Source organism: Ambystoma mexicanum, chromosome 2p (genome assembly GCF_040938575.1).
Source record: "Ambystoma mexicanum isolate Mex_15411 chromosome 2p, UKY_AmexF1_1, whole genome shotgun sequence".
Classification (NCBI taxonomy): Eukaryota; Metazoa; Chordata; class Amphibia; order Caudata; family Ambystomatidae; genus Ambystoma; species Ambystoma mexicanum.
Window position 1 is genome coordinate 1,138,337,465 of NC_090923.1, and position 72,089 is coordinate 1,138,409,553.

A 72,089-nucleotide genomic window follows, 5' to 3' on the forward strand; every position below is an offset into this window, starting at 1 on the left:
ATTTCCGGATAGGTGGATCTTCAGAGTCTTTTGCCCCCTCCGGAGGGGGATTGTGCACTTGGGCCATCGCTTGCAGTTGATTGCGTTTCTGGGTGTCCGCTGTCTGCAGCATGGCTTTGATATCACCAGAGCCTTGACTTTTACCTTTTGTCATTTGTTTGGTTATCCTGGGCTACGTGCAGTATTTTGTTGCCCTTTAAGCTGTGGCCCGGAAAATCGCAAATGATAAGCCTTCAGGGGGCAATCAACTTCTTGCTTCCTTGAGAGTTATGAAGGCCCCGGTGTACTTCTATGTCCTATATAGCATTCACGATGTGGGTGTAGGTTTAACCAGATCCACTCAGGTATGGCAATTATTGCTGTTCGTATAAATCTGCATACAGTCCAGACCCCAGCCAGCTCAAGAATTCAAATTGCAGACTAATGTCCACTTTTGCCCACTTTTATTGTGATGCAGCTGTTCATATATTTGGACTGTGTTGGACGTCCTGTGGTTCCCCACACTGTTCGCAGCATCAGATTCTGATTATTACGGTCCTCGACTCCCCTACAGCCAGCCATTTTGCCCGCTCCCATGCCATGCCATTTTGCCCGCTCCCATGCCGTATTTGGTGCTGTGTCTCCTCATGTGTTCCCCCTCTCCGGGGTCAGACCAAGCTTTCGTATCAGGGTATGGTGGCGTGACACGGGGACCACAAAAGTATTATCCAAATTGGTTATTCGGAGCTCCCCAGTGGCTTCCTACGGGAATCGCCACACGCCTGCCCGCCTGCATAGCCCGGGATGTTGTCAGGGACCCCCAGGTAGGGGGGGGTCGCCACTGCTTTCAGCATGGGAGCCCCACACCGTAGCCAATTCCACCCTCAGTTGGTCTGCTCACCTCCAGTCTCCGTCGCTCAACATGGAGCTGCTGCTTCGATCTAGTCCTGCCAGGCTTCAAAGTGTGTGGGCTCTCGTCGCTGTGGCGGGCCGGGAGGGGAAGGGAGGAGAGGAGTCCACAAGTCGTCCAACTTGCCTTCGCGGACGCCGAGTTGTTGGGTTATCCGCGGTTCCAAGAGGCGATCACCGGCACTCTGGATTCCACTGTGTCGCCATGCGGCGCTGTACTCCTGGAGTCCCACGGTCCTCCTTACCAGGGGAGGACCTCGGGAGCCGCCATCATGGGCAATCACTGCTGCAAACGAATCGGGTCTCCGTACAGTGGTCAGCTGCTTTGGTCGTTACCTTTCTTGCCAGTGCCCGTTCGCCTCTCTCCGCTTCACAGTCTCAGGAGAGCCGGCCTCTCAATGCGTCAGGGTACTGCATCCTCTCCCGGAGCAGATCTTCTCTGGGTCAGGTGGAACGAAACTGCTCCTCGGGAGCATAGAGGCGGGGTGGCGAGCGCACCGCTGTGCCAGCAGTCCTCAGTCCAGTATCAAAGTCGCATGCCCCCGATCTGAGCGACTTAAAGGCGAGTGTTCCGACGCCTCCGGGGACCTGCCCGGCTGAATTCGTTCCGCACCAATGTCCTCATTCACAGCCTGCAGCTGAGTCACAGGCATCGCAGGGAAGACACCCAGTCCCGTCCGCCATCTTGTTTTCGGGCTTCCAAATTCAAAACTTCATTTTGCTCCATCGTACGGGCTTCAATGCTCGCCCAAATCGCAGCTTCTGCTCACCAAGGCATCTGACGCCCGCTAGTGTGTTTTAAAGGGTCGGGGACATATTTTAAGGGGGTTTAGAGGTCTTGGGAAGGGAAGGAAGCACGGAGCTCACCGAGGAGGCATCCGATGGCGCCCTCGGCTGGCCACGCCCCCAACATGCCGCAATTTTAAGTGCAAATGGCCTACTGGCATCAGCCATAGATAGCCAGACAAGCCTCATTAAATCGCCAATACCAGGCAAATGCGCCACAGAAAGAGTCTGCCCAAACTGCAGCGCGTAATTACTCCAAATTGACTGTTACAGCCCACAGCAAAAGCACACCACAACAGCAGAAGCTGTCTTCTCCCCTGTTGTGGGGCACACAAAGGAATACAGCGTACTGTGAAGGCACATCAACATGGACCCTCCTGCTAAAACCCGCCATCACAAGTAACCAACCAAAACGTGTGCCTGGCAACTATAGAGGGAACCGCAGTGCCCCTGTGAACAAACACAAGGCGACCATAACAACTAAAGCACACACAAGTGAACATCCACACCTAACGCAAACCCTGACGAAGCCCTGCGGCCTGTGGTCACCCCAGTCACAAGACAATAGTGGAGTATTGCAGACAAATCTGTCGCAGATTCACGTGGCCACCATTCACACCGCATCAAGTTTCAGTGAAATTACCCCCGGCACTCCGGAAACATCTGCCTATCTAATCTGTCATCATTTCCCCCCCCAAAGCAGGGCACAAACCCCCAGCGCCACCATACCAAATAAGCAAAATGGGGAAAGACAAGCCCAGGAAAACCTCTACACAAAGCAGAATCGAGCAATATGCAACCACACCAACGTCTCGCTCCCCAGAACGGCTGCCACCAACAGAACCAGACTGCATGGAAGATGATATCTCCCTTAGAGACATAATGAGTGCCATTGCCAGCTCCAGTACTTCAATGGAGAAAAAGATGGACAGCATTGGCGCGGACGTGTCCCTATTAAGAAATGACCTACAAAAGCTGACCTCCCACACGGGAGAAGCGGAGGCACGGATCTCGGAAACCGAAGATAACTTACGACAGGTAAACCGCCATGTGTCCAGCATGCTAGCACTTATCAAAATCCTGGAATCAAGAGTGGATGACAGTGAAGGCAGATCCAGGCGAAACAACACTCGCATAATTGGCCTCCCTAAGAAAGCAGAAGGGGCTTGCATGGAACTATTTCTTGAAGAATGACTTGCGAAAACCTATGATGCAGAGACCTTTTCCAGGTTCTTCTCCATTGAGCGTGCCCAACGCATTCCAACCGGCAAAGTCACACCAGGCGCACCACCACGCACAGTCATCGCAAGATTCCTAAGCGATGAGTGGACGAGCCGCAATACATACACAGTCCTAATTCTCGACGTCGATTTCTTTCTGCATTAGTCAGAGGGCCTCGTGCAGTTCCGATCTGCATGGGTTCATCCAATGCCTCCTTCTCGGTAACAGAAGGAGGCATCATAGGAGGTGGTATGGTTCGATTCCTGCGTCTTTCCTGTCTTCTCTCTGACATTCGGTACTCCAATTGCAAGGACAAGGTTACCAGCTCCTGAAAAGTGGCGGGTCTCGCCACTCTGGCGAGCTCATCCTTAAGGTCTTTGTGAAGGCTTCTTCTGAACAATGTCTATGGTCAGTCTGGTGAAAGTGGCTGCATAGGACTGTACGTTCTGAGTTCCCTGTTTAATATTCGCAGGCGGAATATCTCACTTCGGGTCTATCAAAACGTTCCTTGAGGTTCCGGACATAGAGTTCATAATCATTCACGGCGGGGTCAGCCTGAACGATTAAAGGGGCAGCCCAGGCCAAGGCGTTACCCCCAAGATTGGAGACCAGAAAGCCAACCTTTGCCTTATCAGTCTCGTAAGACTTGGGACAAAACGTAAAATATACTAGGCAGGCTTCCAAAAATTCTTTTAACTTATGCGGTTCTCCATTATACTTGCCGAATGTGAAGGACAAAAGAGGAAGCGCCCCTCTGCTCTCTTGCCATCTGTTGCTTGAGTACATTGTTTTCTGCTCGCAAGGACTGTACTTCAGTAGTTAACCCTTGTAGAGCCACAACTAGCTCCTGATATTGCTCAAGTGAGGCCATGGGTGGTTTCTGGCGTTGCAAGCTGTTGTAACTTGATTTCCCTTCTTGTATCCCCTTCTCACCTGGATCCGATGAAGTGTCTTCTGGGGATTTCTTCTTTTTTCCTTTCCCAGCAATTTTCTTCCTCCTCCCTTTCCGGTTGTGAAGATATGGACGGGCTCCCCCGGAGGCCACCTTGCCCCAGTGAAAACAACACTGAAGGCAAAGGGGAAACTCCGGGGAGCCAACCCCCTTTCAATCATGGAAAAAAGCCTTATAGGCAAAAAAAAACCAGTGAGTGCTTCGGAGCCGTTTCTGCAGCTGTTCGTCCTTGGTGTAACGAGGACTGCAAGGTAGGAAGTAGATAGCTTGCTGATGAGGCGGAACACTGGCGATGGTCCAAAGAGGAAGGAGGAAGGCTGAAGCGGCAGCATGGTAGGTTAAATGCAGATAGCCGAGAAGGCAGGAGTAGAACAGAAGGAATGAGAGAGAGAACGGGTAACCAAGCGGGAGCAAGGGTAGGGACGGAAGCAGAATACCTGAATGGTAGAGCGGGAAAAACATACAAGTGTGCGTTCCGGAAGGAAGCACGGTTGCAACGCTCCGATTCTTCTGTAGAAGGTGTTTTCATAAGGCGGCGGCCATCTTGAAAATAGTCTAGACCGTTGAAGTGGACATACCAACGACGTTACGGCACATTCAATGGTGGCGCCACCTAGTCCACAGGCGCCAAGGTCAAATCCTGACAATTAAACACCCTGCGTACCTGCATTGTGCGAAGGGTGTTCAATAAAAAAAATATAAGACCTTGCAACGTGGCGTTTTTCCATGCTCTAGTGATCTGTTTCTAGATTAATTATGTCATGGCCATCAACAGAGAAAATGGATTTCAGGAACTAGGGCGTGGTGCCGAAATGCACTGCAAGGTAAGTGTTGGTGCGAAGTGTGTTTAATCAAAACAAAGAAATGTGTGCTGTGCCGTACTTTCCTAAGTCGATTTCTCTGTTGTTTATGTCGTTGACATCAACAAAGAAAATGGATTACAGAAAGTAGGGCGTGGTGCCGAAGTGCACCACAAGGTAACTTTAAAAATAAAAAAAAAACATTAAAGCATCTGTGAAGGAAACTACACAGGTGTTAATGGCGTTATAATCTGCAGTGGCGGGCCGAGACTGCCAGTAACAGTACCGCTGCCTGCATTAAGGTACCCTTTTTTCATTTGGGCATTTAACTTGGGCCGTGGATGGATACCGGTAGGGTTACCACGTTGCCATGGTGCTTAATGTTAAATCCTCATCCCCCGAGTTAAGATTATTTTTTAAACTTTTTGGGTGGCTCTGATAACCGTTGTGGCGTTAAGGAGGGGATGTCGGAAAGAAAGGTGGAAAAGTAGGCAAAAGTCGTTTTTTATTAAATTAACACTGTGGTGCCCAGGCTTTGTGCAGTAAGCATGGAGAACCCTTTCCTTAAACACCTCGCAACAAAATGTGCACTGTTTATTCTGAATGTCTGACATAGGAGTGTCTTTAGGCACATTGAAGTACCCCCAGCATAGGGAAGGTGTGAAGCTCATGCAGCAGTACTTTATGGGTGGAGCTGGCTGCTCTATCGTCTCGACGTCTTCCGGGACTTCATGGAATGTGATGTGGTTGATCTCTTCATTGCTGGACGGCGCCTCGGGATGTTGTCACCATCTCCACAAAATAACCAAAAGGAAAATAGATTAAAAGAAAAAGGATTTTTAAAAATCCTTAAAGAAATGAATAAAAAAACAAAACCGCATATAAAACAGACAGAAAACAAGGTACAACAAAGGGAATAGGTCTGGATAGGAAATAGTGCCAATTGAGCAAATCTGGTAGAAAATTGTTCATTGTGTCTACCTGAATGTGTCTCCAAAGCAATGAGGACATTTAAGGATATCTGCAGTATATATATATCTATATATATATATATCTATATATATATATATATATAGGTTATTTGATATTTGTACTGCCATTGTTATGGCTTTGAAGCGCTGTGGGGTGGAAGGCCCTTCAGAAGACTGTAGTCTGTGCAAACATGGAAATAAAAGCATTACATTGCATGCGAATAGTAATTAGAATTAGTTAACTATTCAATTACTAGTAGAGATGACTAGTTTAAAACATTATAAAGATCATACCGGACATTGTGTTCAGGCGCAGAGACAACTGCTATGTCAGTGTGTATGTGACAGTAGGACCTCATTTTTTATGGGACCCGGCTCTATTATATCTGTTGCAGTGTAAGCGGTATTATTAATAGTCTATCAACCCCTAGTGCAACTATTTACAGTTGAGGGATCTGCTATACGTTGCATGCAGAACACATGCACACTATATAATATTCAGGCAGGGCAAAACAACCTGCAACCCTGCACTCCCACCACTGGCCTCTTGCACACAGCCCCCATTTCACCAGCTCACACTGCCCCTGCCAATCCCTCCCTCTTTCTCTCGCTCATTGGTACATTGTATCCCATGTGCAGCAAAACAAGCAACTGTGAGTTGGCAGAAGAGGGGAAAGAGTTGGGCAGTCTGTAAACGCCAGTGAATTACCAAAAGCAACAGCTGAGTGAGAGGCAGGAACCTTTGGTTCAGAGGGAAGGCATTTGGAATTTAGGGACGCAGTCACCAATTTTGCCTTGCTTAGCATGCTGATTGGCAGGCTGAGAATGTCTCAAACTTCACTCTACCACGCTCAGGTGCTGTGCTCAGAGGTCTGCTGGGGATTCTACCTGTCAGAGCAGGGCCCGCCTTGATTTGCTAAGTTATTGGAAGATTAAGATGCAGTTTTTATTTCATTGGGTGTATACATGGTTTGCGATCTGCATTGTTGCTCACTGTACTCTTCCTCGTCTCAGTATTGTTTGAATAATGGGTAACATTAGAACTTCTTGATTCAAATACTGTATAAATGTATTTTCTTGTTTATTAATTCTCGATCTCAATAGACATACAGATTGTACATGGATCTTGATCTTATATCCGCATGTCCTTCTTCCTTATCCCAGTACTTCCATAGATCTCGATCCGACTGTTATTTTATTTGTAGGTTGTCCTTAAAAGGAGTTCTGTGTTAATAATGTGTAAGGTATATTTGTGCACCAACTTAGTCTTTCTCATCAGTCACCCACTAACCACACCTCGATATTCCTTGTCACAGTCCTCACCTCACTTTTTCTTGTCATAGTTCCTAACTACCCACCTCACTCTTCTTCGTCACAGTCCCCAACTACACAACTTCTCTCTAACTCCATCTGAGATCCATCTACATGGTCTCTGACCTAAAATCACCAAAAGGAGTCTGCAATGACAGATGCATTTCGGAAACACAGTTCCACTTGGTCTTTCACTTCCACACTTTCTGCTTTCTCTTCCTGTGTCTTTTTCTCTCCACTCTCCTACTCCACCCACCATCTCTACTTTCTTTCCTATTTACCTCCTGGCCTCTGCCTCTAATGTTCCTCTCGATTAACCTGGGCCCTCTGATCTTACTCTCTCCTACTACGCTCCACTGCACTACTACTCTCCCTGATCCACACTGCAACCTCTTCCTCCACTATAACACTCATCTCTCCTACTACTACCCTTCTCTCCACACTACAACTCTCCACCCACATCTTTTTTTACCCAGACATCCTCCTTTCACTCCTCTACCGTCCCACTTTCCTTACCATGCACGCCCTATTCTATCACTCTTACACTCACAACCAAGTACCACTTTCTCTCACCACCCAATATCTCACCTTACACACACCTTCAGCAATTCCCCTCCATGTTCTACTCCACCGTCCTTCCCCTGCCTGGGTTCTTTGTTCTCCTTCTTTGCCCTCACCTGCATAACTCTCACTAGCCTGCTTCCTGTCATCTTTTTTCTTCTCCCCAACCATCTCCATTGACTACCTCCCTCACCTGGTTCTCAGGGCCAACTACTGGTTTCCTTTTTCCTCTGGAAGGTTTCACAGAGGAGTGAAAACACAGAAGGGGTCATCATCCCCATCCCTTACTCGGCATAGCAACAAACAGTCTTGGTGTCCCAGTTTGGGTGTGGGCTCCCCAGCGTGCAACTGATCTGGCTATGTCAGAAGACTGATGCCAAATTTGGCAATGTTTTAATTCTCAAAATGATTGCTGAAAACAACAGCCATGGGCTTAAATCCTAAACTGCTTTCTTTGAATGCTCTATTGTTTCAGGAATTCTGAATATGAAATAGAGATGCTTAGCGAATATGATAATCATTTTCCTGCTTCTATGGGATCCAAAGCCTGGACTTTCCTGGCATAGGAGACCACATAAACACCTTTACACATATACTTCAGTGAAAGAAAGATTATGATGGCTGATACATCTTCTACACATCTTCCAGAGCAGTTAGAAAAAAACAGCTAAAAGTTAGATATGTGGTTTACCCCATAGTATAAAAGAGTACACAGTATGTTTGTCACATGGACTAGCACCCAGAAAAGGGGAAGGGGGACTGACAGAGACAGGGCTAATCTCCATGGGAACCAATAGAATGGGAACATGCAGGAGTACAACCGAGATGGTGTATTGAATGAGGTAGTGTTGAGTTGTCTGAACCTATATAGCAGACTATGCTGAGAACAAACTGTTCACGCTTTCAAGTCTTGTGAAAGGGGGAAGACTAGTCCCTGGCTCCAGCCCCCCATTCACTGCTTGGCCCAGCTATTCCTGAGAAGGGAGTTCCCACCCTAGGCTCCCTGTACCCCCTCTCCCACTTACCTGCTCCCAGACACTGGCCGTGTTTAGTGCTCCTCTGCTACCTCCACATCAGGTGCTGACCCCATCCACAGACCCATCCCACCACTCCTTGTTCCCACTCACCCAACACATATAACCTTCCCTGCATCCCTCACCAGTGAGCGATTCTTTTCCTGTGAAGCAAGCACGGCAAAGACAGGGTTTGAAACTCAGGGGAGAGCAGCCCAGAAGAGCCATGTTAGCATGACACCAAAAACTACCAGGAGCTATTTTTGGCTCCACAGACCAACTGATGCTGAACAAACACGCCTATCTGAAACTAACTTTGTATATTTGGGGAAATTCATAAATAAGCATTAGGACACATCTATACGACATATAAAGCTTAAGGGGTCATAAATAAAGGATTACATTTTAGGTTTGTCTCTTACATGGAAGTTAGATTTGTGGAACTCTATGTACTAACTCCTGGTTCCCCAGTGGTAGCTCCTGCTTACTAGTTAATGCTGAATACCCAAGAGCTGCTTTTAGCTCCTGCTCATCTAATCTTAATTTCGATCCCTTAAAGACCCACGCTGGAATTATATTTCTGGAAAGACATGATACAACCCATTACTCTACTGCATGAAGTCTGACCAAGAACCTCTCAGCTCGTATTTCTCCAAAACATCAGGAAAGAATGTGACTGGGGTGTTGTGGAGCAGCCGTGCAAATGGCGGCTTTCTTCTTGTCTATGTGTGACGCAGAAACATCCTGCCGGTATGGCTAAGTCTAGAGCGCCTACAGACTCTTTCAATAGACTGATTATACAGAGGGGGGCGCAGCAATCTGTTTAATCGTGGTTCGGTACCCAAGCATGCCCTGGGGCCAGAGATATAAGCACCTGACAGTAGGCCAGGACGTGCTGTCTCTGGGGACTCGTGCAAAAGTGTATGGCTACCAAACAAGACAAACGGGAGAGATCCAACCCCGATCCGAGCTCACCCACCAGTCCAGACCACACGCTGCAGTAAAGGCTCCAGGTTACTTGCGACCATGGAGGCGTTCACAGAGAACCAGCGCTGGCCGCTCTGGCGCTACTGCAGGGAACCAGCCGTGAGGGGAGTCCAGCATGTATGCTCAGTTCCCTGTGTCACGGTGCGCCCTGGCTGGTGTGCCGCGGGTGGATTGGAACTGCCTCCATTTTGGGGACAGGAGACATTGCTCCCCTGCTCGTGAAGTAGGCGGTCACCCATATCTCATCTGAGAAGCTGCATTAGGGGCCACTGAGGAGTCCACGTGTGGTGTGCACAAACCAAGGGGCTCAGGGGAAGGCCCCTTCCGTATAAATATATTTGGCAGATACTCCCCACAATGGGGGACCAAGAGGATATGCCCAGCACCTAGACCTGACCCACAGCATAAGCAGAGTGGTACAGTCAAGGGGGACATGCTCCTTAAGTGGAAACTAAACAGCCACTCCGTTTCACTGGCGGTGAGTGCTCGTACATAGCACAAACCTTAACCACACTTTTGCTCCTAATCGAAGTGAAGTGTAATCTGGAAGATCTCAGGAGTACAAACACAACATCATGACAAGCGGGGCAGGGGGGGAAGAAGGTGGGAAGGATAGATCACTTTACCAAGGTGACCCCCAAGAATGGCAGCGCACCCCACCCCCTGGTCAGCGCAAATCTGGGCACCAATCAACTGCACACACAGTGGAACATCTCAGCGTACGTGGATTTACATTGGTAAATGGTATGTTATTGGGCATTTGTATAGTGCCTTTTACCGCTGGTATGATTCCAAAGCGCTGTGGATTGAATGCCCTCAGGGATCGCAGGCCATGTCAGTGGAGAGAGTAAGGTAGTAAAACGTGCTTGGGTGCACTCTGTATGTTGCAGCCAGAGAGGAATAAAGGGTGTGTAGCTGCATAATAGCGCTTGGTGTGGTGCAGTGGTTGTGTGAGATCAATAGTATGTGTGCAGCAGGACCAATGGACTTGGGTATCTGCATTCTGGCGGCGCTGGAGTTTGTGAATGAGACTATGTGTGCAACTAGGCCACTTTTGAGGAGTATAGTTGCGTTCTATAGACTGTTGAGGTGAATGTGGAGGTTTATAAGTATGTGTGCAGCAAGGCGGAATAAATCGGCGGGTGGAGCTGCATTCTATTGTTTGTTGGTGCAGAGGAAAGAGTTAAAGTGTTGTGTTTGGGTGTCTGTGTGCTTCCTATTGAGCTTCCAGGGCCTGACGAGAGGGTGGTAACTCCCCTTGGGTTCGGGCTGTTAGTCTAAGGTCCTCCCTGTGTCTTGTTAGGTCAAATTGCTTTGGCGAAGACTGACGGGGTTGACAGGCAGATCTGTCCCAAACTCATGTTGTTACTGTATAGGTGCTAGAGACGTCCTCAGTCAGTAGTTCTGCTAAATGGATTCCCCGATAGGCAGTTCTACTAAAAAACATTCCCAGATAGTTGGGATTAGCAAAGAATAAGTGCTAGAACAGTCCTCGGTATATAGCTCTGTTCAGGGATTTCCAGATGTGTAGGTTTATCAAGCAATGGAATTTCCTGGACTGATAGCATAGTGCATATTTGCAGGGCAATGATCAAGTTCATGGGTGCTGTTTGTGCTTGGGTTGGTAGTTATGTAGATTCCCGGTAGGTAGTTCTGCTAAAATACATTCCTTGATACAGGCCTTGAAAATTCGCAAAAATACCACTAGACCTGCAGGGCAAGTTCCTTGGTTAACATACACAACCTAAAAGAAATGCACTTGCCCCATGGTGATGGGTGCCAAAATACTGACCAGTGCTTTCTGTAAAATGGATCATGTCAGCATAAGTACACTTCATATTTGGTGCAATGTTGCCAGCCATGCACAGTGAATCTTTTATTTGTCGTTTACTGTAAACAAACCTTGTTTGCAGTAGATGTCAAATAAAGGTTCTCAATCTCCAGCAAGGCTGAGTACCATGCAGATGGTACTCGACCTTCATAGAATTTGCTTGCCAATGTGATTGGGCTAGAAGATTCCGCGCGCTCTGCTGATAGGTGTGATTAGCTCCCGGTATCTAGTGCTGCTCTTGAATTCCAGATGAGTAGGATTCACAAGCATGTGCATTTCTTGGACTGAGAGCGTAGCGCATAATTGCATGACATTGATCAAGCTCATGAGTGCTATTAGTGCTTGGGCTACGAGTCTAGCACAATCGGTCCAGATTATTGGAGATAAATATCTCTAGGCATCAGAGTGTACGGTATTCCTGGTGGAAGAAGGCAATGATTCAATGCCATCATGTACATGGGTGCTACTACGATTTGGGTTTCAAGTCCGGTGCAAAGACTCTAGGAAATGAGGGTAGATATTGTCTGGCCTGAGACTCTATGAAAAGGGTCCATATTGACCGGTATACCACGCCATTTGCGGCATTCCCTTATGGGTTTTTAGGCAAAGAGCCATGTTTTGAGTGCCTTCTGGGAAAGCAATGTAGTCTTCTCTGTGTCAAATGCGGGGAGGCAGCGAGTTCCACAAAGTTGGTGCCAGGGTGGAGTAGGCGGACCCTCCGAACCTGACTCTATAGAAGGCGGGAACCACTAGGAGGAGGGTAGTGCTTGACCTTAGGGTGCGAGTTGGGTGGTAAGGCGTAATCTTTTCTTGTATGAATTTGGGGCCTGCTTTGGGCAGCGTTCGGTGAGTAATACATAGGAATTTGAAGGTGGGCCTGTGTCCAATTGGGAGCTAGTTTAGGGGGCGGAGAGCAGGGCAGGTGAGATGTGGTCCCTTTGTCCAAATGCAATAAGCAGTCTGGCAGCCGTGTTTGGTACTCTTTGGAGTTTGTTTAGCTGGTATGCCGGTGGACCCAGGTAGAGGGAGTTTGCATAAACAAGTCTGGACATGGCAATGGACATAATTGCAGCCAGTCTATTGGGCTAGTTGAGGTAAGCGAAGATGCGTTTCAGTAGCTTAAGGTGGAAATGACAGGATTTGGATGCATTGTTGATGTGGTGAGACATAGTTAGTTCCGAGTTCATTGTGCAGCTGAGGTTTTTGACAGTGGTGTTGGTCAGGGGGTGGGGGAAATGGAGACCGAGTGAGGGTGGCCAGAGAGTCGGTTGGGGAAATAGAGCAGTTTTATGCATACCATGATCTCCGTTTTACCGGCATTCAAAAGGAGATGGTTAGTCGTCATCCAGCGGTCAATGCCTGTGAGATATGCTGCTAGTTCAGGGCAAGGGTAGGTGGTCGCTTTAGGAATTCACAAGATGATTTGTAGGTCATCCGCACAGTTATAGCAGGTGAGGTAGTTGAGCGGATGATTCTGGGCAGGGGGATCATGTAGAAGCGCCTTGGATGGGTTATTTGCTGTCTATTAGTGAGGAATGAGGTCAACCCAGATAGAGATCAGTGTGGTTTCTGTTCCGTGGCGTGGACAGAAACCTGATTGCACAGGTTTAGGAGATTGTTTGATTCCACTAAACCATTGAGCTGTGAATATGCTGTGCGGTCATTGAATTTTGCCAGGAATTGGATGTTGGAAATGGGACTGTAGTTGATTGGTAGGAGACGGTTGACGGTTTCTAAGCAGAGGTTTTACATGCGCAGTTTTGAAGGGTTCTGGGAAGCTGCCAGAGGTGAATCATTAAGCATGCACTGCACCAATTCTCCCGCACAGGTGGAGGTGAAGATTTCTTTGAGGAGAGAACCAGGACATGGGTCGAAGGGTGTGAAGGGGGTGTCGGCTGAAGGATAGTAGTTTCACAAGCTCCTCGCTCAGGCTAGGGTTGAAAGAGCAGAAAGAAGAGTTCTCGTGCGGGGGGAGGAACGGTTGGATCTAGTAGAGCAGGTGTAGGGCAGATGGAGTTTGGCATTGTCTAGGGCTGTTTTGTGGTAGTGTTCAGGGAGGGAGTTGCAGAGCGTTTGTGAGGAGGCAGTCAGGGTTGTGGTGCTGCGCGGATTTAGGAATTCTGTGATGATCCTGTGGAGCTCTTTGCTGCTGCTATGACAGTTCAGGAACCTTTCATTATAATAGCCTTTTTGACCTTTCGGATCTCTGATTTGTAATGTCTGTGGTGGGTGGGTGCAGATCTGCTTCCCGGGGTTCTGGAAGCTCGCCAAGGGAGCAGTTATGGGTTTTTAGAGTCTTCAGGTGGGGAGGGGGAACCATTTGGGGGTAGGTCCTACACAGGAGCGAGCACACTTGGAAGGGGTTAGAGAAATGAGGGAGTCGTTTAGTCAGGAGTCTAAAATCTCTATAGGTAAGGGCCTAGCTGTGATCGGGAGCGTGCTTAGCAGCGCATCGGCCAGGTCCGGTAGGTTCTTGACTGTGTTCCAGCACTTGAACTGAGATGTAGGGGTAGAGGATGGCTTGAAGGGGGGCAGCGGTTTGAGGAGAGAGAAAGGTATGGCAGAGTGGTCTATCCAGATGAGGGGTTGGGTGATGGACTTGCAGATAAGGTTGGAAGAACTGAAAATGGCGTTGAGGGTGTGGGTTCCACAATATGCTGGGAGAGGTTGAGTGCCTCTAGGCTGTCAACCAGGGGTAGAGTCATGGAGTTGTTGGGGAGGTCGAACCAGATTTTAAAGTCTCCCAGTAGGGTGAGTGCAAGGTGGTTAACTAGAATGGCTGCTAGTGAGTCGCACAGGCTGTTGGCTAAGTGTCTGTAGTAGTCGGGGACCTGTAGACGAGTAAGAAGCTGTGTGAGAGAGTAGGCAAGAGAGAGAGTTTTACTAGGAGGGATTTGAAGTTAGCTGTGCTCGGTTGTGTTTCAGTGGAGGCAATAGAGATGGGAGGTTTGTGAAGTATGGCTAATCTGCCTCCTCTAGAAGGTGTGTTGTGGGTGATGAGTGAGTAGTCAGGTGGGAATGCTTTGTGAGCGATAGGCTTGAGGTTGTCTGAGAACCAGGTTTCCCGTGAGGAAGATAAAGTTGGGGTTCTCATATGTTAGGAAATCATAGATGCTAGTGGGGGGACATACAAATCAAAACACTTGGTGGACCCAGTGGGGGCAACAACAGACATGTGGAAAATATTTCACAAACAGCAGGGAACTGCAGCCCATAGGACAACCGAATATCACTATGGGGGACTTCAGTGTTATCACCCGATGTGTATAGTAGTATAGAAAGGACTTGGAGCACAGCCCACATACTGACTGTGGGATCTGTAACAATAGGAATGTTTTATAGAATGGGAGAACAGAATCATACATAGGAGATAACCCTCTACAACTACTTGAGATGAATATGAGGATGTCATCTCTTCTACCCTACGAAAGAGACCTTTCCCATGGGGCCAGGGCGGTGCGTCCACAGTACAATAGTCCCCATGGGGGTGGTGCATCAGGGGATGATCACATGGGAGAGGAAGCCCCTTATGGGATTTGGGACGGCCATTCCCAGAGACCACATTATCCCACTGCCTTAGTATACCCTCATTCCCCAAATCAAGTTCTCCCTCACTTTCCCCAGGCAGTATTAAAATTTGTTATTGTAAAACAACCACTTAATATGATAGCGCTCACTAACAAACCTGGAAAACCCAAATGCTTCCCATGTAGCTCTACCATGACTACTGTGACAAAGAAGAGGATCAGGAGTATGAGGATTACTCCAGAGAACTGGAATGAACAATCTAGTCTTTCATGGTATTCGATTGGCCCAGAGACATACAAACAGGTAGAGAGAAAACAACATGGGGAGAACAAGTCCTCGAGCGAGGGAGCTAGGCAGACGCAGACCAGGCGTACCTGGAACTGAAGCAGGAGACGCTATGCGAGGAGCTGAGCGAGAGAAAGAAAGCAGCCAGAGGAGGAACTCTTTTGTGCGCCTCCTGAATGAATGTACAGGCGTCCCAAAGCCTAGGTACCCGCCGGGAAGCGAATCATGTTCCGTGAAGGTAGAAGGGACTGGCGGAGTGGCTGCCAATGAGAAACCGAAGGGAAACTGATCGGCGGGGATGCTGTCAACTGAAGCAAGCAAACAAATGCTGCCAGAGCCACACAAGGAAGAACCGCTCCCCAGAAGACATGCATCAGAAAAACAGGTATGCGGGTAGAGTTGAAGGTGCCGAACGTCTGGGAGGAGCAGTAGGGAGCATATACTTAGCAGAAGAGTAAACCAAGCAATTGCACCCATATAGTGCGAGTATGGGACCCACACTCATATGAAGACAAGAGAGCAAGAGGGTCTGGGACCCTGAGAGAAGACGAGAGAGTGCAGAAGGGGGGATATGCTGCGGAGGAAAGTAAACCAAGCTATTGCACCCACATAAGAATGTATGCATTTATTTAGACATTTGTTAAGCGCACCGTACCTGGGGGCATCTGGGCGCTGGTTATATGGAAAACTTAGTTACAGCAGGTTACAGGCAGGGAGGTGCATTAGGTAGATTGATTACATTGAGTGCCTTAGTTGATTACATTGACTGAGTAGTTACAGTTGCAACAAATAGTGAAGTAATTGGTGCATACATTTTGTCTACAGTGATATGTGTGTTCCGGATCTGGGTAGGGAGGATGGTGTTGATTTTAGAAATGTTATGATGAGTTAAGTTAAATTTGGAGGTCAAGCGAGAACAGCCATGTTTTCGGGCCTTTGCAGAAGGACCAGAAGGAGGCGTTAGATTGTAAGGCTAGGGGGAGAGCATTCCATAGTTTGGGAGCAATCACCAGAAGCTGCTTCCCCCTGTGTTCTGGTGCCTGTATCTGGGGATGACAAGTGAGTGGGAATAGGTGTCTCGGGTAGGTCTGGTTGACTGGGCTTTAGTAATTTTCCTGGACAAGTAGGTAGGTGCAGTGTTAGAGATACATTCAAGTAGGTAGGTGCAGTGTTAGAGATACATTTGTGGGTCAGTGCTAATGTTTTGAACGTGAGGGGTTCTCAGTCCGGGAGCCAGTGTAAGTTACGTCTTGCTGAGGAGATGTGGTCTTTTTTGGAGATGTTTAGAGCTGCTCTTATGGCGTTGTATAAGAATTAGAGGGAAAGAGGGCCTGGGACCCTGAACAAAGCAGATACTCTACAGAAAGGAGGTCATACTTGGCAGGAGAGTAAACCAAGTCCTCGCAACAGAACATTGCGAGTCTGGGACCTGCACCCATATGAAAGCCGAAGATTAAAAGGGCCTGCGACCCTGAGAGATACAAAGGGAGTCTATGAGAGGACATGTGCTTGGCAGGAGAGTGAACCAAGCTGGACACATACTTGGCAGGAGAGTGAACCAAACACATTTGTTCATTCATCAAGACTCTGGGAATCGCACCCAAAAGAGTATAAGAGGGTTGAGGACCTTGAAGACAATAGAGACTGTTTAGCTGAAAACCCCATGCTTGGAAAGGAAATACACCAAGCCGGTATTATAATTATGAGTCTCGGACTCGCACCCTTATGAAGATAGAACATACAGTTACATTTACCTGAGACTATACAGAGTCCAGCGAAAAGGAAAGTAGAACCAGAAGGAATCCAGGGAAAAGGAGTAGATCCTTAAAACCTGGGACATTTACCTCGTAGAACATTTCTTTTGTCTTTTGGACCACCCGAGACATTGGGAACTTTTCTGTGGCAAGGGTTATCATGAATACTTTACATTGGAAGAGACCATCCCTACACAGTTGATTTAGGTTATTAGTGTTAGGGACAGAAGTAGGGTTTTGGGACACAACGGTAACAGACTTTTTATTTTGACATCCTGACGTATTCCTTAGTTTACTGTGAAGGAGGGAAACCCCTCCTAGCATTTAGGGATAGAGAGGCACTTTTCCTACCTGTTTCACTGGTTAAGAAATGCTTATAACCAAAAATATGCCACTTTTGTGTTGGAGTCTTCCTTCTGCACCCTTACATACTTTACTATCTTCACATGAAGGCTGTATTTGAAACGCGTTTGCCAACCTCTCCTGAGGAACCAACCGCGCAAGTGTGCCTAGCACACATAAGTAATACAGCAGGCTAGAAAAATTTTTCCAAACTATACAAAATGGCCCAGAGCACTGGGAAACAGGGTTAAGAGAATGCCAGGGTTAAATTGTGCGCAAACTACAGGTAGAGTGCCCAGATGCGCACTGGAAAGCAATATGTGGGCTAAATAAAGGAACATCACGCAATTCTAAATACCATCTCATACACTTCAAGGTCCTCAATAGACTGCATTATTCTCCATCCATTATCCTCTGTCGACAAATAGACTTTTTTCAGGCAGAAAGTGAGGGGGCATGCCCTAGGTCACGTTCTGAGAATGCCACCTTACTGCATATGCTATGGTCGTACCAAAAACTATACACTGACTGGTCCTTGGTCTGTCAAGTATTGTCAACTCTACTGAGGCAACAATTAAATTAACAGCACAAGACTGTATACTGGGCTACGTTGATAAAATGGAGGTGACAAACGCAGATTTCTGAACCCAAGTTTACTTCTACCTTAGAAGGGTATATTGTTAAGATGGAATTGAAAAGAACCGCCCAGAAAGGAAATTTGGTTTTATGTTATTATCTGGGCAAATGACATGGAAGAACTATATGTATCTCTATTTCCAACTACTAACTGCAATCTTACAAAAGGACCAGTTACAGACACCACTGTGGCATCTCATAGGCGGTGTAGGCACAGAGGGAAAGCAAAAAAGTCACTTTTTGCAATCAATCAGGAAACAAAAGGCAAAATACCAGCTCAATATAAGTGCAGTGCCAGTCAGATCGAGGGGATCTCCCTGTCAAGGTTCCACAAGGGGGAACAAAAGAGTATATACGGTTGTTGTTGGCATCCAATACAGAGAATGAACAGTGTGCTTGGGGGATGAAGGATAGCTCAGGGACAACACATTTGTCTTGGAAGCAACACAACGCAGCGCAACAAAGGTTTGAATCACGATCTCACGCTTAGAAACCACTCACTGGTATTAAGCACATTATAAAAGAACAATTATAATTATTTGATTCTACACAAGACTTCCATGCACACGCAGAAGAAATCCAGTGTAGAAATTCAGCCAAAGTGTACCAGTGCCAAGATTCTACGGCAAGGGACTCAGTGCTGACCTCCGACGACTCCTGTGTTCCAAATCTGAGAATGGAAATCTTAGACTTCTTAAGCTGGGGTTTGGGTAGTGAACCAGTGTTCAATGGTGATTTCTTTCCAGTCTAGTACTTGACATGCTTCATTTGTATTAGGTTTGACGTTCACAAAAGCATGAATCTAGCTAGGAAGCAACAGAGCACTGTAGTTAGGTGGCACCAAGAAGAGGTTATGGGTAGGGTGTATGGTTAGCTGGGATGGGTAAGTATAGCAGTGGAGGTAGAAGCTCCAGAGGGGAAGAAGTCCGGTAAGATGGAGTGATCCGTGATTGGTGAGATGCTCTTTGAAGAGTAGGTTCTTCCTGAAGTGCAGGATGGAGAATGCCAGTCTGATCACTATTTAGAACTTGTTGCAGAGGCAGGATGCCTTTTAGGACATGGTCTGTTTTGTAGTCTTTTCCTTCTTGCAGTTCACTGCCAGTCTGGTGATGCCGTGGCTCCTCATGGTGCAGAGACAGTGAGTTTCTCAGCCAGGTAGAGTGGTGTTTGGTAGTGCCTTTTTTGTAGGTGATGTAGGCTTTCTTGAAAATAATGCCTCCTTGCAGCTCCATGAGGGTGTGGTATAATGTATCTGTTATTCTTGTTATGAGGTGTGCAGTCTGCTGAACAGCTTTTAGAGGGGCCTGGCGGCATCTGGGACTCCTGCGAGTAGGGTGTTCCCACCGTCCATATAGGAGATGATCAAGGCTTATGTAACAATTATGAATGAAACTCGAGGTGGAGTTTAAGTGCTTCACCATGCAGGCGAGCCTGAGCTGGTACCATTATGTTTAGGTCTTCCTGGAGATGCGTGTTTTCAATAAGAGGTCACAGTCAATGATGAGGCAGAGATTTTGGTGTTTTGAATAAGAAGTCAAAGGTGAAGCACATATATTTCTTACTGGGTGAGGGTTAGGGCGTGAATTGAGCGAGCTTAATATCTGTCAGTCATTTCCAGAGTTGGGAATACTAGATAGGTGTTACTATAAGAGTGAATTTGGTCTTTTGTCAGGTTGAGTATCAGGTGCCTAACATGCAAGTTTGGATGCAGGACAGAAAGTATCTGATTCAATGGATGTCATTGATGCAATTGATCTTTAGGTAATGGTACAGGTCTTCTGATTACTGGTGTATCTTGATGTCAGTGTTGGTGAGTAGTCCCAAGTCCCTGGGCCCCCACTCCCAAACAGTCTATGTTGAGGTTGAAGTTGATAGGGGTCAGGAAAAAGCCTTGTCGAACTCTGCAGGTTTCTGGGTGGGGCTCAGCTGGATGAGTTAGTATATGTTGGAGGTAGGACTTTGTCGTCAAAGCATACATGCATGTTGAGGAGGGCTGATTAGTCAATGGTATTGAAGGTGGTGGGGCGGGGGTTGAGTAGGCAGGAGTCCATTATCCAGGCTCTGGTGTTTTGTTGATAATTTGATGGTGGCAGTCACTGCACTGCATCGTGGCCAGAACCCAGAGTGGTAGTAAGGTAGGAGATTGTGCTGAATGATCCATTCATGCAACCGGGTGGTAACAGAAAAAGTAAAACTATCAGGATAAACAGAAACCTGGACTGGATGAACTTGTTGGCCTGTGCCCAAATCACTGCCTAATATCTAAAAACAGCATAATTTGCCCATTATTATACCCCAAATCATCCTATTCTTCCACTCACACAGGGCACCCATGCAAAATATGGGAGCCCCCCCACCCCCAAAATGCCTGGCACCGTTATATGAAGTATACCCAGCATACTAGCCCTTACCTTGGCAAAATTGTCATAGTTGCCCATATCCCAGAGAGCTATTGCCAGTCTGTTTCCTGAATATGGCTAGAGGGTAGGAACCAAAGATGGATGAATCCTTCCAAGGAAATACAGTATATAATGCGAACCCAGAACCTCGATCTAGTCACAAGGACTGCTAATGTACCACAGATGCAAGAGGTTGTCTTCACCTTACAGAGTGCAAATGCAGTGGGCCTCTATGAAACTTCTTTACGTTGCAGACGTTGTTGCTTAAAAAGAAGGTAGGCAACAGCAGAACGTCACAGTCCCAGAAGTATAGATGTACTTTTCATGCTTTATGTTATGTTATGTTAAAAGGTACTTATATAGTGCACCGTCACCAATGGGATTGGTCCCCAGGCGCTCTGGTGGATCTGTAAACAGGAAGGACGGGTAGGGTTAGTCGGGAGGAGGGGAGCAGGAGAGTGGGAGAAGTGATATGCTGTTAGCAGCTTCAGCTCGGTATACACCGAATGCTGGGCTTTGGTACTAGAATCGGATCAGGCGGGACCTCGACTGCTGTAGGTGATATTTATGTGTTGTTGATGCAGTGTGGTAAAGTGTGTGCGGATTGCTGGGAGAGAGATGGGTGTGTGGCTTAAGTATGCAGAAGATTGAGGGTTCGGTTAGTGGGGTCTGTATCCCGATTCAGGTACTTCTGATTCCGTTAGAGTTGTATCCCTGTGAGTTGGGTTGATGCTGGTTCCTCGTGGGCCGACTCGCTTTGTTGGTGCTGCGCTGACCTCGCTATATCATAGTGAGTATTGTTTGGATTGATAGGTGCGTCTGAACCTTTTGTTCGGGTGTGGGACTGGGTTCGTAATATCTAGTCTCTTGTTATCTAGTGTGACACTGGTCAGTTGAGTTTTGAGTGGTTCAGGGTCAGAGTGGTGTTGATGTGGCGTTCTAGGGCTTCTGTCTTGGTGAGCCTGGTTATTCAGTCATTCGTTTCCTCCTGTCATAACTGCCTTTCCGTCGGGTCTCTGGTTTCTGTGGGGTGAACATCCTTGGGGCTGTTTAGTTGTAGTTTTTGTGTGATGGGGCACTGTGCTTCCCGCTGTGTAGTAGGTGGACAGTGTGTAATGGTGAAACATTCTGTTTCTCACCCACTGGATTGGGGCTCGTGGTGTCGTACTTCCTTTCCCCTCTCTATCTGTTGTCCTTAGGTCTGTTTGGAATGGTTATAGTTTAAGGTCATGGTCCTCTTGATGATTCATCCGTGTGTTTCTGTCTTTGTTTTGCTATGTATACATTCTTTGGTCGTATTGCGGCTGTCTCCCGGTTAGTCGTTTACTATGTGGTGGGATATTTTCCTGAGGGTTTTTCCTCATTGATTTCTTGGTTTGGATCTGGGTCTCTCTCTACGTTCATCAATGTTTTAGTTGTGTGCGTGCCCCTGTGGCGCTGGTCGTTCCAGTTATGACGTGAAGAGCCAGGTTTTGAGTCGTTTCCTGAATAGTAGGTAGTTTCTTGTGTTACGTATGTACTTTGGAAGGTCGTTCCAGGTTTTCGGGGCTTGGTGAGAGAAGGAGGATCCTCCAAGCTTTCTTCTGTTGTAGGGTTTCGGTTCCAGGCAAATGTCAATGCTTGATCTGAGCGTTCTTGTTGGTTGATGTAGACGCAGTTTGTCTCTCAGGAACTCAGCGACTTCGTTGTGTACCGCTCTGTGCGTGGTGCACATTGTTTTGAATTTTATTAGTTGTTTTATTGGTGGCCAATGTAGTGTTTTCAGCACTGGTGTGGTGTGTTCTCTTTGGGGTACTTTCAGAAGCAATCTGGCTGCCGCGTTTTGAAGGCGGCGTAGTTTTTTTTAACGTTGTTCTGGCATGCCTAAGTATAGGCTGTTGGCGTAGTCTACTCGGGACATGACTAGGGCGATGATGGTGATTGTTTTGTTGGCGAACGATAGGAATGGTAGGATCCTCTTTGCCGCTTGCAGGAGGGAGAAGCTTTTCTTGAGAAGGGCGTTTACTTGTGGCTGTAGCGTGATATTATGGTCCATCAGGACCCCAGTTTTTTTTGTTTTTTTTACAATCGGCGAGGGTGCTGGGGTTGTCACAAGTTCCCTTGGCCAAGGGATGATGTGGTTTTCTCCTCCATTTTTTGTGACCATCATTATTTCTGTTTTGCCTGGGTTGATTTTGCGGCAGTTGGAGTTCATCCAGAGGAATACATTGCGGAGGCAGTTTTCTAGCGTTGAGTTTATTTCCGGGTTGTCTTGTATTTTGAAGATTATTTGTTTATCGTCAGCGTAGTTGTAGCAGGTGAGGCCGTGGCTTTTGATGATTCTGATAAGTAGATACAGGAAGATGTTGAATAGTAGCAGGGAGAAGGAGGATCCTTGTAGTACTCCACAGGTGGAATCTCTCGGGCTAGATTTGAAGGGTTTCATCCATACGGTTTCCGTTCTGTTTGTTAGTAAAGATTTGATCCATAGTAATGCGGTGTCTGTTATTCCCAGTCCTTCTAATCTCGTTATGAGGGTGTCATGGTTAATTGTGTCGAAAGCTGCTGATAGGTCTAGGAGTATCAAGGCAAGTCGGTTGCCCGAGTCTGTGTTCATTTTTAGATCGTGACATATTGAGAGTAGAGCTGATTCCGTTCCTCTCATTGGTCTGAAGCCAAATTGTGCCTGGTCTAGTAGGCCATGCTCTTCTATGAAGTATTGGATCGTTTTGTATATGTACATTTTGAGCAGTTTGGCTGTGTACATGATGTTGGAGATGGGTCTGTAGTTGGAGAGGTCCTCTACGTTTCCCGCTGTATCTTTGAGTAGTGGCCTGATGTATGCAGTTTTGAAGGCTTGCGGCACTTTTCCAGTTGTGATGGAAAGGTTGAGGACGTTCCTGTGATATTCCAGGGGCGTTCCTTGTTTAAGAATCGATTTGTATATATCTGATGGGCAGTGGTCTTCGGGAGACCCTTAGTTATTGCCTTCATTCACCAGTTTGACAAATGTCTCCACTGATATTTCTGGAAAGCCTCATAGTTTGTTTGGGTGTACCTCCTGGGTGTAGGTGGGGATCGTGGGTAGATCAGGCAATCTGCTTTGTATGGTTTGTTGGATGCTGGTGATTTTGTTTTTGAAGTGGTCTGCAAGGTCAATGCATAGTTTCGCGGATGGAGTTGGTGTGTTGTTACATCCCAGAGGGTTTTTGATTTCGTTTATGATTTTGAAGAGTTCTTTTTGGGCGTTTGGTGCTTCTAAGATTTGGTTGTCGTAGTGTTTCCTCTTTGCTTTTTGTATTTCCTTTTTGTATGCGCAGTTGTGTTGTAGGAATTTCAGTTTGTTCGCATCGTCGTTTTGTTTTCTCCAATCAAGTTCTAGTCTTCAGTTTTTCCTTTTCATGGTGCTAAGTAGTGGGGTGAACCAGTTTGCCATTGCCCGTTTATGAGAAGGAGTGAAGGGTTTTTCTTTGGCGATGTTGTCTATAGTAGTTAAAATCCAGGAATGCAGCAGGGCTACTTTTTTGTCCAGGTCATCATCTTCCATGAATGTTGGGTATGGTTTGCTAAGCTCCAGGAGTTCATTTAAGTTGGAGTTTTTGATGGTTCTCCAATTTTTTTTCATGGTGTTCGGTGATTTGTCCGGTTGACTGTTTGTTGGGGTGGTCATTTTGATTACGAAGGGGATGATGAGATGGTCGCTACAGGGTATTTGAATCAGGGTTGCCGTGGTGAGGAATAGTTTGTTCACGAAGATTGCGTCAAGTGTATGCCCTGCCGAGTGGGTTGCTCCTTTGACTAGTTGTTGCAGATTCATTGCTGCTAGTTGGCTGGATAGTGATTTTTGTATGGTCGTGGTTTCTTCTTCAAACCAGATGTTGAAATCTCCCAGGACTATCAGGTGATTGTGTTTGATGGCTAGGACGGTGATTGCTTCTGTGAAGGCATCTACGAAGGTTGCATCGTAGGTTGGTGGTCTATAGATTAGTATGAATTTCAGGTTTGTTTTGGGGCTCACTTTTAGATTTATGATTAGGGATTTGCATTTATCGATGTTTAGTGGGTCTTCCAATTTGATATCCAGGTGTTCCTTGTGAATGATTGCCAGCCCCCCCCCCCTTTTTGGTTTTTCTATTTGCTTGGATGCATTTGAAGTGTGCAGGCAGGCAGTTCAGTTGTTGAGGGTGATCTTGTAGTTGTCGTCTAGCCACATTTCTGTTACAAACAGGATGTCGATTTATGTTTTAAGGAGGAACTCTCAGGACTTTGAAGAAAACCTGTTGTTTATGTATCAGTAAGGGAACGTTCCGTGGAAACAAGAGACGACTTTTATTTGCTGTCGCCCTTTGAATGTGTTGTTGGGTACTTGCGACCAGCAATTCCTTGCAACAGGTGGTTATCATCTGGGTGCAGGTCTAAAAAGGAAGGACGGAAGGAGAGGTGAGGGAATCAGTCCATCCCCTTGGCCGGTGCCCTTTTGGAACTGAACTTCTTCCCCTGCGACTTTCTAGCTGCTCGAGAGGCGAGGGGTCTGGGTGGATGTTCTGGTGCAACACACTTCCACTCTTCTTTACTCTGTAGGCTTATTCGCCATGACATGTCACATAATGCACTTGGCTCAGTGGGGATGTTGGCGAACTGCAGACAGAGGAGTGAACACTGCAGCTCTCCTAGTCTAACCCATAAACCCGTCCACCCACACTTTCACTAACTGAGCCATGTGGGGTCAATGGGGTGGTCTGAGCAAGGGGTGGAATAAGTTGTCTGAACCCATAACCTGCTACAGGGGGCCAACCTGTTCAGACATGGTAGGAGGGAATGGGTAGCCGTTGGAGGTGAGCGGTTGGCTGTCTCTGTGTTCCAGCATGCTATTTAAATGAAGGATCCATACTGAACCATCAAAAGTGGTGCACCTTCTGCTGGCATCTTGCAACTACTTGTTTGCGTGACACATGCCTTTCCCTAGCTTTTTAGTTTAGGCTATTAGGTGGCGCTTGCACCACCCATATGCTGAAACTATAGAATTAGAGTACAGATAGGGAGAGATAGTGTATGAGGAGAGACACACAGCTTTTAGGTGGCGTTTGGTTATTTGCTCAGCTATTGCCATAGTAATCCCTATGGCCATTCCCACCCCTCCCCACCCCACCCAAAACACCTCATGGGAACTCTTTCAACTCGCTTTAATCACGCTTTACTATCAAACTTTTGAGAGTTAATGACTAATTACAGTTGTATATCCGCTACTTGGTGTAATAATGTCTTAACCAGGTCTGCCTTCAGCGAACTCGATTTGTAAGCACAATGTGTGCCCTTCTCTGGAATCCTGTTAAGCACTGGCAAAGCCAACCGTTTTGGCTTGTGAATTAGCAATAGGCATTTGCCAGGCATGAGATTAGTTGCCTAGGTAGTTGCACCATTCTACACCTGCTGCCATCAATACCACTAAGGCAGTGCCTAGCAAATGCCTTTCCCATGCCGACACAAAAGCCTAAATTGTTGCCATTTCCAATGCTCGTTTACATTTCGAATACAATAGCCCGGTCTGCTTTCACCCATGCCTAAATGTTAAAACAGTTTAGGAAAAGGAAATAATAACGGGGCTCCTGTTGGTCAGTGGCTTAAGGTGAATTAAAGGCGTAAAAGCCTTGTGTCAGGATTTTACACCTTTCATTCACATCACACATTTTAATTCATTTGTATGGTGGAGAGGAGGAGCAAAACGCAACTTGCATTTCTACCACATCCCTTCCTCTGTCATACACATGCACCAGCATTTACGCCAGCATGCATTTTGATTGCATTGCATTTGACTAAAATGATCAAACTTGCAGGCCAAGTCATGAATGGCACACATTTTCCCCATCTAACCCTTTGTAAAGGCACAGACGACCCTAGCATTTGTGAGGGGGACAACCTTAATTTGCATTTCTAGTGACATCGCAGAAAATAACTTCAAGGAATGAGTCTTTGATACTCGAGCGGATCATGGGAAGTTACATTAATAGAAGTTGCCAGCAGTACGCAAAGATGTAATCAAAAATAGGCGTCCCCACCACCATGAACCCAGGGGAGAACCAAAGTAAGACAGACCCACCAGGGGGGAAAAAAAGGAAGTTCATGGGAATAGAACCATAGAATCAATCAATGGAATAAGCTGCCCACTGGGAGGGAGCTGAATATGGGGACAGATCAGGTCAAGGAATCATAGAGATATATTCAATCAATCTTTAATAAACACATATACAATTCCCATACAATTAAAAGCAGCTTAAAAACACATAATTGATACTAAACATATCTAGTTAAAGTGCATATTATTTTACTAAACATCCTAGGATGTAAGAAAAAGTGCAATGTGCCTAACTTAGTTCAAAAGTGCATAAATTCCGTAGACAGTGAAGAGCCTCAATTAAACCCCAAATTGTATTTAGCCAGGGGGATATATTATAACTAATCTCTGTATATATGTAAGAGTTAGTTAGTGAGGCTTAAAGAGTTATGTAGGACACCAAAGTCACGCAGATCAATAATAAACAATATTTTCTGCGAGATGAAAAGGGTTAATCAGTCTCCCATATATAGACTATTTTGGTCAGATTGGAGACAAGCACAGGTTGCTGTCTGTTCTCTATAAAGAAATGTTGGGCTGGACTAAGGTACAACCCTTTTCATCTCGCAGAAAATATTGTTTATTATTGATCTGCGTGACTTTGGTGTCCTACATAACTCTTTAAGCCTCACTAACTAACTCTTACATATATACAGAGATTAGTTATAATATATCCCCCTGGCTAAATACAATTTGGGGTTTAATTGAGGCTCTTCACTGTCTACGGAATTTATGCACTTTTGAACTAAGTTAGGCACATTGCACTTTTTCTTACATCCTAGGATGTTTAGTAAAATAATATGCACTTTAACTTATGTTTAGTATCAATTATGTGTTTTTAAGCTGCTTTTAATTGTATGGGAATTGTATATGTGTTTATTAAAGGATTGAATATATCTCTATGATTCCTTGACCTGATCTGTCCCCATATTCAGCTCCCTCCCAGTGGGCAGCTTATTCCATTGATTGATTCTATGGTTCTATTCCCATGAACTTCCTTTTTTCCCCCCTGGTGGGTCTGTCTTAGCAGTACGCAAAGAGACAAACTGTGATGTACAATATTCCAATGATCACTTGTCGTGGAATATCAACCAGACTCTGGGGACAATGTCAGAAGTGAGGCTCTTCCAGAGTAGGGTGCAATGTGAGCCGAATCACATGTGGGGACTTCTCCTGTCGGCAGATAAGGCATGTGATTGTTGTTACAGATGGCTCAAGAATCACTCGTGTCTCAGAGCCGGTTCAACGATTACGACGGAATGCTTTACATCACTAGACTCTCTCAGGGACTTCCTAAATCTCTGTACACTAGCCAGTGATGTGTGTTCTAATAGGAATTCAGATGGAATCTGTTTGATTCTGGCCAGTCTAACACACTCATTCTTATTCTTACCTCTTCCTATTCTACTCTTACTGTTTCTCCACTCTTCCCATCAATCTTCTGTCACTTCAATTTTCTCACTCCTGCTAAGGCTTGACTCTAGCGTTTGATATTAATTCTCCTTCCTCTGCACCACTACTGGCTCACCTTCCCTCTTCCCACGCAAAAAACCCTCTTTCCCCCAGTAACATATGCTTCCGTTGCTCCTTATACTAACTTTCTAAACACACAGCACAAGCATACACACTGTAGTAGTACCTCCACACTTTAGCCAATACCTCACCTACTCCACAGTTTGCCACTTTCTCCCTCCTGCTGGTCTCTGTCGTCCACCTCTGACCTCCCCCAAATAACCCACACTTCCTGCTTCCGGTATTGATTCAACACTCTTTGCCAGGATTTGATCTCTTTTCCTGGACAATCTGGTCCAGTCTCCACTCCCCCGCCCCACCTGGGGAGTACATGTAATGTGCAGTGTTAGAAGTAGCAGGATAAGTCCCACCAACTTTTTTCACATGGGCTTGCCACTTACTGGAGAAGGCAGCGTGGGGAAGCCAGTGTTCATATTCCATGGCCTAATATCGAGGGGCCTCCCAGCAAGTTCTTTATGGGAGGGTGGGTTTTGGTCCCCGATGGCCTAGGGGCTTGGCTCCTGATCTCTACTCTGGTTTTTCGTGGCTTCTGGTTCTGATGCCAGAGCTCTAAAAGCAAAAGACAAACACTGGCAAGTATCTGACATTGGAGGCATGGTTGGAGACAACAGTGGTCTGCATAGGAACATGGGGCTGGGACAGGAATTGGGGGGCCTCTCAACTGCCTGTCAGCCTCGGAGATAGGACTGGCTTTGGATTTCTCTGCAGATTTCTCTTCCCTCCTACCCCCAACTGAAACATGTTCCCATCCCCTCTCGACATGGTCAGATTACTGGCCTTGCCACATTGTGTTTTGCTGTTCTATTTGCAGAATTTATGAACAAATGGGAGACTGATTACCCCTCTTTAAGCCGCCCAACTATTAGAGTGGTGAAACAAAATGGCTACTAATTATTTGTGCTGTTGTGTCCACCCCATTTCAAATGTGTATATTTTGTATGGTGTATGTCTACGTACACTGTTTAAGAAAAGGTTTTATATGTGTCAATCATGACAAATAGTATTTACATGTCTGTTATGATACACCTCCTTTTATCTCTGTTTGATAACCAATAAATCAGTCTTTTTTAATTTTGGTCTCTGTTGGGTCCTACCATTCGTGGTCTGTAGAGCTATTAAAACCATATGTGTTTAGTTTGTAAGCACCACCACTATAATAGTTTGGCAGCGTAAAGAGGGGTAATCAGTCTCACATTTGTTCATATATTTTGACTTAAGTTCCCTTTTGAGCACTGATCCCCCGTCATCAAAAAAGTGGGAACTTACCTGATTGAGGTATGACTATTTGCAGCATTACATTTAACTGTTAAATGAAATGAATCTCCAAGCATTTTTTAAAAAAAAAAAAATAGGTCACATACATACCTAAAGAATCTCTCCTGCTTGACTGCAGGTTCCAAAGACATCCAAGCAGGGATTTAGCTGGGGCAGATATGGCAGAGTGCCTCACCTGCAGGACTGCTTTATAGTGTAATCAAAGCAGAATCCATTTACTGGTGATGCAGTGAGAGTAAGCACTTTTGCGGGTTTTCAAATGTCAAGAAAACCAGCAGAGAACTGGTACTAGGAAATACCATTCTCCCCAGGCCAGCAACTTCTCTTCCCTCATCACTGGACCAGGCAAATAATCTTGACCTACTTGCCCCTCTCCTCCTTTCGCCTCATCTCCATTCAAAACATTCAAAAGTACTCTATTTTATAGCATAGGATTTGAAAGGTAAACAAGTCATACCCTCTGAAAAATATATAAATCCCTAGAGAAATGTGGTAAGCAAAGAGTATGATTGGAGAATTATTATTCATCTCATTGAATGGAAGATCACAAATACCAGAATCAATTCAGTGTGGGGCTAAAAAAAACATTGTAGTGTGGGTTTTGTAAACGTTCTTTGAAAACTTACTCACGGCAAAAAATGTGCGAAATGTTAGCATAGCTGTTTTTCAATATTTAGCAAAGGCATGACTCGTATATGATGTGAGGCTGTTGTAACATTAAAAAAAGAAGTGGTGTTCAGAAAACGCATGGATGAAAGTAAGGGAGAACGTTTACAACTTTGTTTTTGTGTGAGATATATTAATTGTCTGAAGGAAGGCATAGATTTGGGTAGGTAATTGGTGCTTTTAGAATAAAAATGCCCATATTGCAAATCTGATCACCAAAGAAATGACTCAAATGATCAATCAAAAGCTTTGCCACAACAAAAAGCGTTAAATACAGAGGTATTAATTGCTTACAGTTAAGTACTGACGTATTTGCAGTGTACGACGTTGTTATAGCGCCAGACTTTATTCACTGATTTTTTTGCCAGACATTTTCAGCCGAAAAAAATGGGGGTTGCAGGTGAACCCAACCAAATGTTTTTTCGGCAAAAAAAAAAAAACCCGCCGATCTACGGACATAGAACCATTTGAAGGCCCTATAGGACCTGCTTTGCAGAGTCTGTTGGGCCGCTGGGGGGCGGGGGGGGGGGGGGAAAGGAAGGCTATAACCTGGCATGCATGTGGTGCCTCAGTGCCTCCATGAGCGCGGGTCCCTGGGCAACGGCACCGACTGCACATGCCCAGAACTGTGCAAAGGTCACTGAGGGCAATCTTTACATACAGCAGCATTTATTCAGCTTGCAAGCTGGAAAAAGCAGTACACGTGTTTAAAGTATGTGGAAAATCCCCACAGGGGGTATGCAGAAGACCCCAGTGTCTGGACCTTGAATAAAGCCAAAAATGTACATTTTTAAAAGTGAAGAAAAATAACCACTTACCGTCTGTGCATTTGCACACAACATTTTTAATGTTTTTCACAATAAAATATTTACAAATAGATTAAGAGCTTAGGACGCAGAGCACTTACCACGCAGAAGCGGGCAATACAATGATTGGGTCTTTTGAAGCCCAAAATATAAATAATGGTTGGTTCTCCCCTTCGGGAAGGCTTTCATGGAAAGAGTGTGTGCAACTAGACCTGGTGCACTTAGGCAGTGTGGGGTGGTATGATGTTTTCTGAATGAACTCCCAAGAGACGCCTTCATGTTTGGCACTGATCACAAAGCGGCTGTGACCTCCAGACACACATGTTTTTGCACTAGGTTTAGTTTTAGCGGCTGCCTATTTAATCAGTGAAGTAAGGTTGTTACTTCAGAGTGACATCACTGTTTATTCTCTTCGAATACCCTGTAAAGAGGAAAATATTGTAAACTTTTTATCTCGACTGCCCCATCCAGATAAAAATCTCTTCATCGGAGTCCACACTTCCCAGCATATCTAGCTGCAGGAGAAGGCCACGAGAATCTGCATGGAACGACAGCCTAGAGAGCATTTGGGTTGGAATCAGGGTTAGTATCAGAGTTGGGTTCGGAGTCTGGGTGCGCAAGAAGATGCAAGCCCTCTTCGTCCTCAGGTCTGCTCTTCTTCGCCTGCATGTCCTCGTTGTGGGCTTTGCGGATGTGCCTGTAGAGATCCCCAGACTGCGTGTAGCTGCGCATGCAGTAGCGGCATTCATATGGTCGTTCACGGGTGTGAACGGTGGCGTGGCGCCGCAGAGTGTAGGAGCAGGAGAAAGTCTTTCCACAGGTTTTGCACGTGGGCACATCCTCAGCAAACAAGCCAAAATTAGGATGTGCCTCATAGTCCTGTAGATAGATCTGTTCATGGAGCGGAGGAGACACAATGCTGCCATACGGCTGGTTCCCCGGCACCGAAATCATGTGATATGGCAAGTGGTCATGTGGAAGGAACCCTTCCTGTGACGGGGCCTCGTTTATGGCACCCCCTTCCTCAAACCCCTCACGTGGGCGGTTGCAGCCTGTTATGTGCACCAGGTCTGCTGCAGAAGGTTGGAACATAGCTTCCATTCGCAAGGCCAAGTTCCGGCTTCTTCGTTGCTCTGCAGCCTCAGATTCCTCATCAGAGATAACAATGGCTTCTACCTTTACTTTGACAGGACCACCACGCTCGATTTCTTTGGGGTAGAACCTTGGAAGGCTCTGTGCCTGCTGCTCTGGAACCCTACTCTCAGAGTCTGTATCTTCAGAAGGCGGAGTTGCTGAATGGTTCTCTGGAGGATAATAGAGGCGGGGTATGGCTTCAGTGGAACTGCTGGGGCTTGAAAGTGAGACCTCAGGAACAAAAGAGGCTTTCATCGCAGATAGCCTTGGAGAGTCCCCGTCTATACCGGGCTGTGTAGTGTCGGCCATGTCCGGTGTGGGCACAGTTGGCCCTTGTTGGTCAGTTTTCTGGTTGCCTGAGCTCAGTTCCTCTTTCCTTCTCCTCAGCCCCTCAAAAAAGTGAAGTGCCTGCTCCTGGCTGGGCACAGCATACCGTGAGGGAATGGACTGTGTTTCAGGGATACCAGCGGGTACAACAAAGCGAGAGGATGTCGGCAGGGCATCAGTGGAGCCGGTTGATGGTGCATATTGAGAAGTAGTGGGAACAGCTTCAGGAGTACAAGCAGGGACAGTTTGCCTTGAAGATGCAGTTGGCAGGGCCTCATTGTTGCCAACAGCTGTGGTGTACCGTGAAGCAGCAGACAAAGACTCAGTAGTGGCAGCATGTGTGGTGTACCGTGAGACAGCAGGCAGAGCCTCGGCACAGCCAGTTTGCATTGTGTACCGTGAAGCAATGGACAGAGTATCGTTGGTTCCGGCATGTGTGATGTACCGGGAAGTGGTGGGCAAAGTCTCAGTGGTGCCAGCATGTGTGGTATACCTGGAGACAGTGGGCTGGATATCTGTGTTGCCAGCATGCGTAGTCAACCGTGAGGCAGAAGATAAGGGCTCAGTACTGCCAGCAACTGTGGCATACCTAGAGGCAGTGGTAGTGCCAGCTTGCGTGATGGAACGTGAAGATGTTGGCAGTGCCTCGGCAGTACAGGCAGGTGCAGGATAGCGAGATGTGCTGGGCAGAGCCTCTGTAGTGCTAGCAGGTGGCTGCTCCTCTCTTTTGGTGCTGTCGGCCTCTGCCGTGGCCCGGGCTTGCAGCTTCTTTTTACAAACTTTAACAATGTCATTCATGTGCAAGTAGCTAGCAGCTGCTAACACATCCTCAACTGGAGTGCCGTCAAAAGTGAGCATGCCCTCATACATAAACTCCAGCAGTAGTCCAAATGCTGTGGCAGTGACAATCTCATTGTTGATGAAGACCAGGTCGCGCTTGTCCAGCCTCTCCTTGTAGAACATATGAAAGAAGGTGCTGCAGGAGGCCAGCACAGCCCGGTGTGCCAAGAACTGTGTGCTGCCAACCAGCACTGTACAGTCACACAGGAAGCCCTGGTGCCTCTGTTCTCGCAGGCTCTGCAGCAACTGCTTGCTGTGGTCGGGGAACTCCATGGCACCCTTGGATCTTCAACAGGACAGCATGCTCCTGGGAAAAGATAATGAACAATTAGATATGGGCCCTCATACAGGAAAGCACTCCAGGGCGCTACCCCCACAAGCTTAGAGCAAATATCAAATGAATTGCCATAATTTTGCGATAAATGTCCAACCTTTTCAACAAACATCACTGCAGCAATGGCGTAGAAAAGCCCCAGCCTAAAACAAACCACAAATAAAACAATGAAGTCCCATTTTATATCTCGCTTGAAGATCTGCAGCCAACACTAAGCAACAGCTTCCCCAGAAAAATCCTTAATGGGTACACATACATATTTGCCCCACCTTCAAAGTACCAAATTAAACAGCCCTCCAAAGACTCCACAATGTAAGCCGCCCTCCAATATACCATCTTCAACCCTACTGCTCAAGAAATCCTCCCTCAAACAGGCCATTTCTAACAACGTCATGCTCATCTTAAAAATCAGAGCTTTCTCTAAACATGGCACAGAAACAGCCTACTTCACAATCTGGGCCAAGGCTCTTGAAGTAGAGGATGAAGGCAAACAATGCCTCGTAGGAATGTCTGTGCATCATTAGGCACCATATACCACCAAGACTTGCAATGTTGCCTCTTAGAGATCTCGGACTCTTCACTCTGCATCATTCCATCCTTGCTGATGTCAATGATTCAGGCGTGTACAGTTAAATCACATTCAGACTTTGCAGGGATCTTCATGTCACAATTGCTCTTTAACAAGTACCTGTATCCCCTCCTCAAGATCCTAAAGAACAAACTGACACACAGGTGGCATGCTTTTGGGCAAATACTTTTATTTTTAGCAAAAAGAGGAAAATAACCCCTACTTGTCCCCAACTAAGAGGGGTTTCCCAGCCTCAACAAAATACTAAGGAAACGTCAAAAACCCTACTTCTATCCCTTACTATTAAAACAGAACTAAATTGGATTTGTCTCTTCTGGGCCCACAAGAATGATTCCCTTCTTCTGGATGGGTATAGTTCACAAAGTAGGGGGGAATGTCTCCCTTCCCCTGGGCCTTCTCAGGCTGGTATTTACAGTTCCACATTGTAGGCGGAATGTCTCTTTTCCCCTGGCCTTTTCTAAGGCCCTTGATGAGCTTCACCAGTGGCTCAGTTTGGAAGACCTGGTATACTCCCCTGCCAGGTACTCCCATGAAGAAGATGTACATCTGAGGAACTCCTCCTCAGTCATAGCCAAGTCCTTGACCCTGTATTTGTCCAACTGGTTTTCTTCAAGTATCCCTAGTATACACCCCTGCCAGGTATACTGTTTCTCCACTGGACGGTCCTTGACCTCGTTACAACAGCTTCTCGCTCTCGGGTCCCAGACCCCTTCGTATTGGCTTCTCCTGCCCCCTCGAGGTTCCCAGAATGCCCGCATACCTTCCGCATGGGCACCCGATCCTTCTTCGATGTTGCTTCCGGTTTGCACGCTGCCCTACACGGCTCCCCAGCACTTCCTGGGAGCCAGGCTGCGCGTTTTTGCTGGACCATCTCCTGCAGCCTCTTCCGGCCTCAATTCCTTGGTCTCCTCGGGAGTAGGTTTGGGTGCTGTAACTTCCCCAGCCATGTGCCGGTCAGCATCTGCAGGATCAGCTTCTCCGTCTGGGGTATGGTTCTTTTGCTCACGGTGCCTCCAGGGATGGATTGGCTCCATGGTTAGTCCCTCTTCCATTTCGAAGTCCCATCTAATAACGGAACTAGACTGTTCAGTGAGATTGTCTTAAGGGTTCTTCATGCCTCCAAGCTTTTTGCTTATCCTAGTATGTCGAGATGATGGTTCAGTGGAGTCAACACTATTCTCCCTCGTCCCAGTACTAGTGGTGTGGGATAAGTACATTGGGCGGGGGGTGGGGGGGAGACTTATGGGATAGGAGTGAGCTAAGGAAGGAGGGTAGAAAGGTGGGTGAAGGTTGATTATACTGGGTTGGCCCGCGATGGCCTCCCTGTATCCCAGAGGGGTAATCTCTCCTCATGAGATCCTCCCGCAAGTGGAGTATCAGGTAGCGGCCTCACCTCCCTGGCCACCGGGGAGAAGGGACGACATCACAGGATTCGTCACACCACCCTTCCACTAACAAACCTGAACTTGACCTGAAAGTCACAAGAAAACAAAACCAATAACATGTCCCAGAATCGGGCCCCTTTAACTGAATGCTGGATGTTAATGCCACATACACCGCCAACCCTCTATACATCCAAATTCCATCTCCCATCGTGAGTCGACCCCACCACTCAGAAAAAACTATGCCCAAATTGATTCCGTATTCAGCATGACCCCATTCCAACTATCCAGTAGGATGCATCCCCCTTTTATCTCCACAAGAAGCCCTCACTAGTAGATGGGCCCACCATGAAATTTCGGTTTGGCTACACAACCTCACAGTACAGCTCTAGTTCTCAAACATCCCAAATGACTCACCCTGAGCACACACATTCTATGTTATCGCTTGAACATGTCATGTATAAACAATGCTCTCAACCCACATATGGTGAAAGGCAGGATAGAACAATGACCTCAGCCACCATCCCTGCCTGCCTGCCTGCAGCATCAGTGATTTCAACCTCTGCTCTGCGATCTCATTCAGTGTCCTCCACTGTGAAAGAACGTTAGTGATGGGATCAACTGACACATGATGGGTGATGTAATCTGGATGTTAGTGATGTCATCCACAGCCTCTTATGGTTTCATCCCTAACAATGCCACACACTGTTCCAATAGGAAGACACACCAGTCCAATGTTATCCAATTCCCCTTATAATTAGTCCCACATCATAAACAACCACAACCTGACCACTCAAGATTATTAGAAGGGTAGTGTTTGTTTCCAATGCACGCATGTTAGGAATGCAGTTTGCCACCTGGTCTGCTTTTGAAGTGAAAGTCTATGATTTTTTTTTTAAATGCTGCTATCTTGAGGTGAAGAAGGATACACTTTTGGATGCGAAAGGCCACTCCACAGGCAGCAATCCCTCCCGAAAACGCCATAGTGTGGGCAAAGTGTAGAGATTTGCCGTCCACCCTAAACTGACACTTTGCAGTACTCAAAAACGCTGCTCCATCACCCACCTCGCAATCACAGACGCTTTGCTTAGCTTGTCTTTTCTTGTGACCTGAAGGAGGCGCCATGGGGAATAGATGAACCATGATTAGCGCTTGGGAGGGTGCCACCTACTGTTAGAAGCTGGATTCCCACATGCTATGGTACACTTCTAAATGTGCTGCATGTAATTTGTTATGAAACACAAAAAACAATTCCAAAAGATAAACATGTTTCTAAAACTTACCATGTAATTTCCTTAAATCTGTATTCCCACACAAATACCTCACCGTCTTTGTGCCCCGTATTTTATACCAGGGTACAATCCGAAAGATAATCTTGGTTTGACAAACTTCTCTTGAAGTTAAATGTCATCATTCAGTTGTATGAAAGGATTACGCAGTAAGATCTCCTACATGATTACAAAGACGTATTCCGACTACGATGCCACACAGAGACTTCCAAAATACAAGTTATCGAGGACGCACAGTATATACCCTGAACAAGAGGGCGTCTTTATTTTCATCTGACACAACCTCTCTGCTGCCGTCAATATCGTTGATCACAAAGCCCTACTCAATATTCTCATCATGTGCATGGGCTTCGATGGAACAGTCCTAGCTTTCCAACAGAGACCAACTAATTCAGATAGGCGTCAACAGATCTCAGTGCTGACCAGCAACCTGCAGAGTTCCACAAGCCTCCATCCTGCTCCTTGTCATCCTTGCCAACATCCAAGCCAAGAAACACTAATACGAATATGAAACACCACTTCATTCAAAGATCAATCGCATCAGCCACATCCATCGACTGACGTACTCTCTATCCCTCATCCAATCCTGGGGGTGAAGAGCCTACCTGAATCTCCACCTGCCAAATACCAAATTCATTCTTCAAGGTAACCCCACAAACCATGCCCAAATTCAGAATTTGCTAACGGACATGAAGCTCAACAGATTTATACCGCAACTCTCACCAAATAAACAATCTCCTGGTTTTAACATCTACTGTGCCCTCTCATGCAAAATACACATCAACAAAAAGAACCAAATAGCATGGTACCACTTCATGCTCCTCTCCAAAATCAAGCCTTTCATCCCTGCACAGAATTTCAGAGCAGCTGTCCTAGAATCATCTCCTACCTTGTCAGCGGCAACCTCTTACTTGTAAGGTTCCAAGCGGCCACCTCTCAATGTCATCCAAAATGCTGCTGCATGCCTCATCACAGGACAAAAAAATGTCAACCACATGATACCCCTCCTCAAGGAACGGCACTTGCCTCCTATTAGGGGAGAATCATGTTAAAGACAGTCTGCATCTCCTACAAAGCAGTCACAACCAAAATGCCACTCCACCTAGCTGAGGAACACACCATCTCCTCTCATTGGAGACAAGAATCCGTCGAAGAAGAGCAGGCAGCTGAAGATCCATGGACGACTCCTGAAGTGGCCCAGCATCCCTTACAGTAACCAACCCTGTGAATCCATGCTCCTCTGACTGATCTCCGAAGACCCAGAGTGGTGCCACAGCCCTTAGACTAGGATCCTGCCCTTGTCACCAGGATCGGTGATATCCTCGTCAGAGAACGTAGAATCCGATTTACCACCCTCCCCTAACTCCTCACCTTCATCTCTTCTTCCTGTACCCTTCTTTCCTTTACTTCTTGGTCGCTGCTTTTTTTAATGTAGGTAGGGGCACCCACGGAAGGAAGCCACTGTCACCCAAAAAGGGTTCCCGGTGCCTCCTCCCGGGAACGCCGGGAAGGGGAAAAAGCCAAAAGGCACAAAAAACCCCTAAGCGACCTGCGTGACTCTCCTAAGGGATGAGCTGGTATGCTGGGAGAATGCAGCTGGCTGAAACTGAACTCCGTGGTAGAAAGGATGATGCTCCGGAGGAAGGTAGTCAGTAAGTAGTACGGAATCTCACAAGGGGAACCAAGTCCATAGGTGTAGCACAATAGAATAGGCAGTCCTTATACAGGCCGGGATCTGGTACACGGGAGATCACAGAGGAAGGTATCAGAACAGTAGAATCAGCAATCCAAGAAAACAGGCCTAGGTCTGGTACACAAGGAGGCAGGCAGAAGGAGAAAAACAGGAAGGGGAAAAATAAGGTAGAAGAACGGAAACAGAGAAAAGCCGGGAGAAGGAGGGTGGCGAGGAGTGAGGAAGGAAAATAGCAGAAGAAAAAAGGGCAGCAGGCAAAACAAGGGGAAAGAGGACAAGGACCCGATAGAGATCGGGTAATACTGCAGCAAGGGCGAGCGAGGGAAGAGCAGGCAAAAAAGGCAGACAGCACTAACGGAGGAAACCGGAAGTATTGCAACGCGTACGCAACCCAGAAGGAGCTGTATTTAAACTCCGGGCCGCGTCAGCGCGCATACGCACGGGCAGAGCTGCAGGTGGGAGTGACAGGCTACCAGCGTGCGCGGCGGAATAATGTCCGCGCCGCCAGCGGTTCCACAGGCGCCAAGTGCCGCGTGGCATGACAGTATGCCCCCTCCCAAGGGACCCTCCCCCTAGTTTGCCTGGATGGTAAAAGTGAAACTTGCGCAACAGTGTAGGGGCAGAAATATGGGAGATGGGTTCCCAGGAATTCTCAGAGGAGGGGAAGCCCTTCCATCATACAAGGTATTCTAGTTTGCCTCTACGATACCTGGAGTCGCATATTTGAGCTACCTCTTATTCTTCCGGAGTGGAATCCTGAGGAACAGTAACTCTCTCAGCTTGACGCCTCCAGGTATCAACATGAAAGGGCTTAAGCTGAGAAGCATGGAAGACAGGATGAACTCTGTTCAGGCTGGCAGGGAGTCTAAGACGGAAAGCCACAGGCCACTTATAAGGCCCCAAAAACTTCGGGGATAGCTTGGATGGATGGGCCCAACGAGGTAAGTATCTCGTAGAAAGCATTACTCTAGAACCCACCTCCCAACCTGGTACGGGTTGACGATGTCTGTCGGCTTGGGATTTATAGCGTTCCTGCGCTGCCTGAAGGCTTTCCCTAACCTTCTTGTGTATCTCTCTAAGGCGGGTGAGTGAGGAATCTACAGATGGTACATTGGTAGAAAGACAGGAGACAGGAAGAATAGACCGGGGATGGTAACCATAATTACAGAAAAATGGACTAACCCCTAGAGCTGAGTGCACAGAATTGTTGTAGGAGAATTCGGCCAGAGCCAATAACGAGTGCCAGTTGTCTTGTTGGGAATTAGTAAAACACCTTAAGTATTGTTCAAGAGTTCCATTTAGCCGTTGAGTTTGTCCATTGGACTGGGGGTGAAAACCCGACGCGAGAGCTCTTTCAATCCCCAGCCGCTCACAGAGAGCCTTCCAAAAATGAGAGGTGTACTGACTTCCACTGTCAGAGATGATCTTAGAGGGCATACCGTGCAGTCTAAAGATGTCTTGGAGAAATACTTCGGCCATGTTGGCTGCGGTGGGAACTCCGGGCAAAGGGGAAAAGTGAGCCATTTTAGTAAATGAATCAACCACCACCATTATGCATGTGCACCCCTGTGAGATGGGTAGATCCACAATAAAATCAGTAGAGATTGAGCTCCAGGGGCCAACAGACACAGCACATGGTTAGAGTAGTCCAATAGGTCGTTGACGAGGGGATTTACTTCGGAGGCAGATGATACAAGATTGAACATAACGATCCACGTCCTCCCTCATTCTAGGCCAGTAGAAGTGACGACGAAGGAATTCCAGAGTACCTGTTCCGCCCCGATGACCAGCAAGTTTTGTGTCGTGACACCAGTTCAAAGCCATCTTGCGAAAGGCAGGCGTGGTAGGTAGAGTCTACCCTTGACCAGATATAGACCATCTCTAATTTCGTACGCCACGCCTTTGGGATGTCTCTCTACTTCAAAGCGCCCTCCCAATTCTTCTTTTACCCGACTGAGGAACGTCGAAACCATTCCGATACTTCTGGGTCGGGGAAACATGTGTTCAGGAGGAGACTAGGAATCGGGTAAGTAATCACAACGCCGTGAAAGGGAATCAGCCAACACATTCAGCTTTCCTGGGATATAAGTGATGTGAAAATCGAATTGGGCGAAGAAGTGAGCCCATCGGGCCTGTCGGGTGTTGTAGCACTCGAATTGCCTCAGGACTTGCAGGTTCTTGTGATCTCTCGGGATTGTAAATGGATACCTGCTTCCCTGAAGGAGATGCCGCCATTCCACACAAGCCGATTTCATTGCTAGTAATTCTCGTTCAATGACAGAGTAGTTTCTTTGACTGGCGTTAAGAGTCTTCGAGAAGTAGGCAACTGGATGCTCTACTCCCCGAACCTTTTGGAGAAGGACAGCTCCTATGGCAGCAGCAGAGGCATCGGTCTCCAGGATGAAGGGCAGCTCCAGGTCAGGCTGTAGTAGTATGGGTGCAGCACAAAAGGCGTTCTTAAGATCCCCAAAGCTATCCTCGGCCTCAGCCGACCATCTGAACGGCTCAGAAGATTTCTTGAGAAGAGAAGTGATGGGCAGGATCTTCTGGGAGAAATTGGGAATGAACCTACGATAGAAGTTCGCCAGACCTAGGAATCTTTGAATTTCTTTCACTGAAGAGGGTGAAGGCCATTCTAGGATAGACGACACCTTGTGGGGGTCCATTGAGATACCCTGACTGGACAAGATATAACCCAGATAAGGTATGGATGAAGCGGAGAACACACACTTAGCAAGTTTGACGGATAAGTGGTTGTTCTTAAGCCTACGGAAAACTTCCTTGACATGTTCCTCGTGTTCTTTGGCATTGTTGGAAAATACTAGTATATCGTCAAGATACACTAGAGTTGTTTGGCACAACAAATCAGAGAACAGTCTGTCCATAAACCGTTGAAAAATAGAAGGGGCATTCACCAACCCAAATGGCATGACCTGATACTCAAAGAGCCCGAACGGAGTCCGGAAGGCAGTCTTCCATTCATCTCCTTTCTGCACTCGGAGAAGGTGGTAGGCGTTCCTTAAATCAAGCTTGGTAAAAATTGTTGCACCGTGGACTGCTTGTAAGATCTCAGTTATCAAGGGCATCGGATAACGATCCTTAACAGTGACTTTATTTAAGCCTCGATAATCAATGCAAGGTCTTAGGTCCTTCGAATCTTTTTTGGAAACGAAAAACAAGGAAGCTCCAACAGGAGACTTTGAAGGTCGGATCAGCCCATTAGCCATGTTACCGTCCAGATAACCTCTGAGAAATTGCCTTTCCTCCAGTGACAGAGGAAACATTCTGCCGAATGGTACTAAAGCTCCCGGAGTTTGTTCGATGCAACAGTCCTCGGGCCGGTGTGGAGGTAGTTCAATAGGTATCTTTTCTGTCACAACCTCTGTGAACTCCCTTAGGTAATGGGGCAAGCAATGGACAGACTTGGTCTCACAACTATTAGATGTCTTGACAGTTTCGAATCTTGGCTCGGGTAAACACTCAGCTCTACAGAATGAAGACTGAAAATTCAATAGATTTTTAGACCAGTGAATGCTGGGTTTGTGCTTGCGTAGCCAGCAGATTCCCAGAATGATGGGGAAGTGCGCGGCTCTGATGATGTCAAACATAATTCTTTCTGTGTGCTGTTGTATCGACAAGGTGAGTTCCTCGGTGGTGTGGGTGATCATGCCTGAGCTCAAAGGCTCACCATCCACTCCTTCAACCCACTGGTCTTCCTGTTTGGCAATTCTTTTAAGACCTTTTTGTTTGGCCCAGTGAGTGTCAATGAAATTGCCGGCAGACACCAACAATCCAGTAGAGCTAATGTGGTCACCTCTGTAGATTCTAGTTTGAGGGTAACTGTGAGCACCATAAGACGAGAGTCTTCAGGGATTTCGGGAGATGACACAGATAGAGAAGCGTAAGGACTTGGACCAGCCCCTCGATAGGGAGTCCCAACACTTACTGAGGGCGAGCGTTTCCCGGCCTTCTGGGTGGTACCTCCGGACAGTCTCGTAACATATGAGTGGAAGCTCCGCAGTACATGCACAGGCAGTCGTCCCTGCGCCGTTTGCATTCCTCAGGGGTGAGCGGAGCACGCGCTGTCCCAATTTGCATGGGCTCCTCTTTGGAGGAGCGTGAGAAGGGTACTGAAGGAGACGAGTGTGTTTCCAAGAGAGGGGGAGCATTTGTCTCGGTCTTTCTTCTTTCCATGCGTAGTTCGGTCAGGCGGAAATCTATCCTGAGGGTAGCCGTAAGGAGTTCAGCAAAGGATACAGGTCTTTCTCTCCTGGCTAGCTCATCCTTTAAGTCTTCTCTCAGACCCCGCCGAAAGATTGCATATTGAGCCTGCTCCTGCCACCCAGCTTCAGCTGCCACCTGTTTGAATGTTGTAATGTAGGTTAGCAGATCCGAATTCCCTTGACGGATGTCCAGCAGATCTTCTGAAGCCAAGTAGGTGCTTTCGGTACGTAGAAAGGTTTGTTGCATCAAACCCTTGAAAGCATCATAATCCTGTAAGACTGGATCCGGCAGGTTCACCAACGGAGTGGCCCATGCCAGGGCATTACCTGACATGTGTGTTATCATAAACCCTACCTTGGCATGGTCCGAGGAAAAGGTCTTTTTTGGAGTGCCATCAAACTTCCCCGACACAAGGGGGAGCGGTGGTAGATCGGTGGAAGGTCGTTCTCTCTCCGTTATCCGTTGCTGTAGGGTGGCATTGGCAGCCTTGAGATTCTGCATTTCCACATTTAAGCTCTGGACTGCTGCTACAAGTTCCTGTACTTGCTGTGGCGTAGCCATTTCAACTTCAATTTGGCGTTGCAAACTGTCACCAGGATCGGTGATATCCTCGTCAGAGAACGTAGAAACCGATTCACCACCCTCCCCTAACTCCTCACCTTCATCTCTTCTTCCTGTACCCTTCTTTCCTTTACTTCTTGGTCGCTCCTTTTTTTTTTATGTAGGTAGGGGCGCCCACGGAAGGAAGCCACTGTGTCACCCAAAAAGGGTTCCCGTGCCTCCTCCCGGGAATGCCGGGAAGGGGAAAAAGCCAAAAGGCACAAAAAACCCCTAAGCGACCTGCATGACTCTCCTAAGGGATGAGCTGGTATGCTGGGAGAATGCAGTCGGCTGAAACTGAACTCCGTGGTAGAAAGGATGATGCTCCGGAGGAAGGTAGTCAGTAAGTAGTACGAAATCTCACAAGGGGAAACAAGTCCATAGGTGTAGCACAATAGAATAGGCAGTCCTTATACAGGCCAGGATCTGGTACACGGGAGATCACAGAGGAAGGTATCCGAACAGTAGAATCAGCAATCCAAGAAAACAGGCCAAGGTCTGGTACACAACAAGGCAGGCAGAAGGAGAAAAACAGGAAGGGGAAAAATAAGGTAGAATAACGGAAACAGAGAAAAGCCGGGAGAAGGAGGGTGGCGAGGAGTGAGGAAGGAAAATAGCAGAAGAAAAAAGGGCAGCAGGCAAAACAGGGGGAAAGAGGACAAGGACCCGATAGAGATCGGGTAATACTGCAGCAAGGCCGAGCGAGGGAAGAGCAGGCAAAAAAGGCAGACAGCACTAACGGAGAAAACCGGAAGCGTTGCAACGCGTACGCTACCCGGAAGGAGCTGTATTTAAACTCCGTGCCGCGTCAGCGCGCATACGCACGGGCAGAGCTGCAGGTGGGCGTGACAGGCTACCAGCGTGCGCGGCGGAATAATGTCCGTGCCGCCAGCGGTTCCACAGGCGCCAAGTGCCGCGTGGCATGACAGCCCTCCTGCACCTTCGGAAGGGTCTCTGGAGTGCCCAGTGAACTGACCATCTCTCTCGTGGGCTACCTCGCCAGAAGTGTCGCCATTCCATGCTCAAGTACGGACCTTTGGTGGTCATCAGCTTGTGCCACAAGTCGCATTTTCCATGAATTTCAATGTCCCAGCACAAGGGATATGGTCCTGGAGTAGCTTCTGTGACCGTGACCTGAAGGACATTGGTCATTGTCGGTATGGGGAGACTGTTGCTGCAACTCACTTTTCTCCAACCTGTGAAGTGTCCTGGGGCTGGTATGCATCGCTGTTTCTTGCATTTCTTAAATCGACAGAGGTTGTATCTTGCAGCTGTACCCGACCCGAGGAATCTTCGAACCCCCAACATTCCTGGGCACCTTTCGTGGAACCAACAGCAGAAGATCAAGCCTCCAGCGAGCCGCAGACAATCCACAAAGTCATCTGGGAAAATCAGTCAAGGGAGGGTAAGTAAACACAATGCCCCCCCCCCCCAATCCTCCGTAGGATAACATTGGCAACAAGCCCCATGGTCTCCTTATTCCACTCCACTCACCTTTTGGTAATTGAACCTGGCTACAGTAGCCTGTCCCTAGTTTAGCCGTGGGTCTTGAATACAAGAAAACATTTACTTACCTTTAGTAAAATAGTTGAAGAACTTTGAACTATCGCCAACACAAGCCTAGTGAAACCTACCTGCAGAGGCACCATTCTGGTGAGAAACATTGTGGCCCCTGTGGCTTTTTGGGCTCACGACTCCATTCATCTTAGGGTTTGGACTTCTTATGTTATTGTCTTGTAATCCGATTCTCTCATTGAATGCATCTGACATACCTGCTTTGCTAAGTTATTTGAACCTATGGTTACTGCATACATTTGAATTATAGAGTGTTGTGCGATTGCTACCTGTTTGCAGTGTATTCAGAAGGCCCATTAATAAATAACTATTTTTATACATGACTGTCTGAATTGAATTATTGTGTGCCATACTGTGTCGACTCATTGAGGTCCACTGACCCCACTCACGCTTTCCTGAGAATAAGCCTTCACTGTTCATCCACGTACCTTGATTGGTAAACCTCAGAGTTCCCCGTTCGCTAGAACTAGGGTGGCCTCCTAAAATATGTCCACCAGGCCAGATTCTAGAAATCCATCCTAACAGCCACCTCAGCCAGAGCTCCTTCCTTGTCCTGTTCCTCCTACCCACTCCAGCTACACCCACACTCTGCCAGTAGCCCCCCCTGGCTATGGCCTCTATTTACAGTACTCCATTGATTCCTAGCTAGGTTTGCATTTTCCTTATCCCCTTATTCTTCCTTTGTGCCGACAGCAGTTATTAGGAAACCGAGCAGTGGGTGATCTCTGTTCTGGCTAACAGGCTCTCTTTGACTTAATATTATTTGTAGCTATGCTAGGAGTGATTTCTCTTTTGGTAAACATTGACTACATGTTATTTTATGCAAAGCTGTGCGTGATGCCCAAATCAGTTACAAGTGTGCTGTTGTTTAATGAGTACATACTGTTTAGCGAGTCTCTTCTCATTAAAGCTATACCATCTCTTGCTTGTATGCACATGAGTAACAACGAGATACATGCCTGCCTCAATGACTAAAAGCATGTGACTACACACATGTATAACATTGGGAAGATTACAGACGTCTCACATTTGCCTGTCAGGTGTAAGATTCTAAACCATTCTTGTAATCCTGGCTTTTACAGTTTGAAAATTAAAGTAGATCTTGCTCATCCCAGCCCTTAGAGGAAAACCCAGAAGTTTCTGAACATTCAATAATATTGTACAAATGCAGCAGTGTTGTAGTCCTTTTGGGACGTTTAGGGGACTAAACGAGGACTGGAAAAGGTTTTTCTGTGGCATTTAGTTATCTGGGAACCCAATCTCCTCTGACACATAACCAATGTTGTGGTAGATCAGAATCAGGAGATGGACAAGGAGGCATGATCTCTGAATTCTTATATTCTTTCTTCAACAAAAAAGGCCTAAACTTTCCCTATGCATAAGATTAAGGCCTTCACTAAAAAGAAACAAGTAAAAGGGTGACATAAGGAGGTCTTACAAAAATGAAGTCCTATTCTAATCTAGTTTCTCTCAGTACCTCTAAAAGCAAAATACAACCAAAAGATACTCTGGGACATTGACCAATAAAAAGGGATGGCTGATGGCTCCTGACCCTCGCCCCTTTTGTCTCCCATCGTAGGCCCTTGCCTATTTTCAAAGTTACATTTTATATATAGTTCATGGTGTAGTGGAGTGCCATCCAGGACTCCAAGTAGGTCCTTCTCCTTCAAATATATCAGTCCCACAGTCCTTCTCCCTTTGGGAAGACTTTCGTCTTTCTTGCTCCGTCCTGTCTGGGATTCTCTTCCTCCACACTCTGGGGCTCCTCTTCTCATGCCCCAATCTAGGGTTTGTTCCTCCTTTTCCCTACTCTGGGTTTTTGCTCTTTTCACTCCCCACTCTGGGGTGCCTCTTTTCTTTCCGCACTGTAAGGCTTGCCTCTTGCTCACTCTCTGCTCTCGGGCTGCTCTACTCTCTCCCACACTCTGGGGTGTTTCTCGTAGTCCCCAATCTGGGGCTCCTCTGTTCTTCCCCCACTCTGGGGTTCCTTGCTCTCTCCTTTCCCACGATGGGACGGTTTCCTTATCTTCCAGCTCCGGTCCCTTTTCTCCCACTCCAGGGTTTCTTTCGCTCTTGCTTCCTACTCTGGGACTGCTCAGTTTCTCCGTGGCATGTTCGCTTTAGCTTCCTCCTCTGGAGCTGTTCCATGCTTTCGCCCCTCTGGGGCTCTTTCTACCCACTCCCTCGCCCCAAACCCTTGGTTTTACTCTCTCTTGCTCCCTATGGTGGGACTTCTTTGTTCGATCCCCACTTTGGGCTTTGTCTCTTTCTCACTCGCGTTTCCGGCATCCTGCAGTTCCTCTGAAGACACTACGTACCTGTTCCTGGTGACCAGTGCACCTTGGGAGGGGTGCGTAGTCTGCCTGGCTCTCCTCTCCTCTCCTCTCGCTGGTTAGGCGACTCATCAACTGGACTACATGTCTGCCAGTGATTACTCGTCTTTCCTGCTTGCTGAACGTAGGGCTCTCTACAAAGCATTGTCTTGGCCTTCCGAGGTACTCCGTTCTTTTGGCCTTACCGGATGGTCCCTGTTACTTATCCGTGGGGGGCTGGTTACACTAATGTAGTGCACGTCTGGCAGGGATGCTACATCTGGTGTTCTCTATCCACTACCGGCCACACATCCTCTGCGTGCTTCAGCAAAATTGAACTCTGTGCCCTCTGCCCCCTCCTGACCGATAAGCTCAGTCAATGACACTCCCCTGTTGGATGAGCTCTGTCTCTCTCTGCTGTTCTCGACGAGTACTGGGTAAAGTTTGGGTCAGAAGCTGCGTCAGCCATAGGAAAAGGGGTTAGGGGATTCTCATATACCTTAGCTCCTACCTACCCCATAAAGGTGTTAGTGTCTGGGGGTGTGATGAATCACTTGTGATCATCCCAGAAACCCTGGCTGGGACCCCTTTTCTCATGTGGCCATGGAAAGGAGGCCGCTACCTGATCCGGACCCTGGGGGTGGTATTATGTGGGAAGATCACAAGAGAGGAGGTTCAGGTCAGGAAGAATGGGAGAACTCTCTTATTTCCCAAATGATCATAATGTTTTGATGGCTTATTGTGGAGTTGAAGATTCTGAGGTTAAAACAACTAAGAATGCACTTAGTGCTGAGACGAGGAGGGGGGATGCAGGCTTACTAAACCATAGTGAGCGGTCTAGTCATTGTAATCACTCACTCCTGAGCGGGACCTTTAAACATGTAAAGGTCCTTCAGGAGCAGGTTAATGAGTGGGAGCAGTTGACGCTGTGCGAGCAGCAGCAGGAGAAAGCAGATGCAGAGACTGACACGTTGCCAGCAGCAGGAGGCTGTGCAGCGCACACAGCAAAGGTCAGACCCTCGTTGCCAGCAGCGGGACACCGTGCAGAGCAAGCGGCAAAGGTCAGACCACCAGGTAGATGTAGAGGATACGCAGCGGGAAACAATGTGGAGGCCGGCTATCCCAGTGAGAGCGGCTCTCTGTGTCCTGCATCTGGCTTCCGTGAACTGTTGTCACCGAAGCACATGTGGAGCATCAGGTGCTCCAGTGATAGCCAGCGTGAGCAGAGGAAGGTGAGTCAGAGCTATCGATTGTCTGTGAGAAGCAGCGAGTCCACAGGAGCTGCCAAGACAAACCAGTGAGTTTGCCTACTAGAGGTAGCTCCAAAGTAGACTCCTGGGTACAAGAACACGTTTTGAATACCGAAGCATTAAATTAAAGCAAGCAGGAGATTATTGTAACCCACATTGTCCGAGCCAAGAGGGGACAATAACTAAATGAAGCAAATATACTCTCCCACGAAGGAGACAGCAAGCAGGAGAATATTGTAACAAGTATTGTCAAAGACAAGAGGGGGCAGCAAATAAGCAAAGTAAAGATAATCTTCCAAGAGGGAGATGGCGAATAAGAGAACACTATATGTGCTTGAAGTGAAGAGATTGAATTAAGAAGTTGTGAATCAGAGGTGTTGAATGCTAAGAGATTGAATGAAGCAGCAGTTGTTGATTTCCCTTTCCCCATTGAGGATTAAATGTGGAAAGACTGGAACAAAACTCACCACAGAGTACAAATAGTAGTGGGAGATGTTTTTATCCTGGCAGGCAAGTGTACCAGGAAAGGGACAATTAGGGGGGGGGGGGGGGGAGTCCTGCCAAGCGAGTGGACCAGGAAGAAGATGCTTTAAGGTACAATAAAGTGGTAGATGGTTGTGGTGGAAAAGAAGTGATAATTTCACCAATGTGTTTTTGATTAACTTATGTAAACCACCCTGACAAGACGACATTGCACATGAAGAAGAAATGTGAAATGATGACAAGTGATTTGCTTTCAAAGTGGAGAATATGTACATTGACAATTGGTTTGACATGGAAGTGAGAATACTTTTTGGCTTACTAAGCAAAGACTGTGGAAACTGCGATGATGGTTTTCAAGTTAAACTTTTGTTGGAAATTAATTAGTAAACTTAGCCAAAACCGAAGACATTTTGGAACTGTGCATTTTACTTGGCTAATGACATTGAACTTTGGGTTTGAAACATCCTGTATTGATCATGGGGAAGGGGATCCAACCAGGATCACAGGGACCCTTGTTATTGTGGTTATCAGTTTGAGTTATTATGTAGAGCTCACATTGCCAGACATTACCTGTATGCGTTGTAGTATGTATATTAGTGTGAGGGACAGATACTTTTGTACATCAGGTCATTTTCCTTTAGCCTTCGTTCGTTAGGTAGGGAAATCCTTGTTAGGCTAGTGAAAGATAGGCGTTCATCTGACCTTTTATTATTTAATAAAAATTGCTTCTTGGGAGAAAACTCTACTTGTCCGTCTCGCATTTCTGACCCCTCAAAGGGGAGAGTCATGGTGATATGATATGGCATTTATAACACGCCTATACACAAGTGTTTCAAGGCGCGACTTTCAGGTGACCTCGAGGGGAATCCAGTTTACCCTGTCCCCTAGGAGGAGTTAGCGGGCTCACTCCATAGTCCCAAAAGGGGTGGCTCCCCTTGGGGAAAGGTGACGAATTCCCTGGATCCATCACAGTGTGTAATATCGCGAATGCACATAGAAATGAAGCTAAAACCTCAGAGGGAGATCTGGGGGCAGGAGGCCATGCTAAGAAAAGATGTTCATTGCTGCACAGATAGGACTAATTCAAGTATCCTCCATTGCTGCACAGACAGGACTAATTCAAGTATCCTCCCTCCGACAGCTGAAAAGAATTTGGCTTCATGCAGCACGGGATCTAGAAGTGCATGGACAACAGAAATAAAGCATTCACTCATAAGGAACTTTACAGAAATTGCAAGCTATACCTATGTCTACCACTTCCACCTCTTTCCCTCACTAACTCTGTTGAAATTTCAATGTTGGGCAAAGGTTTTTCATGCAGTGACCCCAACATCAGCCAAGGGGTTGCCATCCAAATGTTTAGGCTTGAATGATGCCAAAGTGATTTTTCCTTTCAAGGTGGATCACAGATTCTCAGACAGGTGTTCGTTTCCTTAGGTATTTGGGGCCAGATTCCAGTACACTCTGTGAGTTAGTCGAACACAAAGTTTGAAAGGTGACCCTTCGCTCTACAGGGAGCCATTATAAGGCTTGCAGAACAACAATAGTGTGTCCCGATTTTATTTCCAAAGGAAGGATAAGGCTGGCTGCATTTTTTAACTAATTAATCTTCGCTGTCGCATTTTTTTGTTATAAATGACATTGTAACCACACTCAATAACCAACTAGTTTGAAAGGTACCGAACATCAAGCAAGTATGCCTTCATTGCTCAATTTCTGTTGTAGATTTCATGTACTTATAAGACAATTTCCTTAGTTAGTATCCCTGCTAGGCCCTATATACAACCAATGGAAACATCACATTATAAATGTATTGCGTTGATGTATCCACATTGTAGCTTTGTTAATGTTATCCCTTTGGAAATTACGATTGTGGCATCAGGATCGGTGACAATTAGAACCTCTGAGGAACGTCCAGCAATTTAGCATTAAAGGACTGAAATATCTACATGTAGGGTTGTTAAAACACAAGATCGAACATTATGTACATTGGTGTTTAGGATTTTCAGATGAATTAAGTGATAAATGTTAATCTGAAACTGTTTTGTTTGCTATATCAATACCAAGATAAGGGATTTTCATGGTAGATCAAAAGGTATCCTCGTTATGAAATTGATATATGTATTAATTTGTGATTACTTATAGATTGTCATTTTGAATGCAAGGAGTTCAGTGCTTGTTAGGTTGGAACCGTCACCCAAAAAGAAAAATCAGTGTGTACATTATTGAAGGTTTGTGTTCCATCAATGATTAAATAAAGGTTTTCTATAAAGCGTTTATTTTGTCTACACAATATTGAAGAATACAAATGTTTTTTGGAAAGAGATATTGTATTGTTTGGGGGAGATTCAATCAAAAAGAAAAATACAATACGAAATGCAATTCTCTATTTTCCTTTTTTGTTTACTGTGCATTTTGAGTATCTTTCCTATAAACCAAGCTATGGAACTCAATGCCCGGGTGAATATGAACAGAGAAAGACAGTTCATTTTCAAAAGATTTCTCACAACTTGGTTGTTCAATAGACCGTAATAGACAAACCAGCACAGCACCTGCTAAAGGGCAGACCCCCATTAACCTTCAGCCTCTAGCCACCTCAGGCTGGAACTCTTCAGAATCACCAAACCGTTCAGATGAACCAGGTCCATCATGCAACTCCATTGGAATTGACCACTTGGATTTCAAGAGCATAAAATGTATCACAACCCCAAACCAAAAGATAGATCAAGCCAGTACAAAATCGATATAGCTGGAATAGCCTTACGATATAGGTGGTGCCCAGTTCCCAAAGAGATTACCAATTCTGGACTGCCGCACTAAGATGTACAATACGCTTGTTAACAATGCTTAAATCATGAACACCTTGGAGAACGGATCCATTCTGGTCAGTCCCCACAACATTTTCTCCCCAGACATATGAAACCAACACACAATCGTCATATAATGGAAGCCAGGACAGTACGAACGCCTCATCTAAATGGTATGAATCCATATTTTCGCAGCAAAAAAATTGAATCCCAAAATACTGATTTTCGGATGACCCATTTCACAGAGGGTCTTGAGGAGGGACGGGAGCGGGGTCTCCCCCACACCCCATATATATATATATATATATATATATATATATATATATATATATATACACACACACACACATATACACACACATTGAAATGGGGTGAAAGAAAATGAAAATCTGTATTTTGGAATTCATTATTTTATTTTCGAAAAACAAATCATACAGTTCCATTTAATAACTAAAACCACAACTTCTAGCCAAAAATTCTAATAACATGACTCCTCAACAACACCAAATTGTCTCCCCGTTCAATCATCCAGCACCCTTACACTAAATACAGACTACTTTATTAATATTATATTCATTAAGAGCAGAACTAGCATTAGGAAGTATCAGAGGACTTTACAAGCCAGAGGGAGAAGTACACGGTGAGGGAAGCAGAAGGGGAGCCAACAACATGGGAGGGTGGGCAATTTGGCAGGAAGGGATCTACAAGCAACCAGGGGAGGGGGGGTGAACATGGGAGAGAAGATGGCTAAGTGGAGGGTGCGTGGACCTAGGTGTTAGGAAGGAGTCTTTCCTTGAAGAGGAGAAGTTTGAGCTCCTTCCTGAAATGTAGAAGCAAGGGTGCAAGTCTGGTGTTGGCTGGGGAGAGGTTCCAGAGTCTTGGGGCGTAGACAGAGAAGGCCTGTCTCCTGGTTCTTTCTCCTTCCTGTATGCACAACAGACATATGCATGTCAGCACCACACCAACCACAGTAACCTAGGCAGGGCTGTTTCCGATTTAATTGCACAGTCTTCTAATTCTTCATATTGCACACCACTCGTCAGCGGATCTCCCACTGTCCCAGCAAAGGCACTGAATAGGTCTTGGGTTTACCCTTCCAGACAGACTATATATTTAAGTTCCAATGCCACAAACCACATGGAACCATACTAGCACCAAGGACTCCGGTACCTTTGGCCTGCACTCATCAAACCACAGGTTTTGCACCAGGCTCTCCCAGCACCCCACTAACCACCAGCCTCTTTTTCTGGCAGACCCATGCACCACTAGGTACCCCCAAAAAAGGTAAAGGTGTGCTATACAAAACCACTTTACAACACCATTAAATTGGGTAGTAATAACACTTATTACAGCAGATAGAAGAGGGAGGTATCCGCTGTGAAGCATTCATTAAAAACATAGCCTTCTTGCTAAACTTTAATTAATGGATAACGGTTGAATGGAACAAATTGTTAATGCTTATTTATATACCCAAAGGATGAGTCAAAAATACATATGAACCTGGTTACAGACAGTTGCCACCAAGGTGCTCATGTGATTTAGGGATGATTGAGGACACCACCCACTTTCTTCACTTGTGCACCTGGTATAGGGTGCTTTAGCACTAATTGTCCGTTCCATAATCTGGGATACTGGTTGCCCTAGCTATAGGGAGGCACTGTACCATGTGTTAATAACCAATCACTGTTACTTCGTGTTTTGACATAATTGAAGAAAGGTATAGTTCAGAGAAATACTCATGAAATTATACCATGGAAATTAATGTGATGAAATCAAATCAACAGTGCTGTGAAGCAACCAATTATCTGGAGAAACTAGTAAGCAATAGTATAGGGAAGTCTTTGTTGATTTTAGCAGTAACGTGTTATATGAAAGGCTATGGTCAGATCGGTTTTAATGGAATATGTATTGTGCTATTGCATTACTCATTGCTCAGTTCTGATCGATCATGGTTGTAATGTTGCTTTATGGATGTTAACTTATTCAAAACAATGCGTAAAACTGAATTACCCACAAGGTGCACGTGTGACTGAAGAGAAATTCAATGTGCTGCGAGTTGGACCTTGAAGGTACCCAATAAAGGGGAAGAGTGGGGGGAAATTGTAGACAATTTCTGTACTTGTTCATTCATTGATTTGAAGCACAATCACAAATGCGGGACAAATAAAGGGTGAAGCTGGGCATTGACAATGGACACGTTTTATAAGCCTTTGCCTCAACATTAAAAGACGTATTCAACGTTCGGACTACTGCTCAGTAAATAATGCACAAATATGAATGCACTAAATGCCAGAGACGCAAAAGATTAACTAATAAAAATGGCATCAGACGAATAAATAATGCATCCCATGAAAAAGGAAAAAAAACAGTTAAGAACAAAAAAAAGGTTGTGAAATATATTTGGAAACCATAACTGAATAAGGCCCTAAAGATAGCCAAGTTAAGTCGAAATTCATGGAATAAGAAACAACTACTTTAATCATGATGCACAAAGAAGCCAGTGATAGTGCCCATTTTAAAAAAAAGGTGATTGGGCACGCCTAGTTATTATATGCCAATTTCTCAAATCGACAGATTGTCCAATAAGATTTGGACAATTTAGAAGAATGGGTCGAAAGAGAAAAGATTTTAAGGATGACCAGGCAGGATTCAGAAAATATAGGAGTACAATTGACCAAGCCTTTCTTCAGTTTGCCATTAAAAGCAAAGATACTCTTTAATCACTTTTATTGATCTTAAAATGGCCCTTGACAGTGTAGGGAAGACAGTGTTGATTTTAGTAGTAAAAATGCCCTTTGACAGACTGGCTCATACTACCCTCAAGGAAGCTTCAACGAATATGAATGCGCCAAATGAAATTTGAGACCCTATCATGAGGGTTTACTGGGTTCAGCTGCTATGGGCAAGGCTGTGAGAAAACTGATCCACTTGCCATCTTTTGTGGAGTTCAACCGCAGTGCGTTTTGTCACCCCTGCTATTCTTTATATACACAACCGATCTGGCAATGAGAATATTAAACATGAATGCAGATGGCCCACAGATAGCTGAGAGAATAATAGTTGTCCTTTTTTTATCCCAACGACACAGTAATAATATATAAAACATCTGCTGGGCTGAAAAAACAACTGGATGTAGCAGCTATTTTTGGTGAAGAAAGAAAACTTAAAAACAACCCAAGTAGTAGTTATGATTTGCCACTGCACTGGTATAAAGAAGTTCTAAATATATTACGACAAGGTGGGCAGTCATCACTATTTTGGGGCCAGCCTGCAAAGTCATGTTTCTTGGGTATACTAACTGTTTAAAAGTGAATATCAGCCCTTATGGTCACCGAATGAGGAAACAACCTCCCACTGACATTATGATTTATGTAGAATTATGGGGTTACCAACAGGCAGCCAATCGCTTAAGGGTTGAAAGTAGTTTTATGCAACAAAAATTTGGTTTACCACAGAGTGCACACTCAATTCCATTTCACCTGGAAACAGGACACAGTCATTGAGTTTACAATCGCGTTTTAAGTGGTATTACACTAGCTCTGCATCCCCTCGAAGAAGGAACTAGTTCTATATAAATAAGCAACGTAATTTGTTTGCAACGGTGCAAAACGTAGAGGTGGTACAAATACACGCAAAACATTTTAGAAGCCATCAACGAGTGTTCCCATTCAAACAGAGGGCCTGTTGATCGATTTTGATAGGTTAAAAATTGGCAGGTTAAAAATAAAACGTACAAAGTAGCAATTGGATAAGACCAGACAGTTGGCCAGATTCCCCATGTTATGTAATTCATAAATCTGAATTGGGGTCGGAACCTTATTTGGCTATGATCACTCCTATTAAGAAACGGTTGCTTTAGTTAAAGTTTAGGTTCAATATTTACTTTGAGCTTGGTGACAAAAAGCTAGACACGAGCATGTCCTTTTTGTCCGTCTGCCATTGAAACGGAGTTTCATTTCCTGTTAATTTGGCCTGGATGTAGACGGGCAAGAAAGAAATGACTTCCCATTGTTTTAGTAAATACGTAAATTCTGTTATAGATGCTTGTGTCGTTGTGTGCTTTATAAAAGGATACTACAGGAACAAGTTATTTTCGCAGTAGCAAGTTTTATTAGTATAGCCTGGCTTAGGAGCATCAAACATTTGTTGAAATGAAATGTTACATTTTGTGATATACCGTTTTATAATTGTTAAAAATAATCCAATAAAATGTTTCACGTGTGAATTCTTTGCGTGTGCTTTTATGGGAACTCTTCCGAAATAAAGCAAATTTTGACTTGACTTTGAAAAAACTAAATGTGGATCCAAATATGACAAATTCATTTGAATTATGAGGGGGTTGGATCACTAATCCTGTCGGAAGAAAAGACATACCAGCTATAAGACTTAGTGCACATCCTCTTACTCTAACATAGCGTTTTATCTGGTGGAGCTCTGCCCAATGTACCACTATAACAGAAACCTGCTGAAGGAGGCAATGTCGTAACGAGGAGACAAAAGTTGTTGTATGTAGGTCAGGTCATTCACCATCAAGATGGCACAATAAAAGCTCTGCCCCGATCCAGACCGGGATCCAATAAAGACCCAAGGTAGAGGGTGTGCCCCACCTGAGCCGGGATGCAAGCACAAACTGTTCAGGTAAACCTATGCTGGTGGCAACGCCGGTGCCTCTGGCATGTCTAAGCATAGCTGGTCTACGTGCAACTGAACAAAACGTGTACTACTCAACAGGTATGTTTTCCTTTATTGTGGCAATACCAGGACTTTGTATTAGTCGGTCATTATTATTGCTATACTTTCAATTGCATAATAACACATTTACTCAGCACTCCCACCTAGAATTAACATCACACAGCAAATAGCGTTGCTGTCATACACATAGGCTGTTTCAAAACTACATTTAACACATTTAGGCTTCCCTTGTTATGATGCTACGTGTTGCCTGTGCACAACATCCTCTATTATGGTCGTGCATCATAATCACAGCAAATGCCAACATGCCTTTTTCGTGCTAAAAAAAAAAAGATTTTTCTTTTCATCGCTTACACGGAAGGACACCCTGCCACTGACCCAATGACATAAAGGATTAGGCCCATCTTAACGAGAAAACCTGCCTAATGAGCTCCCTAAATCCCACGCACAGCATTGTGTGGACCCCGATTCACCCTCTGCTCCTCCGCGCAGGCCTTCCGATCCGCTGTCAGCCTGCCTACTCCCACTGTCCATCTAAATCCCTGCAGCAGCTATACTCACCGATTCAGCCAGGGCAGTGCCTAGTTCCCATTAGAGGAACGGCTCTAGGAACGCGTCCTCCTCACGTTTTACAGTTACGCTCCATGCTTTGTACGTCCGACAGTATCTCGTGATCTATGTACGTCACATTCCATGCACACTACCTGCAGTTCCTATTAACTAGGGCAAAGGCGTTCTTGGAGTGCGCACAGTGCTTGAGAATTGAAGCACGAAAGCCCCAGAGAGACGCAGAACGTAGCCAGGTCATTCAGACATTTCCAGGGAGATTGCCGGTGACTCAGAATGTATTTCGTTATTTGTGATGAGCTCACAGTCTTTCTCATAATTTTGTTGTGGTTGAATATTTTGTTTAATTAAAGAAATACCTCTCATTGCCAATTTCAGAAGTAATCAAACTGAAAATGTTCACGTGAATAGCATATCCACAGAACATATTGCATAAGTGTTGGACAGCAATGTGTAAAGATTATTAATTTGAGAATTTTAAAAACTGCATAATTTTTAGAACGCTCTCAATAGTTTGAATACAGACAAAAGTAGGTGATCAGCCATTTCGAGTTGGCCCACTGTTACCACACAACTCAAGTTTTTCAATTCCAGTTCGTGGTGAAGCACCCAGTTTGAAGCACTTCACAGGTGTATACGCGCTATATAAATAATCAATCAATCAATTCCGCTTTTCCCTGAATTATATGATACTTGTAGTTGTGTATTTACCATTTGAAATTCAGGAATACAAATCCCAGAATTCCAAGGGAGAAAACCAGGACTGGATGTCTTTCACATGAACGTAAACGCAAAAACTGAGAGCTCTGGTTACCAGTTTCACCCGTGCATAATGTAAAAAATGGTCTAGAAATCTTGCTGTTGTAAAGGAAAGCCCCACACTGCTGGGTATGGGGAGTAACAGCTATTAATGGCTCTTTGCAGACTCAGCTATGTACAGGCAACAGTTGCTTCACTGATGCTATGTTCATTCAAGTCTGTGATTAATATTATCACTCAATGCAGGGATAAAGGTTCTTCAGGCCTTCAAGTAAAGATGAGCACCAGGAAGCATCCACTCAACGCTCCACCTCCAACCGTTTGTGTGAATATGTTGTTTGTGCCCCCTTGTGCAACTCTAACTGCTGCTGTACTTGAACCCTGTTATTTCGTCTTTGTGTGGCAACTTGATCTTGACTAGATCACCTTCATTGACCTCAGACCTTGGGCTACCCTTCTTCCATCGCACCAATTTTTTATTTGTTCATTTTTCTTAACTTTTTCTAATCCTCCCTACCACATCCTTTATGTTAACAGTGTTGTCTTCCCTTACTCTTGACAGCCATGGAGGTACCAAAGTGGAAGCAGCTCTCCTCCCCCTCAGCATGTGGGACGGCGACACATTGGTGGTCCCATTGGGGGAGTCAGGCGGTGGGCGGCTATGGCCTCCTTGACCTTTTTGAACGCGTTCATGCCTGAGGCTGTGGCTAGTTGCATTTCTCCCTTGAACCTATTGGTTCTCTTGACAAGCCCATTGGCTTCAGGGTGATAAAGGGATGCTTTAATGTGTCTAATTTTGTTGTCCTTTATGAATTTCTCTATTTCACGGGAGACCAATTCAACACCATTCTCCGTAACAATTTCTTTGGATAGACCCTGCCTATGGAATCCCCCCGTGAGAACATAAATGACTGTAGCTGTGGTAATGGCCTGTAAATATTCAGCTTCTACCCATTTTAAAAAGTAGTTGATCATAACTACACCGTACCGGTGTTCTGGCAGCATCGCTTCCAGGTGGCCTATGAAGTCCTGTTAGGTGTGTTTTTCTAAAGTCCACTGTCAGGTAAGACTTTATAAAACTATTCCAATGGTTTTTAGATCCCCAACTCTTAGTATCAGTCTGCACTACTCATGGATGCTCGGTAGAGTGGCAGAGCGGTCAGGCTTATCATAAGAGGAAGCTGTGAGCTGTAGGTAAGTACACTGAAGCAAGCTAGTAATGCAATTCAAAGAAACACTTAAACATACATGGTTATTAAAATATGGATTTATTATATTTACACATGATATACTTTTAGATACTTAGCACATGAAATCAAAACATTTTAGAATAATTGTGGATACTTTTCAAAGGCCGCTGCTTAGTTTATAGTTGCTTTCAATACAATAGGAGGGTAAGCAGTGGAAAACATTTGTTGATTGCAATGATAGCATATACAGTCAGAACACAGCAATAGTAGTTAAATCCTGGGGAGTATCAAAACAGTGACCAGACACATAGCATACATGGCATAACATTCAAAACCATCATTTAAATAGGATTGTTACTAGGGGAAGACGGAGCCGAAGAGGAGTCATAAGTCTCAGTGGAGATAGATGAGAGGTAGGAGCGGAATCGGGGCCATACATCCCTAGGTCTGGATGTCAATGGCTGTTGACTCGCCACGCCTCTTCTGTGTCAGTGGCCCATGTAACGGCGAATAGCCACTGCGCATGTGTGGGTACCCGGGGGCAGAGCCAACACATCAGGATTATCACACTGCTAGTAACATACATAATCCAGCAAGCTTTCGGGAGTCACGGTGAAGACCGGGGAAATCGTGAAAGAGGCATTTCAGTGGAGATGGGGTGAACTCATGATCCAGGATAGTTGAGAGTGTGGAGCAGATCTCGGACCAGAATTGAGTAAGACCGGGGCAGGCCCAGATCATATGAATATATGTTGCATCTTCAGACCTACATCTGGGCATCTGGGGGAGTGGTCCGGTAGCATTCGATGTAGTTGAATTGGCATGTAGTGATACCTGTGCAAAGCTTTAAATTGGATCAACTTAAAATGAAAGTTGAGCGAAACCTCATGAGTACGGGCACACATCTGTTTCCAGCGCAGGTCAGTTACCTCTATTTCCAGATCCCTGGCCCAGGATTGCCGCAACGCATCAAATGTGGAGGAGGTTTTGGATTGTAATAGTGTGTATAACCTGAAGATTTTCCCTCTGGTGGTCATAGTGTTCATTATTTCAGTCAAAATAGGATTGTCAGGGGTTGGGGGTATGACAGGGAAACTGGGATATATTCTCTTTAAAATTTGGCGAAGGCCTGAGTACTGGAGCCAGATGGGTGATTTCCGCCATAGGGCTACCGGCAAGTCCGACCATTCGAGAAATTTGCCTTGATCAAAGACATCCCGGTGGTCTCAAATCCTGCCTCCGCCCAGTTCCGTGCTTCAGACGGGAATGCAGGGAGCACCAGGAAGGAAATTCCAGAGAGGTAGACAGCTGTGGAAGGGGTGAGGGCTACCGGACAGTGTCCATATCCTAGCGAGAGCCATAAGCGTGACGCCTACTGGGTCAAGAGGACTACAATTAAGGGTGGGAGGGAAATCGCGATCCCCAGCTGCACGTCATTCAAGCCGTGTATGCAAGGGAGGGTTTGTGGTAGTAAAACAGTATGACGCAAATTGTGCTTGAGCAACCAGCCAGTATTTTTCGAAGTTGAGAGCACTGAAGCCACCGTTCTCCATGGGAGAGGCTAACTTGGTAAATTTGAGACGAACGGCACCAGAGTGCCACAAGAATTCATTGAGTATGCGGTTTAGTGATCGGAAAAAATTCTCTACCCGGCCACAGGGGAAGATTTAGAAAAATCGATAAAGGATTTTGGGGAGCACTATCATTTTTAGGAGACCAAGTTTGCCTGCAAGGAACAGTGGGAGTTTGGCTGATCCCAAGCATTTCTTTGTGAGCATAGTTAGATAATTCTGGTAGTTGGTCTCATGTACCCTGTCTTGTGTGCGAGCTACCACTGCCCGAGATACGTGAATTCCGTTTGTACCCAAATAAATCCCATGAGATCAGGGGGAGTGGCATCAGTAAGTGGGAAAAGTGTTTATTTTGTACAGTTAACCTTAAGACCGGACAGCTGTCCAAAGTGTATGACATTGAAGGCGAGCGTCCCCAGATAGCACGACCCTCCCCGCAATGAGAGGCAAGAATAGACTCCCACGAATGGGAATAAGGCTAGGACCAAGTGCGGGAGAGCTTAAGGGAAGCTTTATCTAAGTCAAAATAGGGCATGCAGAGAACTCTGCAAACTCTGAGAGCGCTCTGTCTGACAATAGCAAAGACAGGCGTTTTTATTTACAAAACGTGTCATAGGCACCTACACACTATAGGGGCACATGTACATGGGGATTGGGTGGTGTCGACTAACTATATGTGCAGCCATGATGCATCTCTCCGTGGTTGGTGGACACCGCCGGGTGCCAACGTGGGGTGGGCAGGTCAGCTGGGCTAATCCAGGAGGCGCTGTCCGGTCAGGCGTGGTCAGTGTCATTGATGGACGACTTTCTTGGCTTTCTGCCCTAAGGGCCAGGCACACCCCATTCATTCAATGCTGCAATGTCAGTTGTCTTGTAAATCCTACAATAGATTATTCTACAGGTTAATATAACACAGGAGGAATGTGCATTAGGTGGGGTACTTTGGCGATACATCAATACAGGGTTGCTGTTATCCTGTTGACTAGGTATCATAGGCCACGGGGTCGGGTCTCAGGGCATGGGGTAAGCTGTCCAGGCTTTGGGTCTCGTTAGAAGTCATGACGGATGCTTTTACACAATGTTGGTGCAATATTAGGTGTCTTGTTTGTTTGTTTGTTTGGTTTGTTTGGAATTTATTGTGCGCACCAGACCCTGGAGTATAAGGGCGCAAAAGTAAGAATATATACAGCTTAGAGCATAAGTTACAGGTTACAGTTACAAGTTACAGACATTAGCGGTTACAGAAATTACCAGTTACAGGTGCAAGTTTTTCAATTGGCAGTTGCTGTCGTTAGCCAGTTAATTACAATTTGCCTGAATTTGGAGAAGGAGTGTTCTAGCCTCGCAGTAGTGGGTAATTCGTTCCACAGTTGAGCAGCTTTGACTGGGAAGCTAGCTCCGCCTATGGTGGTCAGTTTAAAGCGTGGTACTTGTAGGCGATTGGTGTAAGCAAGTCTGGTTTGTCTTGTGGGGTGTGTTCTGGTGAATCTGTCCTTAAGGTATTGTGGGGCTTTGTTGTGTAGGGATTTGTATGTGAGAGATGCAGTTTTGAGTCTGATTTTCTCGTGGGTGGAGAGCCATTTGTGTTTCCTTCTTATTGCTGTAATGTGTTCTCTCCTGGGGACGTTCAATGCCGCTCGGAGGGCCTTGTTTTGCTGTATCTGTATTTTGTTTATGATAGATTTATTGGCTCCTATGTACAGTGCGTTACAATAATCAAGTTTAGAAATGATGAGGGCTCTGGCTAATGTTAGACAGCTGTGCTGGGAAAGGAATTGTTTTCCTGCTCTAATGAGCTTACATGTGTAGGCTGTCGAGGAAGCTAGGGAGTTTACCTGTTTGGAAAATGATAGGGTAGAATCAAGGTATATCCCTAATGTTTTAACTTCTTTGGCAACTTGTATGCAGTTCCCATCTATGATAAAGGAAGAGTAGTTTGTGCTTAGTTTTTTGATGAGGGGTGCGGTGCCTAGGATAAGAAGCTCAGTTTTATCGTCGTTCAGGCATAGGCCATGGGTTGCCATCCATGCCTGAACGATGCTGTATATTTTGTTCACCATTGCTAGATCTTTTTCGTAAACCCCTGTGAGTGGGAGGAGGATCTGGGTATCGTCAGCGTAGTTGGTATACGTGATACCCAGAAGGTCCAAATCATCAAACAGGGGCTTAGTGAATATGTTATATAGCGTTGGTGAAACGCATGATCCCTGTGGCACACCGCAGGTAATAGGGATGGGGTCTGCAGCTGCTATAGGTGAGAAAACCCTCATGGTGCGATCACTGAGGAAGGATTGTATCCATGCTATAGCCTCAGTGGAGAAGTGTGCTGCTGAATCTAGGTGGTTACATAGGATTTTATGGTCCACTAAATCAAAAGCGGCCGATAGGTCTAGTAGTAGGAGGAGTGCTGGTTTACCAGAATCTCTTACTTTGTCTATTTGGGCTTTCAGGTCAATCAATGCAGTTTCTGTGCCGTGAAGAGGGCGGAATCCAGATTGTCGGGAGCCTAGTAGTTGATTTTGTTCCAGGAAACTCTGGATTTGTATATATGCCACCTTATCCAGTATCTTCAGAAGGAATGGTACCGTAGTAATAGGTCTATAGTTAGTGGGTATGGTGGGGTCTAGAGTAGCCTTTTTTAAGAGTGGGAGCACCCAGGACTCTTTTAAGTTACTGGGGATAATGCCTGTGGTAAAGGAGGCATTAATTAACTTGGTGATAAATGGTGCTAGATCTCGTGCGGCATCTTTGATGAGTTGTGCTGGACATGAGTCTCCTTTGCAGTTGGACGGTTTTAGACCGAGTATTACTTTCTCTACTTCTAGTATGGAGACTTTGGAGAAGTGGAATTGCGTAGTGGGTTTGGAGTTAGGAAGTGTCTTGATAGGCGGTAATCTATTGGGTGCTAGGGTCTCACGTTTTAGTTCTATTTTCTTTTGGAGGTTTCGGACTTTGTTAGAGAGGGCTTGCTGGATTTCGGAGCACCACTGGATTTCGGAGCACCTTCTTTTACAAGCGTCATTAATCTGCGGTGAACTGATGGGTCGTGGGACCTATGAGGGGGCACCTCTGGTTATGGCCGGATTTTGCTGCTGGGCTGTAAATAATTCAGGTGGCTGTTCGTGGCCATGTGAGTTGCGGGGCAATCATGAATGCCTGAAACGGCTCCAGCCGAATTGGGGGAGGTGAGGCGGTGTCGCTCGGGCCTTTGCTTTCTCTGGCATGCTTCAATGGGAAGGGAGGAGAGGTGGCCTTGGATATGCCCACAATGATAGTCTTCTAGCAAGCTGCAAACTGTAAAACGAAGGGATTCACATAATATAAAATGGCTAAGGGGTCACACATCTATAGCATTTACAGCAGTACATATTCATTTCAGAATTCGTTAACTATATCTACAACTCCATTAGTCACTATAGGGTAAGTATTTGCAATATTAGCAGTTTTAGCATCACACTGTAAACACGATACGTGAGGTAGCATTAGGGTTGGTGGAGCACGCAGGAGCAACAGACCAATAAGGTTGACAGCAGTAATACACATCAAACCTGTACATTTGCACTTTTGGCATTCTATGTATTTTATTTACATGAGCTCACAATACTGTCGAACTTGTGTTCCTTTGCACTCTAGCAGCATCAGGGTAGTCATGACATAAGGACTTGGTATCATTCACTTTACATTACCCCTAGAGAGGCACATAGTAGGAGGCCAGGGATCCTGAGTGTATTGTGCATACTGAGGGCGTTTGAGTATTGTGACCATGTGGTCGCACAATGACACATTCTTCGGTTCATACAGGGTTTGTAGATTTTTGACACAGAGGTCGTACACGAGGGATATCATCGTAATGCAATATATGTATATATGTATGAGCAGTTTCCTGGTGTGGGATTAAGGCTTTTGTTTCATCAAGGACGGTTTACAGTTATTTTCCAAGCCAGCACCGCTGCCCGGGTCACGCTGAGGATAATGATGCACTGCGGAAGGTGAAAGATACAGTGTTTGCTCTAACACTAGCTCATGTCCGACTGGTCGTGGGAACGAGCTTTCAGCGGATCTGCCAGGGAGCGGAGGCAACAGGGTAGACGAGGACTCTCTAAAGGTGGGGGCCGTGCTGCAGCGCACAAGGAGTCATGTCTTAAAATGGCGTTCTGGTTTTCAAAATGGTTTCCTGGGCCTAGCCTAATACAGTATGTTTAGTCGATGTGTCGGCCAGTGGTCCACCCACCACCTGGGCCCTGGTGGCAGGGGGGCCCCTGATGAGTCATGGACATCACAAGGAGGGGACTACAGGGGAGGGGGGGTCTCTTTGACCTGTCCTCCCATACATTTCCCCCCTTTCGTTACTTAAGTAACGAATACCGTAACTCCCGCAACCGCTCACATTCTTTTTCATCAGCCACAGCCTCATCCCACGCCGGGGTGCCCTTTATTGGCATCCAAGCCCTGCATACCCCCCTCAGGCTTTCCCCCCTTCTAGCATATGCGTCTGGGGTACAAGTTAGATATATACAATCCATAGTTCCCTCCAAGTCTACCTACACCTCCTCATACCATTCCAGTTCCCGGGGCTCTCTAATTGTTATGTGCCATAATCTATCTACTATATCCCCATTGCGGTATACCGGCACTATCTGGTATTTAGGCCCCGGCTCTTCACCTGTTTGCACTTGAGCTTCCTGCATAGCTTGCACTGTGTGCCTCAAGCATTGCCCATTGTCACCGTCATCAATGTACCATTTGGTACTGCGCCTGCACAGCATCGAAGGCCCATCTGGCACACACAAAAAATTAGAAGTAAAAACACCACTGTTGGCATTAGTAGTTTAACAGTCAATCCCAGCCATGATGGTGCCCAGGAGAAGAGGTTATCGAATCACGTGCTTGCTTCTGTCCCGCCTTCCGTTTTCATTCTTTCTCCTAGGTTGTGCACTGCTGCGATCACGTGGGACAATGTACCATTATCAGCGTCTTCAGAAGGTACGAAAGTGCAGCATGCACTTCCAATTTTTTGACAAACTCCTCCGTCCATTGCTGTTAATAGGTCCAGGACATACATATTTTGCATTGTCATTAGCTTCAGGGCTCTCAATTCTACCTTGATCATGTTGAAACCTTCATCTGTATCGTTTGCCAAATGGATCAGCTCCCAGCGTGTTATTTGGAGCCACTTAGCATTTGCCCGTGCCTGGATGCTTGGAATGAGTGATGCGAAGAAGGTCTCTGCAGAGCTAAACAATCGATATCTGTCTGGGATCTGTGCCAATAGCTCTGAAGATGCCTTGGAAATGTAGTTAGATGATCGTCTGTTTCTGGACAGCATTTCCTCCTTGTTGCCAGAGGACAAAACATACATCTGCGGTTCTTCTGTTGGTTGGGCCTTATCTTCACGTGGGGCTTCTTGCCCCTTCCTGCCCCCGCTGATGTGGCTCTCTGGTATCACCATTAGTGCTGAATGTAGTGTGGCCAGTGAGCAACTGCCACTCCATGATTGCGGGAGATGCAAGTATGCCTGGCGGCCACACACCCAGTAAGTGTCCATGAGTGCTGCTGTTCCCTTCCTCATGTCTGGGATGGTGAAAGTCCTGTTGCAATCTTTGTTTACCCCCATTGCAGTCTTTCCTTCCCCCTGGAAGCATAGTTCATATGTTATTTCTTTCTGCAGTTTGAACGTTTTTTCAATGGCAGTCACCCACATTAACTTTGTGATGTGCTCTTTCCAGATGGGTGTACATGTTCTTTCGACCCAATGCATTTTTTCAGGTGACACTCCCCGCAGTGCCTCCGCTTTACATGTAACTTCTTCGTCTTTCCATCGGTTGTCAATAATGTCCCCTTTATTACAAAAAATGGTTCTTTCAGGCATATTACTCCTTCCACTTTCGGGTAGCATGTTTTCTCGTTCTGCAGCATGCTAAAAGTTATTTTGTGTGCCTGAAAGGTGTTCTTAATTCTGCATAGCGTAAGATGAAGGAGACATTGGGCATTTATCAGAGGCAATTCTTTTGGTAGCAACACCTTGGGTGTTCCTGAGGTATGGGGGATAAGAGAGCAGACATAGCAACTTTCATTTGTTGTTTGTTTAGGAGTCACGCTCATGTCTGCATACCATTTATTAGTCTGGTGAGGGCGTCTTGGGTCTTCCATCTGATCTAAACCCAGACCATAATACTCGTCATACTTCCTACTTCCCACTTCCCTTTTCCTCCTATTACTTCTAAGATATCTCGCAGCTTCATGGGCGATGTGTGCTCTATACCCCCCTTTTCCTGCATCCCCTTCTGTCCATTCATCATACAGAGATGCAAACTTTTCTGCCATCTTTTTGTTCTCTTCATTTGTTCTATGATGTAAGGTACTGGCTGCTGTAGGGGTGGTTACTTGTGTGGGCGGGGTAGTGGGGGTATTATAAAGCCACGATATGACAGAAGGGTTGCGGTCATTTAGACTGAGGGCATTGTAGTTACAGACATTTGGCAGGGGACTTATGCTAGCATTTATTTCAGCACTGCTTTTCTTGGAATGGTTGGTTGTTTTGGGCGGTTTCGTGTTATACCCCCACACAAGCTGGTATCCGTTCCATACCAAGAAATCACCTTCTTTTGCATTTTCAGTTGTTATATTTTCATTTGCAATATTACTTCTGTTCCCCCCTCCCCCCTCATTCATCTCGACAGAAATGAATGGTATGAACCAATATGTGCTTATGCCAAACAGTATCACAAAAAATAATATGATACAAATAGACAATCCACATTCATATGAATATTTACAACTTTCTACTATAGCATTTCTATATCTTGTTATTCTATTGCTCTCCGTTGTGGGCTGCCCGTTTGTTGCCATGGTTGTTCCTATTTGAAACCTAAAAGTGCATTAAGTATATACATGTAAACATTTTCACTTTGTACAGTAGCCACCATACAATTATAATGTGAGAGAGAGGGGATGGGTGTAGAGAGAACGAGAGAGAAAGATGCATATTCTCATTTTAATCACTTTTTCCATTTTTCATTTCATCCCTTAATGTTATCCATTTATTTCTTTCTCGTAGCTGTAAATCAATTTCTTTTTTAGCATATTAATATACCTGATACACTTATTTTTAGCTGCACCTTTTTCATTTAATGTTTTATTTGTTATTGTTTGCTGTTGTCTGCGCCTCCTCATCCACTTCCTTCTGAATATTATTGTAGGCCCTTCGTATGTCTGTTAAATGTATCCAGTACCTCAGCCCTTTAACTTTGACTGCTGTGGGAGTACAAAAAACTACCTCGTATGGGCCATGGAATCTTGGGGCACTCCATCTGCGCACAAAGCTTCTAACATAAATAAAATCCCCGGGCATTTGTTGTCCTTGGGGGCTCTGTTCCACAAATGACACAGTTTGGTTTCCCTCTTCTCTTGTAAATGGCGGTGACAATTGTCTTGTGATTGCACGCGCTGCTCTAGTCAATCTTTTCAGATAATCAGCAAACTCATCTCCTAATACTGCGGCACTTCTATGTGCATCTGAGTGTCTACGCAGCAGGGAATGTGCTGTGTGCATTCTTCTCCCCGTCACAATTTCGTGCGGGGACAAGTGGTGGTCTTTACTTGGCTGGTTTCTCAACTCGAATAGTGCTAGGGGTAAGCAATACACCCAGTTCTTTTTGAGTGAGAAGCATAGTTTGGACAATCTTCCTTTTAATAGGCCGTTGATCTTCTCCACAACGCCATTGCTTTGAGGGTGATAAATCGAGCAAAGCTTGTGTTTGATCCCCAATAATGCAGTAACTTCCTTGAACAGTTCATTCACAAAATGAGTGCCATTGTCTGAGCGAATCACTTCGCAAATTCCCCAGCGAGGGAATACTTCCCTCACTAGGAACTTTGCTGCGCATTTAGCATCTGGACGTGCACATGGACCAGCCTCAACCCATCTTGAAAATGGACATACAACTACTATCATGTAGCGTGCCCCATTACACCTTTCCCCCATGTCTGCGTAATCAATATGTAGTTCCCGGAAGGGCCCTGTTGGCTTTGGAATTGTCCCTCCGAGTGTCCGTAATGTCATTCCAGAATTGTATCTTTGACACGTTGTGCACTCCATTGCTACCTTGATATATGTTCGTGGAGTTCCTGGAGCCCTGGCACGAACCAATCTTCCTGTATCTCTGCTGCTATGTGTTGTTTGGCATTGTGTGCTGGAAAGTGCAATTGCTGGAACGCTACCTCCATCAGTTTAATGGGCATCACCACTTTACCTGTGTTATTTTGGTGCCATAGTAAATCTGTTGCTGACTGGCTGCAACCCCTTTTTTCCCACAATGCCTTTTCTTCATTACTTGCTTCTTCCTGTAACTCTAGTATTTGTGATATGGGCATGGCATTTTACCCTTCTGGTAATTTCTCACTCGCTTGTTGCTGCAACATGTACTCACCTGCAATTTCCTTTTGGAAATATGATGCCTCCTTGGCGGCAGCATCCGCTGCCGCGTTTCCCAAAGATACAATATCTGTATTGGACGGATGTGCTTGGCACTTGACGATTGCCACCATTGTAGGTTCTTCAAGTGCCTCAATTAATTCCTGTTGCAACTCAGCATGCTGTACTGGGGTTCCATCCGCCCTGCGAAACCCTCTCCGCCCCCACCGGGCCAGACCACCGTGTACCGTTGTAGTCATATATGCTGAATCTGTGTATATTGTGACTGTGCATCCCTTGGCTGCACGTAAGGCTTCAATTAGGACAACAAGCTCTGCTGCTTGTGCCGGAAAGTGTGATGGTAGGCGATATTGTAGTAGCACTTCGTACTCGCCTTCCTCTAGTCTCACTACCGCCATTCCTACATGTTTTTCACCTGTATCCATGTCAATTGATGCGAATCCATCTACAAAGTACACCTCTCCTTCTGTTAGGGCATTTTCACTTACCACCGGGCCCTCACCCTCTTCTCCTGTGTATGTTGCACAATCGTGTTTTTGCATGTCTTCTACTGTACATGGCTCTGTGATGAATGTCGCTGGATTTACTGTACTACACCTCACTATGTGAATGTTAGCGCTCGATAATATTATCTCGTACGCTGTTGCTCGCTGTGTTGTTAGTGTGCTTTTGGATCTTTCCAGTATGGCGAAAAGGGAGTGTTCCACATATAATGTAACGGAGCATCCCATTACTATGGTGGCGCTTTTCTCAATGGCGAAAGTTGCGGCAGCGAGAGACTGTTCGCACGCAAAGTGTCCTTGCATAACTGCGTCTAGTGTGCCACTGTAGTAAGCCAATGGCTTGTGTCCCATGGATGTCTTTTGTGTGAGAACAGCTGTCATTAGTGTTCCCTTGCAGTGAGAAAACAGGTAAAATTCGCGCTCATAGTCCGGGTTGGCGAGCACTGGAGCGCTTGAAATTAGTTGAGTGACGCAAACGAGTCACTCATCTCTTTTGACCATTTTATTTCTTTATTCTCCCGCTGGGCCTCTTTGAGTGCTTGTAGTAAGGGTCTTGTGTATTCTGCGTAGTCAAGTATCCATGTTCTGCAATAGTTGCACATTCCTAAAAACTTCTGCATTTCTTTTACCATTTTTGGCTCTTTTACTGCTGTGATTGCTTCTACTCTGTCAGGTATTATCTTCTTGCCATCCTTTGATATCAGCTGGCCCAGGTATAATACCTCTTGTTGGCAGTATTGCAGTTTCCCTCTATCCACTTTGTACCCCTTGTGGGCTAACAGTGTTAGGAGTGTAACTGAGTCCTTCCTGCACTCTTCCTCATTCTGTGCGCATATGAGCAAGTCATCTACGTACTGAATGATTGTACTCTCAGCTGTCAAATTTCCTAAGTCTTCGTGGAGGATACGATTGAATATACTGGGGCTCTCACAGTAACCCTGTGGTAACCTGCAATGCTCATATCTTTTCCCCCCTAGTGTAAATGCTATCAAGTATCTGCTCTCTTCTGCCAGGGGAATGGAGAAAAATGCATTTTTCAAATCCACTACTGTGAAATATGATGCGTTCTTTGGGATACTGCAAAGTATTGATGCAGGGCTCGGGACTAGGGGAAACTCTTTTTGTATGACGTCATTTAGTGGGCGTAGGTCCTGGATCATCCTCCATGCCCCTCCCTTTGCTTTTTTGATCGGGTAAATGCAAGTATTACATGGGGAATTTGAGGGTACTATTATTCCCTGGGCCAATAAGGCACTTATCGTTTCTTTCATCCCTTCCTCAGCTTCACGGGACAATGGGTACTGTTTGACTCGGGGCAGAATTGCTCCTGGTTTTAGTTTTATCGTGACTGGGGTAACTCCGTGCAACAACCCTACATCATTGGGACCTGTAGTCTACAAGTTGCTTGGCACTAATTTCATGTCATCATCAAAGAAGGAAGGTGGTGCTCCCACCACAGCCATTAACTGTACAGGCACTTGTCTCGTTTGTATCAAGATATCACATGGTATTGCTATTTCCATTATTATTTCTCTGTCACTTTCTGAGTCTGAAAAGAGATCCTCATCTGATAGATCACGTAAGGCAATATCAGCATTGATGCACAACACAGTGCGCCATTCACAACCGTCTATGTCCAAACCAATTACTGCAATTCTTTTGGCTGATATCTGTACTGCATGCAAATCCAAAGATATCACTGACCCTGGTGTAATGTCTGTGCGTACTATTGGGCCGAAGATGAATTCTGCTGGTACCCTCCATTCTAACCTTTTTAGCTCAGGTACTACTCGTGCTAGAGTTTTCAACCCTTCAATGAACACACTTTCATCTACCGGCATGCCACATATCTCTGGTGCTGTTGCTCGCGCATGTACCACTAGCATTACACGCAGCAGGCATATTCCTGGGGTTGAGCAAACTATCCCTCTTTCTGTGAAGGATATAGTCATATTGAGCTTGCTGAGAAGGTCCCTTCCGAGCAAGTTTATTGGGGAATGTTCGTAATACAGTAGGGGCGTCCTCACTGTCTTACCCCCCACGGTCACATCCAACTCTTCTGTGTAAGGAACTTCGATGACAGCCCCAGAGAACCCCTGCGTCTCTAACCTACGGTTAGAAAGCGGAAACCGACCCTCACGTATGCATGACATTTCGGCTCCCGAATCCACCATAAATATGAACTGCTTGTCTCCTATCTGCGCCCCCACTAATGGTTCCTCCGCTGCATTGTAGGTGGTAGATAGGACGGGACACGCAAGTGTTGCCTGTGGGCTGTCCTATGCTGGCTGTCTCATTGTTCCCCCCTGACTAAAAACATTGCCTGACACAACCGCCACACGCAACTGTGGTGAAGGGGTTTCCTGGTGTGTAGTGCATAGGTTCGTTGTTCTGTGGGTGACCCTGTGTTCTGCTGTGTTGAACGTGTCTTTAGTCTACATACCCTTGCTCGTCTGGCCTCTGTTGTCTTCCCACTGGGAGGCCATATGGGCTCCCTGGGTGGGGGTTACCGTATTGCTCCACATCCTGAAAACCGTTGTTTGGTCTGTTTCTACATTCTCGTGAGAAGTGCGCCCACCTCCCGCAATTCCAGCAGCTCCCCTGTGCACCTCTGGGACCTTGCCCCCCTATCCTCCATTACCACCATACCCCTGCCCCCCTCCTCTGCGACCCCTGTACCCACCTCGTCCCCCGCGAGGGGCCCAATCCTGCCACTGCGGACCTCCATACTGCTCCTGTCCGTTCCACTGTGCGTGTCCCTCTCCTGCCCAATTTGCTGCCAACCTCCCCTGTATTGCTACCAGCCCCTCCTCCTCCTCGTCTCCCTCCCTACTATGTGGGAGCGCCGCTACTGCTGCAGCGACCTTCACCAGTTTCGTTTGTACTAACTTGGCTTCA

At 46.0% G+C, this 72,089-nt stretch overlaps 1 protein-coding gene across 4 annotated transcripts; it reads right to left on the reverse strand.

The window, feature by feature from the left end:
• Window positions 1–30,644: 30,644 nt before the first annotated feature.
• On the reverse strand, window positions 30,645–56,813 carry ZBTB3 (zinc finger and BTB domain containing 3). Of its 4 annotated transcripts, none has more exons than XM_069645208.1 (2): window positions 56,729–56,813; window positions 30,645–33,244 (listed from the first exon to the last, which is right to left on the reverse strand). In XM_069645208.1, exon 2 carries the CDS (start codon window positions 33,208–33,210, stop codon window positions 31,192–31,194), a length of 2,019 nt encoding a protein of 672 aa, XP_069501309.1. In that variant the 5' UTR covers window positions 33,211–33,244; window positions 56,729–56,813; the 3' UTR covers window positions 30,645–31,191. The 4 variants fall into 4 exon arrangements, with proteins under 4 accessions (XP_069501309.1, XP_069501311.1, XP_069501310.1 ...); XM_069645210.1 differs by lacking the exon at window positions 56,729–56,813 and adding an exon at window positions 56,641–56,720; XM_069645209.1 differs by lacking the exon at window positions 56,729–56,813 and adding an exon at window positions 56,617–56,707.
• Window positions 56,814–72,089: the final 15,276 nt, after the last annotated feature.

What these genes read in the sequence shown, in the direction of transcription:
- ZBTB3 (XM_069645208.1), bottom strand. Translation starts at nt 33,210, where the DNA reads ATGGAGTTCCCCGACCACAGCAAGCAGTTGCTGCAGAGCCTGCGAGAA.